We start from the raw sequence: 72089 nt of genomic DNA, 5'->3' as shown, positions 1-72089 counted from the left end.
TGACCTCATTAGATTCATTTTTCTAAATGAATTTTCAAATCATCCCTTGAGCATGGGAAAGGCACTATATAAATAAAATGTATTATTTATTATTATTTTATTATTAGTTTAACAACTACTTTTGATGTTTGCACTAGACATCTACCCAGTACAGATTTTTCAGTCCTGCTCCCGTCCGCCCACTCCAATGTCCACCGGAGATTCCTTTCTGCTCCTGACTGCATTCCCACTTTCCTCTTTAAAAGGCACTTAAAATGGGCTCATAGCCTAAGTCAGGGGTGTCCAGCTCTGGTACTGGAGGGTTGCAGTGGCTGCAGGTTTTAATTCTAACCCTTTAACTAATCAGTGACCAGTTTTTACTGTGAATTAAGTCCCTTTCCCTTCATTTTAATAGCCCTGTTTTTAAGGCCAGGTATACAGTACACCCCCGCGAAGTTGCGGTTCAGTCATTCGCGGATTTTTCCTTAGTACCTAACTAATAATTTTTAGCGGAAACCGCAAATATCCTCTGCAATTTTTATGGCTTTTTTTCGTGGCAATACTGTACTGTAGAGAGAACAGGAAGCAACTGTAGAGAAAACCGTGGCTTGGGATGATGAAAGTAGGCAATAGAAGTTGAAACTGCAACTCCAAGCAGTCCCTGCAGTGGCTCTGATTGGTCTTCTGCTGAGGGTTCTGGGGCTGTTGAGGTCAAAGGATGTCAGCATGGCTTTTAAAAAGGGGGCCAGTGACCAAAAGCAAAAAAAAAGTTTTTGTAATTTGCGTTTCAAGTTCCTGTCTCTCTGCCTGCCTTCTGCTTGGTTACCTGTACTTATTTGTTTTGTCCAGGATCGTTTCGTGATTGGCGTCTGAATTGTCTGCCGTCTGCCTGTGTACATGAGGACTGTAAGTGGATTCATGGCCATTCTGCAAAGAAAGGAACGCTCCTGAACCCATCCACCCGTCTTCACCATTTCGGGAACTAGCGGTAGCACTATCTTTACATTCTCATTCAATGTGCGGATCTCGGGACTATCTTTTTTCATCATTACATTTCATCCGTTGCCGTTTTTCATGATTTACTGTGTTTGTTTTGTTGGTGCTTTGTTGTATTTAATGTGTAAACGCTGTAAGGGGAACAGGGGTGGTATCATTGTTTTCTTATTTCATTTGTTTTCATTACGTTCTTTATTTGCTGTTTGATTACCGGTTTGCTTCGTTTTTGTCTCTGTTTGTGAGTACGTGCGGGTCGGGCCAAGGCTGGGTGTGTCCCTGGAATCTCCACCACAAAAATAAATAAACCACCGTCTTCTCAACAGTGTGAATCTTAGTGGCAGCCCCTTGTGAGCAGGGGGGCTCAACGCACCCCTAGAAGACACAGACGCTCCTCAAAAACCCCCTCTTAAAAAACGCTGATAGATTACCTTTACATTGTTTCCAAGCTCCATCAGGTTGGATGGGAAGCGTCGGTGCACAGCCATTTTAAGATCTCTCCAGAGATGTTCAGTCCGATTCAAGTCTGTTCTCTGGCTGGGCCACTCAAGGACATTCAGAGTTGTCCTGACGCCATTCCTTTGATATCTTGGCTGTGTGCTTAGGGTCGTTGTCCTGCTGAAAGATGAACCATCGCCCCAGTCTGAGGTCAAGAGCGCTCTGGAGCAGGTTTTCATCCAGGATGTCTCTGTACATTGCTGCAGTCATCTTTCCCTTTATCCTGACTAGTCTCCCAATCCCTGCCGCTGAAAAACATCCCCACAGCATGATGCTGCCATCACCATGCTTCACTGTAGGGATGGTATTGGCCTGGTGATGAGCACTACCTGGTTTCCTCCAAACGTGACACCTGGCATTCACACCAAAGAGTTCAATCTTTGTCTCATCAGACCAGAGATTTTCTTTCTCATGGTCTGAGAGTCCTTCAGGTGCCTTTTGGCAAACTCCAGGCGTGCTGCCATGTGCCTTTTACTAAGGAGTACCCCAATTAAGCTGCAGAAATATCTCAAGGATGATCAGGGGAAACAGGATGCACCTGAGCTCAATTTTCAGCTTCATGGCAAAGGCTGTGAATACTTATGTACATGTGCTTTCTCAATTTTTTTATTTTTAATAAATTTGCAAAAACCTCAAGCAAACTTTTTTCACGTTGTCATTATGGGGTGTTGTGTGTAGAATTCTGAGGAAAAAAATTTATTTAATCCATTTTGGAATAAGACTGTAACATAACAAAATGTGGAAAAAGTGATGCGTTGTGGATACTTTCCAGATGCACTGTATATATATATATATATATATATATATATATATATATATATATATATATATATATATATATATATACAGTAATCCCTCGCTATATCGCGCTTCGCCTTTCGCGGCTTCACTCCATCGCGGATTTTATATGTAAGCATATTTAAATATATATCGCGGATTTTTCGCTGCTTCGCGGGTTTCTGAGGACAATGGGTCTTTTAATTTCTGGTACATGCTTCCTCAGTTGGTTTGCCCAGTTGATTTCATACAAGGGACGCTATTGGCAGATGGCTGAGAAGCTACCCAACTTACTTTGCTTTCTCTCTCTCTTGCGCTATCTGTGATCCTGACGTAGGGGGTGTGAGCAGGGGGGCTGTTCGCACACCTAGATTATACGGACGCTCGTCTAAAAATGCTGAAAGATTATCTTCACGTTGCTACCTTCTGTGTGCAGCTTTTAACTATGCTGCACGGTGCTTCACATACTTAAAAGCTCAAAGGGCACGTATCGATTTTTTTATCTGTCTCTCTCTCTCTCACTCTCACTCTCTCTCTGCTCCTGACGGAGGGGGTGTGAGCTGCCGCCTTCAACAGCTGTGTGCCGCGGTGCTTCGCATACTTACAAGCCAAACAGCCCTATTGATTTTTTTGCTCCTTTGAAGAGGAAGATATGTTTGCATTCTTTTAATTGTGAGACTGAACTGTCATCTCTGTCTTGTCATTGAGCACAGTTTAAACTTTTGAAAAAGAGACAAATGTTTGTTTGCAGTGTTTGAATAACGTTCCTGTCTCTCTACAACCTCATGTGTTTCTGCGCAAATCTGTGACCTAAGCATGACAATATAAAAATAACCATATAAACATATGGTTTCTACTTCGCGGATTTTCTTATTTCGCGGGTGGCTCTGGAACGCAACCCCCGCGATGGAGGAGGGATTACTGTATATATATATATTATATATATTGTGATAAGTAAGTCACAAGAACAACTTCAAATTGTTGGGGATTGGCCCCGCATATTGCTTTGGAGCAATGAAGAATGGTCTTTGTGCAAAATAATTCAGGCATTTGACAAAATACAGAGGGTTGAGGGTTGCTTTTACACAGAAAATGGCTGCCGGAAATGATTAAACAGGAAGTGATGTCATCAGTGGAGTACCGGAAGTGACGCCATCATTGGAAGCCGGAAGTGGCGTCATCAATGGAAGCTGGAAGTGACAGGGAGGATGAGGAAGTGGATGGAACGCCATTTTCTGGAATACGGACTGTTGTCAGTGAGTGATTATTTGTCTTCTTTGGTTCTGGAAAATTAGAGAGAGAGGCATCAATACCATCAAACAACCCTTCATCTGTTATTAAATCGCTCACCTCTGGGCTTGTTGACTGTGTCCTAAGCGCTCGTGTGTGACTATATATATATATATATATATATATACAGTATATATATATATATATATATATATATATATATAGTGACAGATAGGGGGCGCTATCACTCCCTTGAACCCTCGGACAATGCGCCAGACACCAGGTAAAAAGTCCAATAATTATTTCTTTTATAATAATACTGTGCACAAAGCACCACCACTCCACAATACTCCAATAAACCAATACAATACACAATCCTCCACTCCCAGATGCTTAGTCACCCTGCCTCCCAACTCAGCTCGTCTGTCTGGGATCTCCCACAGTCCTTTATAGTCCTCGACCCGGAAGTGCTTCTGAGCCATCAGTCCATGTGATTATCCAGCACTTCCGGGTCAGGTAAAAACTCTTCTTCTTTATCCTGGAAGTACGTCATTCCCTCTGTCGCTGTGACTAAGACGTACTTCCGGGTTATAGGGAACATACAAGTCCTTATGCCTCCCTGTAGCATCCTCTGGCAGCCCCCACGGTATCCAGCAGGGCTGTGAAGGAAAACTCCAATGTCCAAAATTCCCTGCTGGCATTCGGGGCACCTCCATGCGGCAGGGAGGACTCCATCTGGTGGCCTGAGGGTATTGACCGAGATGAACGGCCGGCCATATCCCACAATATATATATATATATATATATATATATATATATATATATATATATTATAAAAAAAATCCTGAGAGGGAGACATGATCTTCTCGGAAGACAATTTGACGTCCCACGAGAGACACTTTAACGTACGCAAAGACAATTTGACGTCCCGCGAAAGATACTTTAATGCGAGACAAGGCAGTGAGACAACATTTAAAACAAGTTCACGGACATCTAACCAAGCAGTTGTTGGAATGCTTTTGGCAGATACGCTTCATGTGCTCCCAGCTCTTAAAACAACGACAAGCAGAACACGCAGCTTGCCAGCAGCAGCAGCAGGAAGCCAGCAGATGATCCGATGGCATCTCCTTAGCATGCGTTCAGCCCCCCCTTTCACAACATGAGCAGCATTATACGTCCAGCGAGAAAGATTTAACCATTTAACCAAGTATTGTTTTTACAAAAGTTTTAAAGTAAAAGTGAAAATAATGCATATGTAACAATTCCCATGAAAATAGCAATCTCTTTAAATTGTATATCCGGTAAGCCAAACCCAGGGGTGGGCGAGCAAAATGAGTAGGGGGTTCCCTTCTACATATATTCTGGGGGAGCAACCATGGGTGTCTCATTACCTCTCCCAGGACGCTTGGTGGCGTTGCTGCCTCAGTTTCCTGCAGGGCTCCATGGTAGTTCTCCACAGCCCTGTTGGGATCTGGGGTGGTCGCCAGGGGGTGCTGCATGGGTCCCTGAGGCGGCCCTGACAACTATACAGCCCTGCCCGGAAGTGAATTAGAAACAGGTGATCAAGCACCTGGAGCACTTCTGGGTGGGCTATTAAAAGGGCCAGCATCCACCACTCAGGAGCCAGAATCGGAAGGAAGAGGACAAGGTTGCCTGGGAGGAGTGGTGGTGCCAGATGAAGCATGTTTGTTGTTTGGAGTTAAGTGCTTTTTGGGACTGTGTTGTGGCTGGGGGGTTCACGGGGAAGATGTGCCCTCCAGCTGAAGAAAAATAAAAGTCGTTGTGTTTTTTATACGTGCCTCTGTGCCGGGTTGGGCGCTATATAGCGCCTTTATCACAATATATGTATATACATATATTTATATATATATATATATATATATATATATATATATATATATATATATATTGTAGCAGTTGAGGTATTTATCCACCCCTTGAACCCTCAGGTACCACTCCAAACACCAGGTAAAAGTATAACAATTATTTATTTTGTTGTAATACTGTGCACAAAGCACCCTCCACTCCACACTACTCATATAACTATCAATCACCACAATAATCACAAATCCTCCGCTCCCAGACACTTAGCCACCCTACCTCCCAGCTCAGCTCAGTGTCTGGGCTTTCCCAGAGTCCTTTTATACTCCCTGACCCGGAGGTGTTCCTGCCCAATAGTCCACTAGTCCTTATGCCTTCTGGGTCAGGGTAAACAGTCCTTATCTTCACCCTGGAAGCACGTCGTTTCTTCCTGTCACGGGATTATGACGCACTTCCGGGTTACAGGGCATGTATGAGCCAACGGGCCCCCCTACAGCAACTCCCAGTGGTCCCCAAGGTATCCAGCAGGGCTGTGTGTAGAAACTATAAAGTCCATGAGGCCCTGCTGGAATTTGGGGCACGTCCATGCTGTCGGGAGAGCTCCTCCTGGTGGCCTGGGGGTGAGGGCCGGAATATGTATATATATATATAGTGTAAGATCAGCTTCGACACAGACAGACACCGAGACAGCCAATGTCCAAAATACACACTTTTATTATACTCTGCTCTGTACACACAGCACAGTGCACCAATCACTTACAGTCCTTTCTTTAATTCTCTTTTCCTGCCGCCTCTACTCCTCTCTCGCAAGCCCCGTCCTCTTCCACCTGACTCCGGCTTTTTGAATGGAGTGAGGCAGCCCCTTTTATAATGCACCTGGATGTGCTCCAGGTGCTCCCTGATGATCTCCCTACAGCACTTCCTGGTGTGGCGGAAGTGCTGCGGTCCAAGGCTCCTTAGTCCTTCAGGCGCCCCCTGGGTTGAGCCTTCCAGTTCCGTGGCTCACACACAATCCAGGATGGCTGCCCTCTTACGTCCTGGGGAAGTGCTCCTCTCCCAGTCCCCTCCTTCTCCAGGCCTCCCTCAGGGGCAAGGTCCTCCGCCATCCATCACACTGCCCCTCCCCCAGCTGAAGCCTGTAGGGCAAAGCGGCTCGTCCTGCGAGGGCTGGCTTCTTCCTTGTGAGGGCACCGGTATACCACAGTCTATGGTCTCCTCCTATAAAAGAAAAGGGAGAAAACTGCGCTGAGACGCTGCACTGATGCCACCTCCAGGCGTCCTCCATGATCTGATGCGGACAGCGTCTCCACATGTCACCAATACCATGGCAATTGTAACACCGGTGCCCTCCTTTAAACCGTGCCCTCGAGGTGTAGAAACAGGTGGGGTATTTCCGCTCCGCCTTGTCCCCAGCCAAGTTCGGGATTTCTCTCTGCCCCTGTGGAGAGCAGCCCTTTACAGCACATGAGCGCTCCGGCTGGTGCTTCTTCCTGTCGGGAGACTTTCCCTTCTTTCTCCGGGGTCTCCCTTTAATTTGAGGTGCAGCAACAGTTTAGGTCCCCCTATGGGAAAAAGGGACCCCAAACTGCTTGTACTCCTCTCGACTGAGTCACGACTGCTGCCGCTTTCAGGGGTGGGGCCATCTGGGTGCTGATACTGATGAGCCGGCCCCTTCCCAGTACCTCTGATGTTGCTGCTGCATCATGATCGGTCATTGTTTCCCGGACTACTGTAGGACACCCTGCTACTCGAACCTGTTCACCATCTTCACGGTTCAATTCGCTAGGGTTTCCTCTTTCTTTAACGGTACCGGCAGCACTTACCTGTACCACCCCATTGGGTTCGCGGAGACATACCCTGAGCTGCTGCAGATAATGCTCCACCTTCTCCAGCTGTGCCCTGGCTGTCTCCTCTAGTACCTTGATTGCCGTCCGTATTTTTCTACCGGTTGTGACTAGTGCCTCGACGGGTCTCAAGATTTCTTGAAAATCCTGCAATATAAATAAATTTAATTCGGCCGGCGCAGAGGACAGACTTCTGCCCCTTTGGGTCTTCTGGCCGGGAGTCATTACTGGAGAGGGGTGGAGATTCACTGTCTTTGCCTGTCCTACTATAATTGCAGGGCTCTGGCACACACTCTCCACCCCCTTACCTGCCTCACAGAGCGGTTCCTGACCTTCCAGTGCTCTCTGCTCCATTGAGCCACTCCCCATAGGATACAGCTCCTGGCGCTCCTCCACCAACTGCGGTTCTTCTCCAGACAGTGGACAGTTCTCCTCGGACTTCGTCCCATCGTCATCCCCGGCATCGTTGATTGGGGGAAAAGACTGCTTGTAAGGGATATGGATTGGTGTTGTCTTTAGATTCCTCAGTTTTAGCCAGGCCACAGGTCTTGGTTGTGTAGCTGCCGATCTAGGTAAGGGGTCAGCTGTTACATAAGTGGTGCCCTGTCTGAGGAAAGATTATTAGAATAACTACACTGTCTGCCTTAGTTTTTTCCCCCCATTTAACATCATGTCTTTTGTGCGCGCCGAGTAGAACGACACCATTGCTTCACTGTGGTGTGAGGAAGGAGTAGCTGGGGCACGGCATGTCACGGTCAGAGCGTGTTCAGTGGTGCAGAAGGTGGTGGATTCTTTGCAGTTGCTATATCTCAAAGATCACCATGGACCTGAAGAGAACCACCAGGAAGATGCTTCGCCTCCATGGGAAAACTTGGCACAACGACTCACCTGGTTGGACGAGAAGGTCAGTGAGATAACGGAAAGTGAAGATGCCTTATGGGCTTGGATCAGCAGCTCCCAGGAGGAAGTAAAAGAATATATTAATGAACAGCTTAGACTCCTGGGGCGGGAAATTGTGTTGTGCCTCCAGAGGCAAGATCAATGCTGGCAAGAGTCTCTTCACGGGGAAGTCAGAAGGAGTCTCCAGACTTTTCGTCAGTCACCAATCCATTCTACGTCTCAGGGGTCCTGGCGGGCTGTATACATTAACCAGCCCTCCGCCCCTGGGGTATGTCTGTACTTTCCCAAATTGGGGGCTCAGTATACTATCGACAATGTCCTCAACTTTGTGGAAGAAGGGGAGGCGTACTTGGCTGTCACTCCCCTGACAGCAGGGGAGCTTTTGTGAGTAATAGGGGCATCCCTCTCAGGGCCAGTGCATAGCTGGTGCCTGACAGCAAAGAAGAACATCAGGGACTGGGGATCCTTTCATCAAGCTTTCCTCACAGCTTTTCTTCTTGAAGATTACAAGACCTAACTGGAAGACAAGCTGCGATCCATGGTGCAACTGCCTTCACAATCTATCCGGGACCTTGCCTATGAATACAGGGCTTTGTGTTTGAAATGGCGGACGGCCATGTCTGAAGAACAGGTGTTACGCCATATCCCGAATGCCTGCAACCTGCGGTTAACTGGATGTATCAGGGGGGTTGTGGGATCGATGGAAGATCTGGTAAAGGTCGGGTCACAAGTGGAACAGGACTGGGGAAATTCCAAGGCATACTGGCATAAAGTACAGTCCATTACAAGAGAAACCCAGTCCCTAAAACCCCAGTGAGCCAATCTTTCCATCATGCAAGTTAGTATGTCCCTCGTGGTCATCCTGGCAATGCTGCGGGGCTGGCAGTTGGATGTGGTGGTGGACACAGGGAGCCATCACACCCTAATACATCACCGGTCATGGAAGAAGATTTGCCGACCATCAGATATCTTAACACCTGCCCCACCCGTCCGATTCCTATTGGCAGATGGGAGTGAACACAAGGCCTTGGGCAAAGTCCCCTTGAGGTACAGCGCACTCTCCACCACATGGGAGATGGAGACTTATGTACTGGAAGAACGGCACCTGTCCATCCCATTACACCTTGGGCTGGATTCTTTGACCAACGTGAAGATGACCATCTGTCTCAGTCCTAGGAGGTATACTGTGCCAGGGGAAGGGGTATGCAAATTCTTATACAAACCAAAAGAAGATCTGGGCTTGAAGTTTGTTGGGTTTTACGCAGCTGTGAGGTGCGACATAGTAACCTCGGTTGTAGCCCCTGTGGAGGAACATCCATAGGAAGTAAGGCCAGTGTTGAAGAAATGTTCAGAGCTGTGGAAGGAAAAATTAGGAGTCACCCGTGGAGTTACCCACGAGATCAACACCTCTGATGAAGTCCCTATTCGACACCGTGTGTATCGAGTTTCTCCAATCAAGAGGGACATTATCAAAGAACTTCTGGATAAAATTCTTGCTGAGGGAATCATCGAGACATCTTCCTCCTCCTGGGTGTCCCCTGTAGTCCTTGTGAAGCAGCCTGATGACACCTATCATTTCTGTGTTGACTACAGGGGTGTTAACGCAAAGACAAGTTTGGACGCATATCCCATGCTCCTGGTTCATGAGATACTCGAGTCACTGCATGGAGCCGTGGTCTTTAGCACTTTGGACCTCTGCAGTGGCTATTGGCAGGTGCCGATGGATGAGGGGAGTGAAAAGAAGACTGCAGACATCACCCCTGAAGGCTTGTTCCAATTTAAAGTTATGCTGTTTGGGCTCAAAAATGCTTGAGCAACTTACCAGCGGCTCATGGAACAAGTTCCGAGGGGGTTGATTGGCAAAATCTGTTTTGTGTACATCGATGACATCATTGTTTACTCCCCTTCAATAAAACAACATCTCCAGGACCTGGATACCATCTTCTGAAGACTCCATCAAGCACACCTTATGCTGAACACGAAGAAGTGTACCTTCTTTCAACCCCACATCCACTTCCTTGGGCACATTGTTTCATCTGAGGGGGTCACTGTAGACCCAGAAAAGACCTTGGCCACGCCCACAAACTTGAAGACACTACAACGTTTCCTTGGGTTAGTGGGGTGGTATCACAAGTTCATCCCCAGGATGGCTGATGTAGCGGCTCACTTGAATTACTTAAGGAAAAAAGATGCTCCATGGAAGTGGACAAAGGAGTGCCAGGACACGGTTGAGCAACTCAAGATCCATCTTCAAAAGCCACCCGTTCTGGCCCAGCCAGATCCACAGCTCACCTTCCAGGTGCAGACCGATGCCAGCAACCTGGGGCTTGGAGCCATGCTCAGTCAAAAAGTTCACCAGGCAGAATATGTCACTTCGTATGCCTCTCGAGCATTGCATGCCGCTGAGCTGAATTATTCGATGGCTGTAAAGGAATGTTTGGCCGTCGTGTAAGCTGTGAAAAAATGGAGACATTATCTGGAGGGGGTTGAGTTTGAAGTGTACACAGACCATCACGCTCTGACCTGGGTATTCAACCACCCGAAGACCTCCTCTCATCTAACCAGGTGGGTACTCCGCCTCCAAAACTTTCAAGGTGACCTATCGGAAGGGCTGTGGCAACATCGTGCCTGATGCTCTGTCCAGGGCGTCAGAGCCTCTGGGGATGGTATGATTGGCAGAGGCAAAGAATATAGTCCTCCCTCTGCCAAGAAGCCTGCCAGACTTGGCGCAAGCTCAAGTCGCCAGTCCGTTCTGCCAAAACATCAGGAAGGGACTGGAGCAGCAGTGCACCGACCGGGTACACTTTGTGTACCTCCAGGGGGTTTTGTACAGGACCACGCCATCCTCCCTTGGGGGTCTACAACACCAACTAGTGGTCCCAGAGGGGCTCATCCCCGACTTCCTGGATTATTATCATGACAGCCCTTTGAGCGGTCACCTTGGAAGGACGAAAACCCTGTTGAAGATCTTGGGGGTGGTGTGGTGGCCGTCTGTCCGGAAAGATGTTTGCCACCACGTGAAGAAGTGCTTAACCTGCCAGAAGCTCGAAAACCACCTGGTAAACCAGTAGGATTGCTACAATCGACGATCGCTGATGGACCGGGGGAGACTTTGGGAGTCGACCTGATGGGGCCATTTCCTGTTACCAGCTCAAGGAAAACCGACCTGATGGTGGTAATTGATTATTTTTTCGAAGTGGGTGGAGCTGTTTGCATTGACTGATGCCAGGACCAACAAAATATGTTCCACCCTGAAGAACGAAATATTCACCCACTGGGGGGTGCCGAAGAACATCATTTTGGACAGGGGTCCTCAGTTCACAAGTTCAGTCCTTGATGAACTCTATACGGCCTGGGGAGTGAAGAAAAATCTGACCACAGCATACCATCCCCAGGCTAACATGACTGAACGAGTGAACCGGACCATGAAACGTATTACCTCCTACGTGGGTGAACACCATCAGGATTGGGATAAATGGCTCTCTGAGCTCCGGTTTGCCCTGAACACCACGGTGCACGAAGCCACAGGTGAAATGTCTGCTTTGGTGGTGCTGGGCAGACAGCTGAAGGGCCCGTTTGACCGACTCTTACCCGGAGCTCCTAGTTCACCAATCACCCTCAACAATAGCACTTTAAAATTGGAAGAATTTCGGCGGAGAATCCAATAGAGGTTGGTGGAATCGATGTCGAGACATACTCGGTTATATAATGCCCGGCGGAAGGAAGCGCACTTCAAGATGGGTGACTTGGTCTGGAATAGAGCCCACTGCCTCTCAGATGCCAGCAAGCTGTTCTCCATCAAGCTCGCGCCTAAGTGGTTAGGTCCAGCATCAGCATTAATCATCAAACAAACAGGTCCGGTCAACTTTCTCATCCAAAGGGGCAGCGGCGCTGACACCCGGACAAACATCATACACGTGGCCAATATCAAGTCGTACTTCGGACCTCCCTTGTCCAAGCTTGGGGGGGTGGGGGTAATGTAGCGGGGCCACATAGGTATTGTTGTTTATAGTGTTTGCATCCAGTCACGTCTCGTCACAGCATTTAGAGCATTTGACCATGTGGTGAATGAAGTTATGGGCAACCCTCGAGATAAATTAAATTTCTTAGTACAATTTGTGATGATGCTGGTCCCCTACAGACTCCCTCTTCCTTGTGCCGACCAATATATATACACACACGTCTCAGTGGGTGCAGCACCTTAATCACACGCCGCAGGAAGCCAATGAAGCAATTGAGAAAAATCGCACCCACATGTGCAGGTGCGACTCATTCCAAATACCTCATTAACTCCCCGCGATCGTGCAATCGCGCCCACAAAGTGCAACACGGCTCAATGGATTTAAAACTTGCCACTTTTTTTTTGAAGCCACGGACCCGCTATATCACATACCTCACCACTTAAGCTCCAGCTGCACAGGAAGGTTCCACAACACTACCAACCCAGCGCAACTGGCGGCCCAGGTCCTTGGCTCAGCTACAATACCACTGCACTAAAATCAGCACAAAAGTAATAAAAGCACTAAAACAATCCCTTACTAAAAACAACCCAAGCCCCTTTTGTAAAAACAGGACATTAAAAGAATAAGAACTTCTAAAAGACAATAAAATAAGCAATAAATAAATGTCTCTTAAAAAAGCTCAGTGGATGCAGTGGATTTTCCATAATTGATAGGAGCCTGCTGAGCGCTCGTCGCTCTGCCACAGATGTCAAACTGTCCAGCTCTATGCCAACAATAGACCCTGCCTTCCTCACCAGTTTGTCCAGGCGTGAGGTGTCTTTCTTCTTAATGCTGCCTCCCCAGCACACCACCGCGTAGAAGAGGGCGCTCGCCACAACCGTCTGATAGAACATCTGCAGCATCTTATAGCAGATGTTGAAGGACGCCAGCCTTCTAAGGAAGTATAACCGGCTCTGTCCTTTCTTACACAGAGCATCAGTATTGGCAGTCCAGTCCAATTTATCATCCAGCTGCACTCCCAGATATTTATACGTCTGCACCATCTGCACACAGTCACCTCTGATGATCACGGGGTCCATGAGGGGCCTGGGCCTCCTAAAATCCACCACCAGCTCCTTGGTTTTGCTGGTGTTCAGGTGTAGGTGGTTTGAGTCGCACCATTTAACAAATTCATTGATTAGGTCCCTATACTCCTCCTCCTGCCCACTCCTGATGCAGCCCACGATAGCAGTGTCATCAGCGAACTTTTCCACGTGGCAGGACTCCGAGTTGTATTGGAAGTCCGATGTATATAGGCTGAACAGGATCGGAGAAAGTACAGTCCCTTGTGGCGCTCCTGTGTTGCTGACCACAATGCCAGATGTGCAGTTCCCAAGACGCACATACTGAGGTCTGTCTATAAGATAGTCCACGATCCATGCCACTAGGTATGAATCTACTCCCATCTCTGTCAGGTTGTCCCTAAGGAGCAGAGGTTGGATTGTGTTGAAGGTGCTAGAGAAGTCTAGAAACATAATTCTTACAGCACCACTGCCTCTGTCCAAGTGGGAGAGGGGTCAATGTAGCATATAGATGATGGCATCCTCCGCTCCCACCTTCTCCTGATATGCAAACTGCAAAGGGTCGAGGGCGTGTTAAACCTGTGGTCTCAGGCGGTGAAGCAGCAGCCTCTCCATGGTCTTCATCACATGTGATGTCAGAGCAACAGGCCGGAAGTCATTCAGCTCACTAGGACATGATACCTTTGGGACTGGGGTGATGCAAGATGTTTTCCAAAGCCTCGGGACTCTCCCCTGTTCCAGGCTCAGGTTGAAGATGCGCTGTAGAGGACCCCCCAGCTCTGATGCACAGACCTTCAGCAGTCGTGGCGATACTCCATCTGGACCCGCTGCTTTGCTGACACGAAGTCTCCTCAGCTCTCTGCTCACTTGCGCTGTTGTAATTATGGGTTGGGATGTCTCTCCTATGCTGGTATCAGAGGAAGGATTTGTGGAGGGTACAGTACTCCGAGGTGAGAGTGAGAGTGGGTTAGGGTGGTCAAACCTGTTAAAGAAGTTGTTCATTTGGTTTGCTCTCTTCACGTCTCTCTCGATGGTGGTACCCCGCTTCGAGCTGCAGCCAGTGATGATCTTCATCCCATCCCACACTTCCTTCATGCTGTTATTCTGCAACTTCTGCTCCAGCTTTCTCCTGTACTGCTCCTTCGCCGCCCTGAGCTGGACTCGGAGTTCCTTCTGCACGTGCCTGAGCTCATGCTGATCACTGCCATTGAAAGCCCTTTTCTTCTAGTTCAAAAGGCCCTTGATGTCACTTGTAATCCATGGCTTGTTGTTAGCATAGCAGCGTACAGTTCTTACTGGAACTACAATGTCCATACAGAAGTTGATGTAGTCAGTAGTGCAGTCAGCAACTTCCTCAATGTTCTCACTATGTGATCCCTGCAGGATATCCCAGTCTGTAGTTCCAAAACATTCTCTCAGAGCCTTCTCTGCCTCCGGGGTCCACTTCCTGAATGATCGTGTGGTTGCAGTTAGGACCCTCACTTTTGGTTTGTAGTGAGGCTGAAGCAGAACCAGGTTATGATCTGCTTTCCCAAGCGCAGGCAGCGGGGTGGCGCTGTATGCGTCTTTAATGTTTGCATACAGTAAATCAATAGTCTTATTTCCCCGGGTGTTACAGTCCACATACTGGGAGAAGGCAGGTAATGTTTTGTCTAGCGTCACATGGTTAAAGTCTCCCGCGATTAGCACAGGCGCCTCAGGGTGCTGCGTTTGTAACTTAGCAACAGCAGAATGGATGATGTCACTCGCTGTCTCCACGTCCGCCCGAGGAGGGATGTACACGATGACAACAATGACGTGTCCAAACTCTCTGTACAAGTAATAGGGACGCAAACTTACGGCCAACAGTTCAATGTCCCTGCAGCAAGTGGAGACTTTGACGTTAACATGTCCAGAGTTACACCACCGTGTATTAACATAGAGAGCGAGTCCTCCTCCTTTGTGTTTCCCACAGGTACTTGCATCTCTGTCCGCTCTAACTGTGCTAAACCCGGGTAGCTCCATGTTAGCATCTGGGATGGTGGTAGTTAGCCATGTTTCGCAAAAGCACAACAAACTGCATTCTCTGTAGGTTCTGACATTTTTCACCAGCGCAGCTAGTTCGTCGATCTTATTTGAGATTGAGTTCACATTTCCCAGAATCACAGAAGGCACCGAAGGCTTAAAACGCCACTTTCTCACAAGCCGCTTCATTTTCAGGTGGGGGGACGGGTCCTAGCTGGTGTTTGTGCATATGCGCCGAACAGCAGTCTGGAGTACCCACCTTTTTGGAGTCCCTGGAGGGGGTGCTAGAGGGCATACCTTCTGGGGACACCCTCATTCTGCTGGGAGAATTCAATGCTCACGTGGGCAATGACAGTGAGACCTGGAAGGGCGTGATTGGGAGGAATGGCCCCCCCGATCTAAACCTGAGCTGTGTTTTGTTATTGGTTACTTCTGTGCTCGTCACGGATTGTCCATAACGAATACCATGTTCAAGCATAGGGGTGTTCATATGTGCACCTGGCACCAGGACACCCTAGGCCTCAGTTCGATGATCGACGTTGTGGTCGTGTTGTCGGACCTGCGGCCACATGTCTTGGACACTTGGGTGAAGAGAGGGGCGGAGCTGTCAACTGATCACCACCTGGTGGTGAGTTGGCTTCGATGGTGGGGGAGGATGCCGGTCAGGCCTGGTAGGCACAAACGTATAGTGAGAGTCTGCTGGGAATTTCTGAAGACCTCCTCAGTCTACTAACTTGCCTTCCAATGAGGAAGCACAGCCAGGGGATTCGGAGGTGGGCTCTCCAATCTCTGGGACTGAGGTCACCAAGGTGGTCAAAAAACTCCTTGGTGGCAGGGCCCTGGGGGTGGATGAGATACATCCGGAGTTCCTCAAGACTCTGGATGTTGTAAGACTGTCTCGGTTGACACGTCTCTGCAACATCGCATGGACATCAGGGCAAGTGTGACACTCCTGCCAATGGAAATAGACAAAGAGCCACATAATTGTCAACAAGAAATATTGACAGTCACCAAACCTAGGGATACCAATAATAATAATTCTTTGCATTTATATAGTGCTTTTCTCACTACTCAAAGCGCTCAGCAATTGCAGGTTAAGAGCCTTGCTCAAGGGCCCAACAGAGCAGAGTCCCTATTGGCATTTACGGGATTCGAACTGGCAGCCAGTGCAGATCCCTAGCCTCAGAGCCACCATGATTTAAAAGAGACCCCACTAGAAGAAGGAGCAACAGTGTTTGTAGATGGGTGTTCCTTAAGATTGAATGATGGAAGCCTGTCTACTAGTTATGCAATCGTCCAGGATATGCACCTGCTGGAAGCCTGCAGAGGATGTGGTTTTATCTCTACAAACTGTAGCAACAGAAAAAGAGATAAAGATGTGGCAGAAAAAAACCCAAAAGGAATTTGGATCCATCCATTAACTAAAAATCCTTTTCTCCCAAAAGCTTCCTTTCCAGGTATTGCAAAGGCTGCACACGGAGAGGACCATGCTTCCAGAGACGCAATGATGGCACAGGTGCAACAATCTTGGCACGCCCCGGGATTTTTCACTTTTGTTGATCAGTTTTGTAAAAGGTGTGCACTACACCAAAGATTTAATGTAGGAAAAGGTATGCAGGTAAGTCCAGCTCTAACACCAATGCTGGAGGGCCCTTTCGAACATCTGCAGATAGATTTTATTGAACTAACCAGTCTCATGGGTACAGATATTGCTTGGTAATCATTGACGTTTTCTCAATGCCCTCTATGCTCTCTATGCCTTTTTTTATATTACCAAATCATACTTCTTCACATAGGCACATTTGTTCTCTATCCTTTCCTTCTCTCCCTTCTGATTCAGACTCCTCATCATTTTAAAGCTTTAGATGAGACTTTGGTTTTCTTTTCATCTATAATACCTGGTGCTACAATTACTAAAAATACCGAATGGATTATTTATCTGTATTATACTCAACAACAATTCGTTAATTTTACAACACATACCACCCTAGCAAGTCAGCTGGATGCCACATCTAAAATGGCTTGGCAAAATCTCATTGCTTTAGACATGCTCCTTGCCGAAAAAGGGAGGAGTATGTGTCATGTTTGGAGAGAAATGTTGCACTTGTATTCCTAATAATACTGCTCCTAATGGGACCTTTACTATGGCCCTTAACAAGCTAGAGTCGCTCCAAAAAGAATTTATTGATCATGTAACTACTGCACCTACGTCAATTTTTGACTGGTTTCATTCACAATTTTCCAACTGGAAAGTGTCCCTTACTTAGTTTGCTATTATGGTAGGTACTATCCTTCTTATTGTTGGTCTACTCCTTTGTTGTATACTTCCCTGTGTCCATTCCCTGATCACCCATTTTGTGGCACATCAATCTCCGTTCCTGAATATACAGTGTGGCGGACGGCCAGGACCCATGCGCAGCCGGGACACCTAGAAAGACCAGGAGAGGGATTATACCTCCCCTGGGCCACGAGAGGGTAGCCACCCTGGTCTGTATGGGGACCACGGGAAGGGAACATGGAAGCTCAACCCCACTGAGGCCCGTGGCCTCCACAGGGAGGTGCCTGGAGGATTGTGGAGCCCTGGGTGTCAGCACTTCCGCCACACCTGCTAGTGCTGGCGGAAGAGATTCCAGGGCCACCCGGAGTGCTTCCGGATGCTGATGCAGCACTTCTGCCACACTAGGAAGTGCCGTTGGAAAATCATCAGAGAGCACCTGGAGCACATCTGGGTGATTATAAAAGAGGCTCCCTCCTCCAAATGAGAGAGCTTATTCGGGAGGAAGAAGGCAACGCTCAGGAGGAGAGGTGAAAAGACGGCGGGAGAGAAAAGGACAAGGAAGGTGTATGGGGCAGGGGCACTGTGTTGTGTGCTGGACTTTTATAAATTAAAGAGTGTGTTTTTGGAACATTGTGTCCGTGTCTGTCTGTGCCAATGCTGAACTACCACAAAAGATATACAGAGAGACGACACCCAATGCTTTAACTTTTCCATGGACAGTTTAAAAAAAAAAATGGAGGAAATGCAAAAGAAAAATTAACTGATTGCAAAGCTACTTTAATAACTTAAAGGGTTAATAACTGACAAAGCTGTTTTGCTATAATGGCAGGTTATTCATACAGGTGTTTGTCATAAGACAGGGTGCAGTAAGCTGACCAAAGACAATTTCTAGTTTCTTAGGAATGTGTCTATTTGACGCAATAAAGCTGACCTTTCCTTCTTCAGGGTCTATCTGACAAGTGAAAAAAATAAGAACAAAAGGCCCATTAGTTTAATAAAATAAAATGCTTAAGTAAATGATATTATGTTTTTCTTAATAAAAAATATTACTATAAAAATAATAATAATAAATTTCCAGAGACTAAAAAATGACTTTTTGAAATCTAAAGGCTTATACTTTAAGTGCCTCAAACAAGGACATCTTAGTAAAGACTGTGTAGAAAAAAATTGTCAAATATGTTCTCAGTCACATCCAGACATTTTGCGTATGAATAAGGAAATGGATACAGACCATAAAGCCAAACCCACTAAAAAAGAGCACACTGAGTCGGAAAGGAAGAATATTTCTTGTTCGTATGTCTCTGAGACATGCACTGCTACCGGGCCGGTAAAGTGTGTGTCCTAGCCGTGGTCCAGGATTAAAGTTAAGTCTAAGGTAGTGAAAGATGTGTAGAAACGTATGCCCTATAGACTTTGGCAGTACAGCTGCATTCTGCACAGAAAGCTTGCAAGAGCAATTAAATCTCCCTGGAAGAAAAGCTCAAGTTCATATCAGCACTGTAGAAAGGGATAAAGTCAATAAACAGAAATTAGTAAAATGTTTTGTTCAATCAGAATTACAGGTTTGTGGAGTGGAAGAAAATATATTTATCAAATTGCCAGAGGTTTACACACTGACATTTATACTAGTGAAAAGGGAGAACATCTCAATGCAAGAGGATATCACAAGATGGTCTTACCTCAAAGATGTGCATCTACCACAGATAAAAGCAGAGGTGGGATTATTAATAGGTACAAATGTCCCTAAAGCCATGGCCAGTCACACACAGTTGAGGTGAGGGTCCTTATGCTGTGAAAATGGCTCTTGGATGAATTGTTAATAAGGTAGACAGACAATGAAAGACTGCAAAGTTACACAGTCAATCATGTGTCAATAATGCAAATAGAACAAATGTTGCTCCAGCAATACAATGCAGACTTTCCAGAGCGCAGTTGTCAGGAGAAAGAGGGAATGTCACAGGAAGACATTAAATTCATGTGCACAGTCTCAGAGTCAGCAAAGTTGGTGGATGGACATGACTGCATTAATCTGCCTTTTAAAGAAGAAACACATACGTGTTTGTGCATGCCCTGTAAAGGGTTCGAAAGCATTGGGTCACAACAAACATCAAACTTTTGTAAAATGACAGATTGCCTCTTTAAAGTTTCAATTCAGTTTTGCCCGACACAAATTCAACTTGGGTCAAAAGGACTGGAATACTTGGCATAAAACTTTGATTATTTATGGACATTAGACTTTCTTTCAGAAACATTGCAACATCTCTAAACCATCATTGCACAAATGTCAATCAATTTGGTTGGACAGACAACCTGGTAAAAAACAGATTTGTGAAACCCAATCAGAGCCAATCAATATACACTGATGAAAAAAATTAAAGGAACACTTTGAAAACGCATCAGATCTCAATGGGAACAAAAATAATCATGCTGGATATCTATACTGATATGGATTGGGTAATGTGTTAGGAACAAAAGGATGCCACATCATTTGATGGAAATGAAAATCATCATTCAAAGACACCCTGAAAATCAAAGTGAAAAAATGACGCAGCAGGCTAGTTCATTTTACCAAAATTTCACTGCAGCAACTAAAAAACCGTACTCAGTAGTTTGTATGGCTTCCACATGTTTGTTTGCATGCCTGACATGCTCCTAATGAGATGACAGATGGTGTCCTGGGGGATCTCCTCCCAGATCTGGACCAGGGCATCACTGAGCTCCTGGACAGTCTGAGGTACAATGTGGCAGTGCCGGATGGACTGAAAAATAATGTCCCAGAGGTGTTCTATTGGATTTAGGTCAGGCAAGCGTGGGCGCCAGTCAATGGTATTAATTCCTTCATCCTCTAGGAACTGCCTGCATACTCTCGCCACATGAGGCCGGGCATTGTCGGGCACCAGGAGGAACCCAGGACTCACTGCACCAGCATAGGGTCTGACAATGAGTCCAAGGATTTCATCCTGATACCTAATGGCAGTGAAGGTGCCGTTGTCTAGCCTGTAGATGTCTGTGCGTCCCTCCATGGATATGCATCCCCAGACCATCCCTGACCCACCACCAAACCGATCACGCTGAACGATGTTACAGGCAGCATAACTTTCTCCACGGCTTCTCTAGACCCTTTCACGTCTGTCACATGTGCTCAGGGTGATCCTGCTGTCATCTGTGAAAAGCACAGGGTGCCAGTGGTGGACCTGCCAATTCTGGTATTCTATTGCAAATGCCAATCGAGGTCCTCAGCGACGTGCAGTAAGCACAGGGCCCACTAGAGGATGTCGGGCCCTCAGGCCACCCTCATGAAGTCTGTTTCTGATTGTTTGGTTAGAGACATTCACACCAGTGTATGGTATCGCCTCATGCTACCAGTAGTGACACTGACCATAGCCAAATACAAAACTAGTTAAAAAAAAAAAGTCAGAAAAGATGAGGAGGAAAAAGTGTCAGTGGCCTCCACCTGTTAAACCATTCCTGTTTTGGGGGTCATCTCATTGTTGCCCCTCTAGTGCACCTGTTGTTAATTTCATTAACAACAAAGCAGCTGAAACTGATTAACACCCCCCTCTGCTACTTAAATGACCAGATCAATATCCCAGAAGTGTAATTGACTTGATGCTATACTCTCATTAAAAAGAGCTCCTTTTAATTTTTTTGAGCAGTATAGTTATATTTGGACAACTATCTGTGCTCTGATATATGTTGTACCATTTTAAGTTAGTATGCACATAACTCAGGAACCATTGGTTTTCAGTGATATGTTGGTTTAAAGTTTGCTAGGTAAACTGTTACAGAGAGAACGGTATGCTCACCAATAGCATTAGGCAAAAAGGAAAAAAAAAAGCAAAATGTGTTGAACTTGTACATGAAGATATTCACCAGTAGGACTATGTATCTGGACAAGACATAACAGCGAAATTCACCTGATTTGAGGCATTCAACATATTGCTTCCTTGGGTGACACTTCTTGTAAAGTTAAAGATCAAAACAGCAATTTGTGGTCACTTTTCTTAATAAATATGCATAAGCTCTGTGTTTGGTTTGTTTTCATTAAAATAAATATAATCTTTTAATAGATTTTAATTTCTTATTTATTTTGCGAGCCTGGACCAGGTTAATTTGAAAACTGTGTATCATACAGGTGATTTTGTATGCACACAAGCGTACTCGCTGTGTTGAGCACCGCTGTGCAGTTTTTGGGTTTATGTTTTGGGAGGGCCATGTTGCAAACTTTTTTTGCCTGCCTCATATAAATGAAGATGGGCAGCATTTGGAAAGAGCCTGGTTATAAATGGTTAATCACATGAAACAAAATAAAGTGTTGATGTTACAAATACATATACCTGTATACTATATTTAAGTAAACTCTTTATAAATCATGGCAATGTTAACATACAATTAAAGTGCTGTTTGTGAAAATGCAGCTAACAATGCACTTTGAGTTAAGTCACTGCATTTTTTAAACATATCAAAACAAACTGTACCACCTCAGTGTCACTGGGCCAGGCAAAACTAGGCATCAGTCTTTTATGAAAAGTGTGACAATTGGGGTGGCCCATTGCTTTTTTACGATTTACAATGCCCTATAAACATCACAATAAATCCCAATCATTTGGGAGTGTGCCAACTTTACCAGTCCTTTTGACCCACATATCCATGTTGGGCCGGGCAAAATTCAACTGAAACCTAACAGAGGCATCCGCCTTTTTACAAAAATATGACGATTTGGGTGGCCCAACGCTTTTTAACCCTTTACAGTGCTATTCAAACAGCACAGTAAATCCTATTCATGAGATAATGGAGTGTGCCAATTTTGCAAGGTCTTTAGACCCAGCTGCCCACGGTAGGTTAGTGAAAGCTCAACTGCAGCTTGACCAAGTTTACACAAAGTGTCCGAATTCGCTGCCTGGAACTGAATATGCAGCAGCGAATAATGTGCCACCTTCGGCATCGTTCTTACCTTAGCAAACACTAACACACTTTATCCGGAGGCGGGTGCTGGACCACTTCAGTGGGACAAACCTATCTTTACAACCAATCACAGTCTACAAGGACTTTTTTATTTTTTGGCTACACTGGTTGGTCAAGGGACTCGACCGTCATTTTTGTGCCCCGCCTTATCATCCTGTGATTGGCAATTTCAAATTTGAATTTTTTTGAACGGTTATTCAGCAGCTTAATGATTGGTGGATCGCTGATAACCGGGGTACGTTGCGAGCGTTTGTTATTTGTTATTAACGTAAGCAGTAATTCATGTAAAGTATTGTTAATAAGTGTAGCACTTGGTTTGTATGTTTTTCGTTTCGGCACATTACTGCCGAAATTAAAAGGTAAGACAAGTTTAATGCTGTATTTTAGAAATTTGTAAGTTCGCCAAATTTTTTACTAACTAGTTAGTAAGCATTAATTTTAAGTGTTACACATTGACACACTCGTCTTTTGTAGCGTGTGTTGAAAAAGGGTGCTAACAACCGCAGGTGAGTGTAATGTCCGGTTTTACAGTTGGTGCGTGAAGACGGCACGGAGACCACACCACCGTCAGCCATTTTGTCGGCGCGTTGATATTGTCACTGTCAGAAAAGTGGCAATGTTTGGTTAGTGTCGCAGAGCTTGTGTAAAAAGAGGGTATATGGCGACTATTGTTACGCTGTCGCTGTAAAGCACCAGTCTTGAGAAGATTACTGGGAAATTCCTGGCCAGTTTGTCGAGGCGGAGATCGCCATAAAGCCATAGTGATTAGTTTGGTCGGAGCGCAAACGCATACTTTAATGCGTAATCTCCTTAGTCAGGAGAAGCTTGAAGGTAACAAATATCACCAGTAGGTAAACTTGAGATAAAGAATCATTTTGACGTAAAGCCAAGTGAAATAGTTCACAGGTACAGTAAACGAGTTAGTAACGGAGTATGTAGCGGAGCTGCGCAAACTTGCTCAAGACTGTAGTTATGGCGATACGTTGCAGCAAATGCCGTGACTCGTTTGTGGAATAAATGACGAGAGAATACAGTGACGGCTTTTTATCGGAGGCAAACCTAACGTTCGAAAATGTATTAAAAATCGGATTATCGATGGAAACATCACATAAGAATGTGTAGAATTTGCAAAGCACAAATATGGCCGCGACGCGCCACAAAATTGACAAAACTCGCAAAGAACAAAGCGCGGGGGTTCGGAGATTTAAGAACGTTACCGATGTATAGGAGTAAATTGCACCGCCCGTGTTTATAGATTGAAAACAGAAAAATGCCATGTTTGTGGAAAGACGGGACGCGTTGAAAGAGCCTGCCAGAGCAAATTGAAAAATAAAGGAGAGATGAGAGAAAATAAACGTAAATCGAAGAAGAGGCATTGCTGACATAAAGTGGAAGAGAAGGATGGTAAAAGTGAAGATGAAACATTCCCATTAGGATGCATTTAAAAAGGACAAACAATCAGATAAACGTAGAGCCATATACTGTGGAGGTGGAACTAAATGGCAAAGTAGTTAAATTTGAAATAGACCCTGGTTGCAGGCTTACAGTGACGAATTAAGTAAAGTTCCAGAATATGTGGAATAAGTCAGAAAAGCCACAACTTAAGACAACCGAAATAGAACTTTAAATATATACAGTACAGGGCACCCTATTAGCGTAATTGGTTCTTGTTCAGCCCAAAGGGCAAAATAAAAATGTTTTTGTGATGTCAGGAAATGGATGTAACCTTTTAGGAAGAGGGTGGTTAGAAAAGATTAAATTACTGTGGAATCAAATAAAGCACCCCCAGAACATATGTACATTATGGGGAAACTGGCAGTGAAGCCGTACAACAAATGCTGACAAAATATAAAGTATTTAAGAATGGACTGGTCACCATGAGAGTGGTTAAGGCCAAAATTCTTGTTTCTTCGGATGGAAAAAGCCACGTTTCTTTCACCCATGCTCTGTTCCATTTGCCAAGAGGTCTAAGGTAGAAGGAGGATTACAAAGAAAAAGAGGTCATCATTAAACCTGTTGAGTATTCAGACTGGGTCATGCCAGTAGTTCATATATTAAAGCCAGATGTTTCTGTAAAAATCTGGGTTAACTACAAACTCACTCTGAATTGAATAGCTTCAATGGAACATTACCCCCTAGCAAGCGTGGAATAACTTTTTGCTACATTGTCAGGAGGTAAACAATTCACAAAACTAGACATGAGCCATGCATACCAGCAGGTAGAAGGAGATGACAAGTCTTAAAAGTATTTTGACAGTGAACACACATGGGAGCCTTGAATAAGTGAGCATGCCTCTATTTGGGGTGGCCTCTGCACCTGTCATATTTCAGTGGGTAATGGAATGTCAGTTACAGGGAGTTCTGAAGATTGTTGTGTATTTGGATTGCATACTTGTCACGGGAATTGACCTAGAGGATCATCTTGAAAATCTGGACAAAGTCTTAAAGTCTGATGCAGGCTTACGTTTAAAAAGAAACAAGTGTGCCTTCTTGCAGGATGAAGTAGAATACTTTGGGCACAAAGTAAATGCATAGAGATTTCACCCCATCGAAATGAAAATCAAAACTATCATGGAGATATCCTAAAATGTGTCAGAACTGAATGATTATTTCAAACTTAAATTATTACGGGAAAGAATTTTGCCAAATTTGTCAACCTTACTAGCACCATGACTTAATCTGTAAGAAAGAAGGTGCGCTGGGTGTGGAAAAAGGAACAGGTAGAGGCAAAGTCAAAGGAGTTACTGCAGTCTGCTAGTGTGTTATTACACTATTCAGAAGAGAAAGAATTCTTACGTTCATGTGATGCCTCATCCTATGGAGTGGGTGCAGTGTTGCCACATCACATGGAAGTTAAACGTATTTGGGGATTGTGTCAAACACACTCACGCCTACTGGGAAGCACTACTCATAGCTGAACAAGGAAGGTCTAGTGGTGATCTGTGTTATTTGGAAATTCCATAAATATCTTTATGGCTGGCAATTTAAAAATTTCACAGATCATAAAAACATAATAGCACTTTTTAATGAAAAGAATATTCCTCAAAAATGTTCACCTAGAGTCCAGAGATGGGCTGTACTCATGAGTGCTTATTATTACACCATTGTACATAAACCAGGGAAATACCATGTAAATACTGAATCTCTATGTAGACTGCCAGTTCTGATGGCTGAAGAAGAGGATAAACAGACAGAACAAGCGTTAATGTTGGATGTCATTAATGAAGCACCTGTAGAGACAAAACAAGTGAAACTGAACAGCTAAGGATACAGTTTAATCTCGAGTCCATGAATTTGTCCTTTGTGATTGGCCTAATGAAGTAAATCCAAAGGTCAAACATATTTTCAGAAAAGACTGGAACTAAGTGTGAGGGATGGTATGTTCTCTGGGAAGCCAGGGTTGTTGCACCAAACCCACACAGGTATGTTAAGAATGGAAGGTTTAGCCAGGTCTTATTTTTGGTGGCTAGGCATGGACCAGGATGTGGAGAAAGAGGTGCTGCTATTTGAGGAATGTCAGAGACATTGCAAAGCTCCAGCAGTTGCTCCTTTACATTCTTAAGAGTGTCCAGGAACACCCTGGTCAAGAATCCATCTTGACTGTGCTGGACTTTTCCTAGGTTATTATCGATGCACATTTAAAATGGATGGCCATTTATGTGATGAGTATTGCAATTTCTCAAGCCACAATAGAGAAATTGAGCCAAAGTTTAGTGTCTTTGGACCTCCCCAAATACTAGCTTCTGAGTGTGTTTTGCAAGTGCTGAATTTGCATTGTTCATTAAGCAGAATGGCACACAACATGTTAAATTAACACATTTCTACTGTTCTTTGAATGGACTAGATAAGACAACCGTGCAGAACTACAAGGAGGTAATTAAAAAAAAAAAATTAAAGGGGACACATTGGAGACAAGATGTCAATTAATAGAATCACACTGCAATCAACAACTGGACTGGTTCCAGCAGAATTGATGATGCCAAGGAGATTGAGATCAGCTATGGGCCAAAATGAATTCCTGTTGTGATAGTAAGCTGCACAGGGCCTGTGTCATATATGGAACTTTGGGGCAATAGACAGACTTTGAAACAACATGTCAATCAAATAAGAGCCAGAGTCAAGGCAGATGTGATTCAGGACTCCAAGTCAGAAAGTATTAGAAGTTCTAAGGTACGAGTTTCCAGAACAGCAGAGCAACCTCCTTAACAAAATTGTAGATCCCCAGGAATCTGATCTCAGAGAAGTTGTAGTTAGGCAAGAAAGTCTTCAGGAAACTGCGGAATCAAAGATAATGTTGAACCAGTGGTACATACCCTGTGTAAATCAACTAGAGAAAGACATTTTCCAAAGCACTTAAAAGATTTTATAATGTAAAAAAAGATTGTTTTCCTGTGAAGACAGAGGTAAATGAGGGTGGGTGGTCAGGGAGGAAGTGTGTATGGTACAGTTTAGATGCTTTTTTTGTTTTGCTGTACTAACATTCTTCTTGGAGATATCTACTCTATTGGGCCCTTGAGTACAGTAATCCCTCCTGGATCGCAGGGGTTGCGTTCCAGAACCCCCCGCGAAAGGTGAAAATCTGCGAAGTAGAAGCCATATGTTTATATGGTTATTTTTATACAGTAATCCCTCCTCCATCGCAGGGGTTGCGTTCCAGAGCCACCTGCGAAATAAGAAAATCCGCGAAATAGAAACCATATGTTTATATGGTTATTTTTATATTATCATGCTTGGGTCACAGATTTGCGCAGAAACACAGGAGGTTGTAGAGAGACAGGAACGTTACTCAAACACTGCAAACAAACATTTGTCTCTTTTTCAAAAGTTTAAACTGTGCTCCATGACAAGACAGAGATGACAGTTCCGTCTCATAATTAAAAGAATGCAAACATATCTTCCTCTTCAAAGGAGTGCGAGTCAGGAGCAGAACATGTCAGAAAGAGAGAGAGAGAGACAAAAGCAAACAAATCAATAGGGCTGTTTGGCTTTTAAGTATGCGAAGCACCGCGGCACAAAGCTGTTGAAGGCGGCAGCTCACACCCCCTCTGTCAGGAGCAGAGAGAGAGACAGATAAAAACAAACAGTGAAAAATCAATACATGCCCTTTGAGCTTTTAAGTATGCGAAGCACCGTGCAGCATGTCGCTTCAGGAAGCAGCTTGCACAGAAGGTAGCAACGTGAAGATAATCTTTCAGCATTTTTAGACGAGCGTCCGTATCGTCTAGGTTTGCGAACAGCCCCCCTGCTCAATCCCCCTACGTCAGGATCAGAGAAACTCAACGCAAGAGAGGGAGAAAAGTAAGTTGGGTAGCTTCTCAGCCATCTGCCAATAGCGTCCCTTGTATGAAATCAACTGGGCAAACCAACTGAGGAAGCATGTACAAGAAATTAAAAGATCCATTGTCCGCAGAAATCCGCGAACCAGCAAAAAATCCGCGATATATATTTAAATATGCTTACATATAAAATCTGCGATGAAGTGAAGCTGCGAAAGGCGAAGCGCGATATAGCGAGGGATTACTGTATTGTCATGCTTGGGTCACAGATTTGCACAGAAACACAGGAGGTTGTAGAGAGACAGGAACTTTATTCAAACGTTGCAAACAAACGTCTCTTTTTTAAAAGTTTAAACTGTGCTCCATGACAAGACAGGGATGACAGTTCCGTCTCACAATTAAAAGAATGGAAACATATCTTCCTCTTCAAAGGAATGCGCGTCAGGAGCAGAGAATGTCAGAGAGTGAGAGAAAAAAGCAAACAATCAAAAATCAATAGGGCTGTTTGGGCTTTTAAGTATGCGAAGCACCACCGGACAAAGCAGCTGCAAGGCAGGGAGCAATGTGAAGGTAGTCTTTCAGCATTTTTTAGAGGAGCGTCCGTATCCTCAAGGCCAGTGTGCGAACAGCCCCTCTGCTCACACCCCCTCCGTCAGGAGCAGAGAATGTCAGAGCGAGAGAGAGAGAGAGAAAGCCAAACAATCAAAAATCAATACGTGCTGTTTGATCTTTTAAGTATGCGAAGCACCGTGCAGGAAGCATATCGCTTGACAAAGCAGCCACAAGTAAGCCCAGCAAGGAAGGGAGTAATGTGAAGATAGTCTTTCAGCGTTTTTTGAGGAGCGGCCGTATCCTCTAGGGGTGCGAACAGCCCCCGTGCTCACAATATATTTGAGTTTTATTTAATATGTAATACGTGCTGTGATTGGGTAGCTTCTCAGCCATCTGCCAATAGCGTCCCTTGTATGAAACCAACTGAGGAAGCATGTACCAGAAATTAAAAGACCCATTGTCCACTGAAACCCACGAACCAGCGAAAAATCTGCGATATATATTTAAATATGCTTACATATAAAATCTGCGATAGAGTGAAGCCGCGAAAGTCGAAGTGCGATATATCGAGGGATTACTGTATAGCAATTAACTGGAAATTTACTTTAGGGCCCTACATAATGGCTGACCCTGACACCAAAAGATCATGCAAAAAGACAGTTTCTCCTTGGGAATTAATACAGTACTCCAAACACCAAACTGGGTTAACTGGAGTGTGTGTGTCATTAAAAGAAATAACCTAAAGTGCAACTGTGTGATTACAGACTACAAGATACTACTCACAATGCCAGAATTATTTTATTCAATACCAGTGAAATTTCACAATACTCAATACCATGACCATAGCAGAAATCCCATTCAATGGCTTTTTATTAAAGGTACCTCATTTTTTAAATGAACAATATTGTGCCCTTCCCTGTAATATAATATAAAATATATAAATGCAAAGAGGAATAGCAGCAACTTAAAATACCACTATATCCATCAACCAGGTACCCAACTGTCTTTTAAGTAAACTGGTATTGGCATTCATAAATATCAAAATTTGAGGTAAAGCTTGATTTGTAATGTGCGATGCACATGTAACATATGTTGGAAGATGTTACAGTAATGGGGAGATTTCAGCATAGAGTTTATAAAGAATGACATCACCCTGAACTACCTGATTTATCTTAACCATGTGCACATTTGAAATTTATTCTGTTACATTATCTCTCCAGTAATTGACAAACACTGCAAAAAAGCAATACAAACAATACTAAAAGTAACAATTCATTTTTTTTTATCTGTACTGTTGATGTAGTGAATTCCAAGATCATTTTGGGTATTTTCTGGTAAACGTTTTAAAACTGTTTTTGTAACAACATGCTTTTACAATATGTTTTGTCAAAGTTCCGTCAGATGTGTAATGTCTGCTGTTGTATGATTTGTATTTGCATCATTGGCTGGCTAAAAAAAAACTAGTAAAGGGTAATGTTTAATGGTTGACTTAAATTAATTTTGTAATGTCTCAGAATCCTTAATTTGCCATATCTATTCCTCCTTTTGTTTTACATTTGTCCATACATTAAGTATTCCTTTGTGATCCAGTGTTTCTGGACTCTGGTAAAAGGGCCTTTGTTTGACTGTTTTCAAAGTGTTTTACATGCGTGATCAAATGTTATTCCTTATGCCCATATGAAAGTTCAGAATTAAAATATTAACAGAATTGAAATCTGAAGTAGAACTGATGGACAGAATTCCATTCATCAATTTTACTTTCAAATATATGACAATTACTTTCAGTACTTTCATCAAATGTTAGGGGTTACATTAATGAACAGTAGGGTGGCTTCAAAAACCAAACAAATGACACACATTTAGCATTTCATAGTCATATTTAACAATGAAGTATGCCCTTTTGCCTGTCCTGCTGTCATAAATGCAGTGCTTTCTGCTTTGAGGCACTAAATTAAATTTTTTTTGGTATTAATAAATGGAACAAACTTCATTGCTGGTGTAGACCAGCTAAATGGCCACTTTGTTTGAAACTAATTTGATTTTTACTTGCACTGCAGGAGTGCAGTTTCCACTCATCACACAGTGCTACATGCATAATTGTGGGTGCTTGTGTGCAAAGTTCCTCTTGTGACCCTGAATTGTACTTATATACTGGTTAGAAATTGAATGGATGGCCATTTACAGATGTTCTTGATGCAATTTGATAGGGTGGCTGGTCTGGCCAAAAATTTATAAAATTATCACAGTTACATTATATATCCTGGTATAATTTTTGTGATTATACTTTTCAGACTGAATCCAGTTTAGGTGCTTTGGTTGGCCCATGTTAACATTAGATGGTTCTATGATGCAGTAGGACAATTTATAAGGACTATTTTATTAAACTAAAATAATAATAATAATGTTATTTATACAGCACTTTTCAAATGTTTAGGGTTTTTCACAGAATTTCAGAATAAACAACTGAAAAAGCAGAAAAAAGATCAAATACACAACATTGGATACAAAGTAGTATCAGCATAAAACACTGAACAAAGATAAATACAGAAACAAATCTCTGAATTAGAATAACACAATAAAACACAATAAAATACAAATATTACAAAAACACCCAGAAAAAATAACAGAATTTGTGATATAAATGCCAATCATCATGAGCACCTGGACAAAGAGGTAAACCAAAAAGAAAGGCCAGAATGTTTGGGTAAATTAAATGCTTTCTTGACCAAATGAGTTTGAAGTTGTTTTTCAAAAGAGTGTTTTGAGTCAGTTGATATAATTGATTCATATTTAAAATGTTTTATTGTGCAAAAATCAAAATAACAGCAATAAATTAACATATATTGCACATACCATTAAAAGAGCTATTCTTCCCAATTCTTTTGTTTTCCTGTTGAACAAAAACAAGAAAACATAACTAGACTTTAATATTAATTTTTAAAAATTATAATATGAGCATAACGAAAAATTACATAAAGACAAACCAAAAGAAGATTAGTTCTACATTAACTGAATACTGCCTCAGCAGAGGCTATCAAATCAAGCCCTACAGTAGTACAACTACAGAAGAAATCACTCATGTTTGTCACGTGACTGATTTTCAAAATCCTCTTTTTATAGAAACTGATGCTGAAAAGATATTCCAATGAAGAAACATCTTCATTTGTATGAAACAAAATGTCTCCCATTGTATGGACATAAAAAAGAATTTTAGTCACAAAAAATATTTCACACTGCAGTTATGTTAAGTTACATGTACCAACCAGTAGAATGTGCTGTTATATAGTTGTGTTCCATTGAGAAGGGACCTGGGCCTCATGCATAATGGTGTGCATAGAATTCACACTAAAACATGGCGTTCAGACAAAAGTGGAAATGTACGTATGCACAAAAAAATTCAGATGCACAGAACCGTACGTAAGCAGGATCTGACTCATCAGCAATATGCATAATGCTACTTGCAGAGTATTTCTTGTCACGGTAGTGATTAAGGCTGTTGTAAAAAAAAGAACTTAGAAAGTTTATTAGGTAGTAATGAATATGGTTAACTATTCCTAAAAAGTGATCAGTTTTCTTAGTTTTTGCTAAAATTCTTGGTACACATTTTAAACATTTGCAAGGTTACTAGTTCTCTTCCATAATGGTAAAAAAGGGGAAAAAAACTAAAATATAGCCCTAGTTTAAACTACTTTTTTTCCTTTCTAACACAAAAAGAACTTGAGCAAAAATGAAGACAGTTACCTTCATCATAACGTATGAATTCTCTGTTGCTGCAAAATGATCAGTTTTATTGACAACTAGCCAACCCGCGGCGTAACATACGCTGCATAATTATGTATTGATGGGTGAACACTTCCTGAAAGACACAGTTGTCCAAATGGGGCTGGCTTTGAGGATATGACTGTAGGTGAATGAAAAGATGGAACTCTGGAGAGGGCAACATACAATACAGCGTTTTACACGCTGCATACAGCGATTCACAATGAAGCATAGACACTGCTAAGACCATGGGATACCCCTCGCAAACTGTTTTACACGCTACATACAGCGATTCACATCCACGACAAATATGATTCTACTTAGATGGTCTTGTCGCGTCCACCCCCACTCTCGAAGCATACACACTGCCTGGTCATGTGCCTGCTCGCAAGAGCAACTAACAGAGACCCGCCCACCAACTGTAAGACCATGGAATACCCCTCGCAAACTGTTTTACACGCCGCATACAGCGATTCACATCCGCGACAAACATGCTTCTTCTTATGGGGTGGGTTTAAGAATACGACTGTATGGGAACTCTGGAGAGAGCAACATACAATTGTCCGTGACTGAAAACTGGAGGACCGCCGCCGCGCCCCCACCTCCCAGAGTGAGGGACGGGGCTGGACAGCAGTCGCGCGCGGAGGACGGAACGGGGTGTGAGAGGAAGGACACCCAGTGAGGACGATGTATTGATGGGTGAACAGTCATCTCTTAGTCATCGTTCAGTATGCACTGCCTGCTCATGTGCCCGCCCCCAACTCCTCACCTGAATTGCTTTTGTCTGTGTACAGTCCACATGCACTTGTGAGTCACGTTGACTATTCATTTTCCAAACACCGCCTCAGTCGGTTTCGCATCTGCTACAGTCCACATGCACCTCTGAGCCACGTTGACTTTTCATTGTTGTTTTTGTCCGGGCTGGGTGAGGTTTCCTGTGTCGAGTCTAATTAAGCCAAAGGCTCCACACCTGGTGGTGCCCTTCTGTCAGTTCCTTTAAGTTTCAGCTTTGCAACCATACTCCCCTGGAACCCAAAGACTTTGGTTGCCCGGCGGATCATGGGAATAACGACGCCAGACCGCCAGTCGGCATTGTTTATGGTTGGAACTACGATAATATGTGATCATCTTCGAACCTCCGACTTTCGTTCTTGATTAATGAAAACATTGTTGGCAAATGCTTTCACTCTCGCGCGAATTGTTGGTGGGCGGGGCTCTGACGTGCGTGTGCCATGGTCGGCTGCTTAGTGAATTGTTGGTGGGCGGGGCTGTCTTGCATTCGTCTTGCTTGCCATGGACTTAGTGAATTATGTATATATAGATTTTGTACATAATAAAACTAAACATTATTTCTCATGTACACATCAAGGCAGATGCATGATTCATTTATATGTAGCTATTGTCATTCTTAACTGTGTGAATTACCAGAAAAACATCAGCAGCAGTAACTTCTTGTATTTTGCCTGGTCTGTTTTGCTAGTGGGCTCTCTTCATTAACAGCAATTTTGTTTTTTGTAGTGTGAATATGAGCTACCAAGTTGCTAGTGCTTTGCTTTTGCTAATGATATGTAAATACCAGAGCTACATTCCTTCAGACTTTCATTTAAGTACCCCTTTTGTACATTTTTGAACCCCATAATTTTCCAATGTGTAATGATACATTCCTTCAAACATTCATTTTAGAAGACGTTTATAGCTACTTTTCACAGGGTTTTTACAAATGATCAGGAACTGCGATGTTGATTTTATTAAGAGCAGCCCAAGTATATGTGGTAACAATAAGCAATGTTAAGTACTGCACAATGAAATGTGTGCTTTGTGATATGAAACTCTTGAGCTCTAAAATAAGTTCCAAGTAGACGAAAACATAATACATTGATGTGAGTGAATGATTATTTTTATAGAATTGTTTGTTACTTTTCTTTGTCAGTAATTTTAGTGAAGAGCCAGAACTGATGGATAAGGCACCATCCCAGAAGAAGGTGAGAAGAAAGAAGAGATTATCAGTTGGGAGATGTGAAAATCAGAAACCAAGTATTCAGAGGTAAGAGCAGACAGCAATTTTTATTTATAGTAGTAGCAATGCTAAATGCTTTATTACATTCATTCTTAAATAAGTTTTTGTTAAGCACGTTTGTGCAGGTTTTTTTTAATAAAGTTGGTTATTAGTTTTAAAATATTTACTGTAGTCTTGCATTTGAAATGTTTGACAAAATATGAATTTGTGTAATCTAGCTGCTTTGCCATGGTGTTTTAAACATTATCAATGAAAACATGTCCCATTATGTCCATGTTTTAACTGTAGCTACTTATAGTGTGGTATTCTGTGCAGGAAATGTAAGCACTACAGCTCTTGGAGAGCGCGATAAGCAGTTTCACCTGCCATTCTTCCACTCCACCCAACTTTAGTACAGCAGGTAGAAAGAGAGGCATAGTGCAAACTGAGAATTTCTTTTTGATCACAACAGTTTGTGTGTTGTTGGAGAAGCCAAAATTTATCTTTGCGTTAAATGTTATGTCAACCTTTAAGAGCACTTGACACATGGAGGGTATAAAGTCATGCTAGTTATCCCTCTTCAATTAAAAGTAATGAAGAGAGGAATATTAATATTAGTGGTAGTAATGGATTTATAAGTGTGGTCTTTTTTACTTTTGAATTTTAAAAAATAAATATGATTTCTTGAGGCTTGAATTGTGGAGTATAGTAGCTAGCATCTTGTAGGTTTATAGAATATTACAAAGAGTGTGACTGACGAGCACTTCAGTTCAATTTAAGGAGACATTATGTCTGTGTTCTCTTACAAATGAATGTGCAGGCTTCCTTTTATGCTTGAATTATTATTTGCAGAATGGCTTGCAAAACAGTTTTGACCAGATACTGTATGTATGGTAACATCATCCAGTAGTAATGTTTTATCAGTAAGTGTGCCGTGTATTCACCTGAGACTAAAAAATTGTTGTGCTTATCTAAAACAATAAGCGTCAATCATTATTCTTTATTCAAATCTTGCAAGAGACAACATATTTTATCAGCAAGTGTTGCAAAGAAAAGAGTGTCCTCTGTGCTATATTTATACAATTCATTGATCAGATCACAACTTGAAAATGAATTCATTATATAATAAGAAAACTTTTAACATGATTGGTTACACCTAGTTGCTAATGGGATATGACAAACATCCATCCATTCATTATCCAACCCACTATATCCTAACTACAGGGTCACAGGGGTCTGCTGGAGCCAATCCCAGCCAACACAGGGCACAAGGCAGGAAACAAACCCCGGGTAGGGCGCCAGCCCACCGCAGATGACAAACATTGATACTGTAAATGATCATAATTTAACCCCGTCCAATAGGTTGATTGATAGTCCTGTTAGCTTAGGATGTACGTGACATTTCAAACGTATTATTATTGTTTTTCTTTTAAGAGATGTGTGAGATTTTGCATGTTTAACCTGTTATTCTCATGGTTTATCAAACAATGGTCAAATTTATAATCCAGCTGGGCACATCAACAGGAAACTTGGTACTAAGCAAAATATAAAAAATGATTATACCTTAAAATATAGCATTTTCTCTTCAGGTTTATATAAAAATAACAAAAATACATTTATCATAGTGAATAATATAATAACAGCATCAGCTTTTAATCATAAACTCAGAAGGATATGAGACCTAGACACATGGTAGGTGCACATTAGACCAGGATTCAATTTCAACTATTACATAGTTACCTGATTTTATGTGTTTTTACTTTACTTCATCAAAGAGTCCTTTATCACATTTTTGTTTGGAAAATAATTTTGTAATGGTGAGTCATACAAAAATAACAAATAATTGAATTCAATTGCATACATTATTAGGCTACATAAATACGTAATTGTTGTAGTACTTCACAATACAATGTAGTTAAAAATGTTGTCCAAATTGGTTAGTGGTAGCTCAATAGATTTAATAGATTGCACAGTGCAATTCACGTGATGACAGAATTGCATTCATTGATGTTCTGTTGTTGGTCACAGTTCTTAACCATTTTTTTGAAAGAAGTACCCAATGGAGATTATCTCTGAAGTCTCAAGGTAAAATTGTTCGCTGCAATGGCCCATGTTGGATAGCAGGTCACTGTGGTGCTTTGCTAAAAAATGACAGTGTCAAAGAAATTTGAATCATTAATATACAGTATGAAGATGATGCAACCATGAATAAGGTGGTTGTTAGTGTAACAGGAATCCTGAGTACACATTTATATTTTTTTCACTTGTACACAAATCATGTAACTTAACTGCTACAATTTTAAGTAACCCAACCACTTCTCCAGTAACAGGAGAAGTGAGCTGCAGAGTGCATTGTTCATAGTGATATGGAAAATCACTCAACTTAAACAGGGGCAGAGCATTTTATATTGGAATATCTGTGCTTTGCTAGCAAGTAAATAAAAACTGTAACTGTTTAAAAAACATTGCATAGTTTAACTGTGGAATTAGAAAATGGTGCATTAAAGTTTGGACATCAGAAGTTATATTTGTTTTGCCTGGGTCTCAGTATGTAGTGAAAAGAAACATTTTAAGTTAAAGACCTAGTGTACATCCGTGTAGATCCTGGTGACAAATGTGTTACTGTTTTTAATGAAGCTTCAAGCACACTTGCAACACCTTGAATATCCCAAGTCATATTAGCCACTGGTTTAGAGTTGTAAGCAATTCCTTTTTTTAATTGATAAATATTTTAATTTGTTTCACATTTTTCAGGAATATACGCACCACTGTAAGGTGTTCTCCTGTAAAAGTTTCTGTCTTGAATCTTATAAATGAAGACAGCCCACAGGAAGGACTTCTTAAAAAGGATGATTTGGAGTTGTCCAAACCTTTAGAGACAATTCACAACCCAAACATAGCTACCAGTGTTGCCCAATTATGTGATAAGAGAATTGTTTCAGTTGAAATCACTTTGAAAGACCGCCTAGCTGCAGAAGTTTACCAGAAAAAAGAAGATTTTCAAGAAACAGTAAGGAAACTTCAGAAAATGTGTTCAGAAGATTCTATATTGGCAGATGAATCTTGTCGGGAAACAGCAGTCGCACTAGGCCGGGTGGTGTCCAAACTTGCCATAGCAGGATCTACTGATCAAGGCAGTGAATCTGAGAATTCCTCCAAAGGTTCCAAAAGTTTGAAAAATCCCAGAGGTGGCTTCAAATCTGCCTGTGTTGGTCACGGGATGCCTAGCCAATGTTTCATTCCAGGTTGCCAATCTCTTCTCAGTATAGGTGAAAGCCTTATTGAAGAGTCCAGGCACATGGCATGTTGGTCCTCTGTTTTAATGAATACTACCCTGGAGTCTTCAACATCAAGCTCAAGAAGCAGTAAGTGTTCATTTCTGCTCAGTACACTAACATTTTTATTATTTGTTTCCTCCTGTTTTAGTATAATGTGTATACCTTAGGAATGTATGGGAATTATCAAAGTGTTCATTTTATATTTTTCTAGAAAATATTTAAATTTTATTGAAATATGTAAAATTATTGCTTATGAAGACTGAGTTCTTATATTTGAGAAAGATTCAAATTCTCAGATTAGTTATCAATTAAGTCAATTGTAGTTTCTTAATAAAAACCTCAATAGTCAGTTGTAAGTAGCGTCTTCTGGAATTTGCTGCAATTTACATAGTGTTTTAAATAGAAATGTTTATATTCGTTTTAATTGCAAAATGCAGATGGGGACCCTATGTAGATTTAAAAAAAATGGCTTGAAATTTGGTGCAAGATAGATACATAGAAATTTATTTCTTTCCAAGGGTAAATTTGGCTTTTTATAGAAACTCTTTAAAAAAAATAGATTAATAGATAAAGAAAGAAAGAAAGAAAGAAAGAAAGAAAGAAATACTGTAGACTGGACTAAAAAGAAATAAAACGTTGACATTTGCAGTTACAGTGAGGCTTTGCACAGGAGTATTTCTGTTGGTATTAAGAAACCCCAGTAGCGTTTCTTGTTTCTTCTGCTGAATAATTTGTTGGCTGAAAGCACTCAGTGTCAGAGAGAGTATGCGTAGCATTGTTCATAATGACACTCAGCTTTGTTTCAGTTCTCTACTTTACTGCTACCTCTAGGGGATCCGTAGTCCATTCTATAATTGAGTCTGCCATTTTATTTAGCTTGTTGAAGTGATGTTACAAGGCCAGCGTACCACAGCATAGAAAATTGCACTGGTCATCACGGCTTTGTAGAAGATGTGAAACATGTCACTACCCACATCGAAGGACGCAGTCTCCTTAGGGGAAAAGAAAAAACCAAACTGCTGTGCCCTTTCTTATATAGTTCCTCTGTGTTATGTGACCAGTCCAGCCTGTCATCGATGTGACCCCCACAAGTACTTGTAGGAATGTACCACCACTACTACATCCACTCCCTGAATAGTGACCGGATATAAAGGCTGTTTGATGCGGTGAAAGTCAATAACCATTTTCTTGGTTTTGCTGATGTTAAGTTGTAGATAATTCTTTCTGCACCCAGAAACAAATGTCTCTACCTGACTCCTCTACTTTCTTTTCCTCTTATCAATACACCCCATAATACAGTGTCCCATACATCAAATAAGTGCAGAGTCATCTGAGAATTTCTGCAAGTGACATGACCTGGTGTAATATTTATATCAAAGGTGTACAGAGTGAAAAGAAGAGGATACAGGACTGTTTCTTGTGATGCTCCTGTGTTGCTCACATCCGTATCAGAAACATGGTCCACACAGGAGTTGATGGTAATCCATACAAATGTTGCAATTCCTGTAAATTTACATTTTTAATGTGTTAATTCCATGCACATATTTATTTGGTATTTGGTTAATCATCTCTCTTGCTAGTACAAAGTCTATTTCAAAATTTAAAATTGTGCCTAATTTGTTATTAAGATTGCCACTATGCGTTGCAGTGGATCTGTGCAGGGTGCAGCAGGAGTCACAGACACAGGCTGCATGTGATATTCTTTGTTTAAAATGTGTTTAGAAGAAACTCAACTAAAATGTATTAATCTGAAGGCTAAAACAGGCTGAAGTATAGTCTTGCATTGAAATCAATACAAACTGTGTATGGTGAATTTGTAAAATGGCAGTGCTAATCAGTCTGCACTACTGTGCCACGTAAGCTAATGATATATTAACTATATAGTAACTAAATAGCTCTTGAGTTAACATCATTCACACTTATAACTTTATGTTGACTGCTCAAGTGCCTTCAAGCAGCAGAAAATTATACTCTGATAGGAAAAACTGTAGTATTGATGAAAAAAAAGTATTTACATATTTATTGACGTATAACATATTTTATTTTACATTCTCTGGATTTTTTTTTATAAGTCTAGCTTTTTGACTAAATATGAATGAAAATCTCTACATACAAAATTAAACAATTATTTACATAAAGTTAAAATAGTAAAAATAACAAACTTTTTCAAAAACTGGCTGATAACTTTATCTACCCAAAACTAAAATATAAAGAATAAGTTGTGATTTTAAAAATGTCTGAAATATTAATATCAGAGTGTATTTTCAACTGTGGTTTTCATTTCCCCCACTGAGTCTGAAATTCTGTAATGGGTTAAATTTAACGGAGGATTCCCCCCAATTTAAAAGATGAATTTCAAGCCCTGACAAATATTACACTTTGATAACCCCACAGGCAGTAAAACATATTATAATGATTTCCAAATTTTAATGTAGAACTTATCCCTGGTGGGTGTATATTGACTGGGCAATTGTTTTTACACCTTGATATTTTGCAAAAATATTAACCTTAGGCTTGTAAAATGAATGGTTATTTGCACCTAAAATTCTAGAGTCAGACAATATTGTCAAGTATGGCTGATTCATAAGCAGAATTTGAATATATTCTACCTTATATTTCTCCAAATGCATCAAACTTGGATGCAGATTAGATCAACTTAATGACTATCCTGTTGATTTTTGGCTAGATTGCTTTCTTAATCATTTTTGTTTACTGGAAAAATAGCTTTTTGCATATTTTTATGTATACTACTGTCAGATTCTATACAGAAGAATTTTGATGTACCCTAGGTTCTTGTCTATAAGCCGGACTCATGTATAAGCCGGAGACCAAAAATCATACGAATTTTTAAAATAAAATCGTATCATAGATAAGCCAGACTCATGGATAAGCCGAACGTACTATAACCTATAACTAATAGAAGGGAGGGAGGTCAGTGGTCTCACTCGCACCCACTTAATTTCTTTAAGGGGGGAGAGAGTGTGAGATATTGGCGTCTCTCTCACTCCCTGCATGGCGCGGTTGGAGCGGCCGGAGCGCGTTCTTTCTGCTCTAGGCGTCGCCGAGTCAACACGCGCGCGTAGCGGTCATTTAAATTGTGATTTTATATGTAAGCATATTTAAATATATATCGCAGATTTTTTGCTGGTTCGCGGATTTTTGAGGACAATGGGTCTTTTAATTTCTGGTACATGCTTCCTCAGTTGGTTTGCCCAGTTGATTTCATACAAGGGACGCTATTGGCAGATGGCTGAGAAGCTACCCAGCTTACTTTCTCTCTCTCTCTCTCTCTCTTGCGCTGACGTAGGGGGTGTGAGTAAGGGGGCTGTTTGCACACCTAGACGATACGGAAGCTCGTCTAAAAATGCTGAAAGATTATCTTCACGTTGCTATCTTTTGTAAAGCTGATTCCTGAAAAGACATGCTGCACAGTGCTTCGCATACTTAAAAGCTCGAAGGGCACGTATTGATTTTTGACTGAAAAACAAACTCTGTCTCTGTCTCTCTCTGTCTTCCTGCTCCTGACGGAGGGGGTGTGAGCTGCCGCCTTCAACAGCTTTGTGCCGCGGTGCTTCGCATACTTACAAGCCAAACAGCCCTATTGATTTGTTTGCTTCACTCCTTTGAAGAGGAAGATATGTTTGCATTCTTTTAATTGTGAGACGGAACTGTCATCTCTGTCTTGTCATGGAGCACAGTTTAAACTTTTGAAAAAGAGACAAATGTTTGTTTGCAGTGTTAGAATAACGTTCCTGTCTCTCTACAACCTCCTGTGTTTCTGCGCAAATCTGTGACCCAAGCATGACAATATAAAAATAACCATATAAACATATGGTTTCTACTTCGCGGATTTTCTTATTTCGCGGGTGGCTCTGGAACGCAACCCCCGCGATGGAGGAGGGATTACTGTATAAGCCGGACTTATGTATAAGCCGATATTCTATTTTTTCATTTTCACAACTTTTTTCCTTAGATAAGCCGCGGCTTATAGACAAGAACTTAGGGTAATTTAAATGGTGAAAATGTAAAGCTTGTTTTTTATTAATTTTGTGATTATCCTGGATTAAGTAGTGTTTTGAATACTTTTAAATGCTAGCACTTACGCATTACCAGTTTTTAGCATATTAGTTCCCAAAATAAAGGTTCGGCTTCTGCTCATACATTTATTGCCTTCAGTTCTCCAACAGTAAGAGAACAAATTTCTCATAATGTTGTACAGTAATCCCTCCTCCATCGCGGGGGTTGCGTTCCAGAGCCACCCGCGAAATAAGAAAATCCGCGAAGTAGAAACCATATGTTTATATGGTTATTTTTATATTGTCATGCTTGGGTCACAGATTTGCGCAGAAACACAGGAGGTTGTAGAGAGACAGGAACGTTATTCAAACACTGCAAACAAACATTTGTCTCTTTTTCAAAAGTGTAAACTGTGCTCCATGACAAGACAGAGATGACAGTTCCATCTCACAATTAAAAGAATGCAAACATATCTTCCTCTTCAAAGGAGTGCAAGTCAGGAGCACAGGCTGTCAGAAACAGAAAGCAAAGCAAACAAATTAATAGGGCTGTTTGGCTTAAGTATGCGAAGCACCGCGGCACAAAGCTGTTGAAGGCGGCAGCTCACACCCCCTCCGTCAGGAGCAGGGAGAGAGAGAGACAGAGACAGACAAAAATCAATACGTGCCCTTTGAGCTTTTAAGTATGCGAAACACCATGCAGCATGTCGCTTCACCAAGCAGCTGCACACAGAAGGTAACAACGTGAAGATAATCTTTCAGCATTTTTAGACGAGCGTCCGTATCGTCTAGGTGTGTGAACAGCCCCCCTGCTCACACCCCCTACGTCAGGATCAGAGAGAGTCCGCGCAAGAGAGAGAGAGAAAAGTAAGTTGGGTAGCTTCTCAGCCATCCGCCAATAGCGTCCCTTGTATGAAATCAACTGGGCAAACCAACTGAGGAAGCATGTACCAGAAATTAAAAGACCCATTGTCCGCAGAAATCCGCGAACCAGCAAAAAATCTGCGATATATATTTAAATATGCTTACATATAAAATCCGCGATGGAGTGAAGACGCGATATAGCGAGGGATTACTGTACTTCACAAACTAGTAGGTATTAAACCACCAGTGATAACAGCTGTCCTGCTGTTAGATAGATAGATAGATAGATAGATACTTTATTAATCCCAAGGGGAAATTCACATACTCCAGCAACTTTTTTTGTTTGTAACTTGAATTTATTTTAAAAGTCATCCCCTTTGCAAGCTACCCAACATGCATTTTGTTCAGTGATACTTCCGAGTGAAAAATTGTCCTCTGTCACATTTATCTTACAGTATTACGTACTGTAAATACTTATGTCCACAATAAACTGCAAAGTGCAAATCAAGATATCAAAGCTGAGATTTTAATGTATGGTTCTTCTCATGTTGTTCATCCTGCTGCTCACAAAACACTTTGTAAGAAATTACAATATATTTTGACTTTTACTCCAAACATCATATGTTTTCCTTAGTAATATTGTCTATCTTGTGTGTCTCCACTAAGTATTAGTCGACAGGTGTTTGGTTTTTGTACTTGAGGATTTGATTTTATTAGCGTACTCATCTCCTCAAATGTAACTAAATTATGCACACTCATTTTTCCTAGTGTAGAACTGTATATGCCTAAAGTTATTGGTATCTCATCTGGTTGTTAAACTCATGGCTATTGCGAAGGAGGTATATGTTGATCTTCCAGATTGCACGTGTTCAGTCTCTGGCAGAGTTGCTATATGAATAAGAATAGTATTTCTAACACATTATCATAAGTTGATTTTCTTTACAATCTTTGTTTTTATCTTCTATTTTAATGTAGATATCCATCTTGAAGATTGTTTGAGGTATGTAAAATTATTGTTTTTGTTTAATGAAGTAGCCTTTGACAAATTCTGCAATAAAGTGTGTTTGCTTTAACAGAATGATAGGTTCATAGGATCACTATAGTCACTTGTACAGGGTACAAGTGAAATTGTGATACTTCATAAGCTTGGCCTATTACTACATCTGACCCATTGCTACAAAAAATTAGGGGGATTTTTAAACAAAAAGAAGTCCCTATGAAGAAACATTCAGCTCTTTGTTAATCACCTGAAAGAAAATTGGAAGTTTTTTTTGGTGTTATGTCATAATCAACTTTTTAATGGTTTTACTTTGAATGAAATCATAAGCTGCTGTTCACTGAATAAGCAGTGTTGTTACTCCATGTTTTTAACTTGAATAACATTGCCTCTCAATAGTGTAAAATAACCATGTGTAACAAGACCACTAGGGTGTGTGCCAGCCACCTAACCCGACACAGACAGACACTAGAGGCACACTTTTTATTCTCTTTTCTTCGCCTGTGGGCAACACCTTCCCTGTTCCCACAGGCACAACACAGTCCCAATAAGCACAATAGCGCACACTACTTATAATCTTCTCTTCTCCTTCACTTCTATCTGGTAAGCTTTGTCTCCCTCCTCCCGACTGTCGCTCCCAGAGTGGTGGCTACTGGCTCATTTTATAGCCCACCTAGAAGTGCTTCAGGTGTTTAATGACCCATTTCCGGCTGCACTTCTGGGTGTACCAGAAGAACCACTGCAGCGCCCCCTGGCAGCACCCCTGGATCTGAACAGGGTTGTAGAGAACTCCATCTCCCATGGAGCCCTGCAGGAATCCGAGGCACCACTGCCACCCAGGGAGGCTGCCATGTAGCGTCCCTGGGGAGGTACTGTTCATTCCATGCTTGTTCCCCCGTACCATATAAAGAAGAGGCAACCTGGTCAGGGTCCGCCACACATGTTACAAGAAAATACAAAATTTTAGCTTGCAACTATCCCATATGACCAAAACTATGTGGACATCTGATCATACCATATGAGCTTGTTGGACAGCCTGTGCATTAATAATATGTTGGCTTTCCTAACAGTTGACCTGGGGCAGATCTAGCAGAACAAAAATTATACATACTGACTTGTGGCAAAGGTGGTATCCTTTGACAGTGCCATGTTTAGAGTCCCTGAACTCTTCAGTACAACATGTTCTTCTATCAGTTTTTGTCATTAAGATTGCATGGGTATGTGCTTGATTTTATGAACCTGTTAATAATGGGTGCGGCTGAAACACTTGACTCAGTAGTTTGGAGGGGTGTTCACATACTTTTGGCCATACTGTGTGTAACATAACATTGCCCCATATCCAGTTTATGGTCATGATAGGGTCTGAGCCTATGGCAACAGCACGGTGCAAGGCAGGAAAAAGTGGTGGACAGGATTTATGTTCATGGCAGTGCCCACTCAATTATGCACAGACACAAGGCCAATTTTGGAGTTGCCAGTTAATATGCACATCTTTGGAGATTTTCAAAGGAATACTCCTGCGAAACATGCAAATTCCACAAAGGTAATGCTGATGCATGGGGGATTGAACCCAAAAACTGTATCTCTGAGCAGCAGTGCTTACTAATGTGCTGCCCAGCTAACGATACTTTCAGTTAATTTCAAACAATGAGGTACATTATAACTATGCAGCTATCTCTGTTAAGTACTGTAAGAATTCTTGGAATGTTAAAGCACAGACTCTGGGAAAAGTTAGATGGGGAATAATGGTTAGTGTGCAGGGTTGTCATGATATTGAAATTCCCAACTTTGATGCAATACTTTAAAATGTATCAGTTTTTGATACCATTTTCAATACTACTGTATTGAAACATTAGAAATACTTTTTTTAAAACTTCACATCAATAAAAATGGCAATATTATTTCTGAGATAGTGTATGTGTTGAAAAGTTTCTAACATTGTCACACATTCGCAAGTCTTTAAAATGGAAGTAGTGCAAGTGAAGTAGACTAATGGTGATGTCAAATTTAACAGCAGCTGTTGGTGGATCTCATGACCTTGAGGATGTCAGATTCCACAACTAGGAATCACAATGGATGACAAATTAGCGGACTTGTGCAGTTTTTTTTATAAAAGTTAAATTTTTCCCAAATTTTGCAAGCTTCCCAAATTTAGACAGCCAATAATGTGCTGCCTGATAATGCTAATGCAAAGGATTTTCAGATATGGTGATGTCCGTCAGATAATCGCAAGTTACAACCAGAGCAGCCTTTCTTATGTTTTTGTGGTCCAAAACACATTGCATTCCTGGTTTGGTGTACTGGAGTTTGAGAAAATGCTTATTACCATTAGCCGAAACACTAGTGTGAACCAGGACTGTCAAATTAGCCAACAAATAAGGTTAAAATATTTAAATTATAAATAAATAAATAGTCAAATATACATTATTCAAACATAGGTGACAATTCATGAGTATTAAGTGTATATTTCACATCCTTTTTATACATTATTATTATTAATAATATTATTAAAGTAATGACAGCAGATACAGCAACCACATCAAGAACAAATACCAAAAAGAAAAAATCCTAACGGTACACTGTGGCTGGTATTTATATACAAGAGCCATCAAAGCAACCTGGGCAGGTGCACCCAATAAAAGGGAAGAATCTGCACGATTGTCTTGTCTTCCGTCTACAACTGAGGGCTGGGTGAGGAAATAATAATAATAGAATTATATTTCATAATGCTTTTCTAACCTACTGAAAGCGCTATACTACTTGTCAGGACAGACAGCCATAAATGAATTCTGACACAAAAAGGAGCTTAAATCCTTATGGGTCCTGTGCAATAGCACATCGCTTTGCTACACTAATATTTTGTTATTATTGTTATTATTAAACTTTTTTTTCCTACAAAGCATGAAGCACTTAGGAAACTGTTTTGTGGATAATGCAGTCTTCAAATGAAACAATGTTTGAAAACGCTGCCTTTCCTCAAAATGAAATTCTCTGTACGCACAAAGTGACATGGTCAAAAAGGAAGTAGAACCACAGACACTGCCGCTTATGCTGACCATTAAACAAAATCGCCCAGTGCAGTCATTACTTTTTTTTTTCCCCATCTAAGTTGCTTTTTGGTCCTTGAGAAATCTTTTGAAGAAAACAAGACATACGGTATGCAGTTAGTTAATAATAAAAAATAAACAAAAATGCCACTAATATAAAGTAGAGTGTTTGGACACCAACTTGATAAGTTTGTAGCAGGGGAGTGCTGTAAGCGGGTGTCTGGGGTTAATGAATAACGGGATTACATTAGGGTCTTTTTACCAGTGTGTTTCTTTGTGCCGGACCCAAGCCTGAATAAACGGGGAGGGCTACGTCAGGAAGGGCATCTGGTGTAAAATTTTGCCAAATCAATATGCGGACAACAATACAAATTTCCATGCTGGATCGGTCGAGCCCTGGGTTAACAATGACCGCCAAGAAGGAGAAGAAGAGGGGGGAGACGTGTCTGGAGGTAGGAAGAGAGGAGGAAAGTAAAGAGAGTGGAACTGAGGGTAGGAACTTTGAATGTTGGCAGTATGACTGGTAAGGGGAGAGAGCAGATATGATGGAGAGAAGGAAGTTTGATATATTGTGCGTGCAAGAGATTAAATGGAAGGGGAGTAAGGCCAGTTGGATTGGAGGTGGATTCAAATTGTTCTATCATGGTGTGGATGGGAGGAGAAATGGGGTATGGCTTATTCTGAAGGAACAGTATGTCAAGAGTGTTTTGGAGGTGCAAGTTGGGTGTGCAGTGGGTGAGAAAGAAGATTTTTGGAGTGAGTTGGATGAAGTGATGAACAGTGTACCCAAGGGACAGAAAGTGGTGATTGGGGCAGATTTCAGTGGGCATGTTGGTGAAGGGAACAGTGGAGACGAGGAGGTGATGGGTAGGTATGGTGTCAAGGAGAGGAATGAAGAAGGTCAGAGGATAGTGAATTTTGCCAAAAGGATGGACATGGCTGTGGTGAATACATATTTTAAGAAGAGGGAGGAACATAGGGTAACGTACAAGAGTGGAGGAAGGTGCACACAGGTAGATTACATCCTATGCAGAAGAGTTGATCTGAAGGAGATTGAAGACTGCAAAGTGGTGGCAGGGGAAAGTATAGTTAAGCAGCATAGGATGGAGGTCTGTAGGATGAAGTTGGAAATAAAGAAGAGGAAGAGAGTGAGGGCAGAGCCAAGGATCAAATGGTGGAAGTTGAAAAAGGAAGACTGCAATGTTGAGTTTAGGGAGGAGGTGAGACAGGCACTGGGTGGCAGTGAAGAGTTACCAGACAGCTGGGAAACTACAGCAGATGTAGTAAGGGTGACAGCAAGAAGAGTGCTTGGCATGACATCTGGAAAGAGGAAGGAGGAAAAGGAAACCTGGTGGTGGAATGAGGAAATACAGGAGAGTATACAGAGGAAGAGGATGGCAAAGAAAAAGTGGGATAGTCAGAGAGATGTAGAAAGTAGACAAGAGTACAAGGAGATAAGGCGCAAGGTGAAGAGAGAGGTGGCGAAGGCTAAAGAAAAGGCGTATGATGAGTTGTATGAGAGGTTGGACACTAAAGAGGGAGAAAAGGCCCTGTACCGATTGGCTAGACAGAGGGACCGAGCTGGGAAAGATGTGCAGCGGGTTAAGGTGATAAAGGATAAAGATGGAAACGTACTCACAAGCGAGGAGAGTGTGTTGAGCAGATGGAAAGAGTACTTTGAGAGGCTGATGAATGAAGAGAACGAGAGAGAGGAAAGGTTGGATGCTGTGGAGATAGTGAATCAGGAAGTGCAACGGATTAGCAAGGAGGAAGTAAGGACAGCTATGAAGAGGATGAAAAATGGAAAGGTCGTTGGTCCAGATGACATACCTATGGAAGCATGGAGGTGTTTAGGAGAGATGGCAGTAGAGTTTTTAACCAGATTGTTTAATGGAATCTTGGAAAGTGAGAGGATGCCTGAGGAGTGGAGAAGAAGTGTACTGGTGCTGATATTTAAGAATAAGGGGGATGTGTAGGACTGCAATAACTACAAGGGAATAAAATTGATGAGCCACACCATGAAGTTATGGGAAAGAGTAGTGGAGGTTAAGAAGGGAGGTGATGATTAGTGAGCAGCAGTATGGTTTCATGCCAAGAAAGTGCACCACAGATGCAATGTTTGTTCTGAGGATGTTGACGGAGAAGTTTAGGGAAGACCAGAAGGAGTTGCATTGTATCTTTGTGGACCTGGAGAAAGCATATGACAGGGTGCCTTGAGAGGAGCTGTGGTATTGTATGAGAAAGTCAGGGGTGGCAGAGAAGTATGTAAGAGTTGTACAGGATATGTACGAGGGAAGTGTGACAGTGGTGAGGTCTGCGGTAGGTGTGATGGATGCATTCAAGTTGGAGGTGGGATTACATCAGGGATCGGCTCTGAGCCCTTTCTTATTTGCAATGGTGATGGACAGGTTGACAGACGAGATTAGACAAGAGTCCCTGTGGGCTATGTTGTTTGCTGATGACATTGTGATAAGTAGCGATAGAAGGGAGCAGGTTGAGGAGACCCTGGAGAGCTGGAGCTATGATCTAGAGAGGAGAAGAATGAAGGTCAGTAGGAACAAGACAGAATACATGTGTGTAAATAAGAGGGAGGTCAGTGGAATGGTGAGGATGTAGGAAGTAGAGTTGGCGAAGGTGGATGACTTTGAATACTTGGGATCAACAGTACAGAGTAATGGGGATTGTGGAATAGAGGTGAAAAAGAGAGTGCAGGCAGGGTGGAATGGGTGGAGAAGAGTGTCAGGAGTAATTTGTGACAGACGGGTATCAGCAAGAGTGAAAGGGAAGGTCTACAGGACGGTAGTGAGACCAGCTATTTTATATGGGTTGGAGACAGTGGCATTGACCAGAAAGCAGGAGACAGAGCTGGAGGTAGCAGAGTTAAAGATGTTAAGATTTGCACTGGGTGTGACGAGAATGGATAGGATTAGAAATGAGTACTTTAGAGGGTCAGCTCAAGTTGGACGGTTGGGAGACAAAGTCAGAGAGGCGAGATTGCGTTGGTTTGGACATGTGCAGAGGAGAGATGTTGGGTATATTGAGAGAAGGATGCTAAGGATAGAGCTGCCAGGGAAGAGGAAAAGAGGAAGGCCTAAGCGAAGGTTTATGGATGTGGTGAGAGAGGACATGCAGGTGATGGGTGTAACAGAGCAACATGCAGAGGACAGAAAGATGTGGAAGAAGATGATCCGCTGCGGCAACCCCTACGGGAGCAGCCGAAAGAAGACACATGCAACAAAACTTTAATAAAAGTGGCCTGAGTATTTTAAATTACACCTCATTGTTTTAGGCGTTTTGTGTCAAGCCAGCATACACTTGTATTGGCATACACATGTTAGTGAAGGTAGCTAAATGTGCAATGGTGAAACTGAAGAGGCTTTTTACATGGGAGATTTCAAATTATTAAAATAATAAAAAACAGAATTATGACATTTATTTTTTATTTGTGTTAATGAGAACATCAAAGCATTAAGCAGTCTGGGATCACTGGTCTTAAGAGTGAGTCAATACAGGATCAGAAGTAGATGGGTACTTTTAGGGTTCAGAAGATTACAGTTGTATTTAGAATACCTGCTCTGTTAATCAAAAAGTAAAGCAATGGCATCGACAAACCTCTTACAAACCTGTGAAGTGGGGTTCCTGTAAGTAATGAAGGTATCAAGCTAATAGTTCAACATTCAACACAACGATAAAGATTATGTGAAAAAACATCTGCAAAAATACAGCAGATTTGCAAAGCAAGCCAAGTGTAAAACAATGTCAAAAATTGGTGCAAGGTAAAATAAATAACCATTTTTTTACAATCAAACCTCAAACTTTGCCTTTGTATAAAAAACTTACTTAAAGTAATTTGACAGACATATTATATATTACACTTCAGTAACATTTTTGAATGGTAAAAAGAAATCTGCAGTTCCAATTGCATTATTGTCTTTTGTCAAGGGTCCCCTTCCACCAAGTAAGTGCTTTTACTTTTGATATAAGAAATTTAGATTTTCCCCTTTTGTAATAAGCAATAACAGATTTTATAGGTGTTCAAAGGTTTTGTTTACACATCTTATGCTCTTTTACTTATTACATAATCTAAAAGAACACCATTGAGGTGCTTATTGGATTACTCTGAATGAGAGGTTAGGAGCACACGCTGATACAGCGCATTGCCGCACCCATCACACGACAAACCAACTCAGGATCCAGATTAGGACCCGAGTGCAGCCATGCAACGGGTAACACCTCAGCACCACACTAGTTCAGATGGAGTGGAACAGTGTGAGGTTTTTTATGGTGGCTGGAGTGCCAATTTTGCCACCAAGCCCCAAGTTTTTCCTTGCAGGTTGGAGGGCCTACATGCAGGGATGGATGCAGATTAATATCATACACAGGACGGAGCAATTGCAGGTTAAGGGACTTGCTCAAGGGCCCAACAGAGCAGAGTCCCTTTTGGCATTTACAAGATTCGAACCGGCAACCATAGGATTGCCAGTGCAGATCCCTAGCCTCAGAGCCAGCACTCTGCCCCACTCTAAATGCTTGATAAAATAATAAAAAATGGCAGTCAGTTAGTGATTTCACACATTAATCAGCATTGTGATTTTTAGAAGCTTTGAAATGTTATATTTATGGGTAATGTCATGAATTTAGATGTTCATGTCATATGTTTTTAAAGCCTGCTTCCCTGTGGAGTCTCCTTGAGTCTGTAATTGAAGGGTTAGTTTGGTGTCATACTACACCTGAGTCTAAGGGTATGTCCCACTTAACGACTGCAGTTCCCAAACCTTGTTGCTTTGAAGACGTCAGATTACACAACTGGGATTTAAAGGGGTTAACGGATTGCAGGACTCCCTAATAATTCTTTATCAGTTTCAGATTTGCAAAGTATTGCAAGCTCATCACATTTTGGCAGCCCATAAATGTGCTGAAGCACCGATGGCTATACATATGTTTTCCAGATATGGTGAGTTCAGCATTAGTCTTGACTGACGTTTTCAAAAGAAAACAAAGCTGCTTCATGTGCTGGAATTTATCAGATTAGCCTTGACACTTGGTTGTTTCTGTTCAGATGCCGTATGGATTACATTTGAACAAATACATTTGAACAAATCATTGATAAAGCTCTTGCAATGTCAAATATATATTATATCCTATAATAATGTGTTTTTGCAAAAATAGTAATTCCAGCAGATCATGTTCTTTAACTTTGGTTTATTTTTGTTAAACATGAGACAAAGCTACAAACAGCCAATAGTGGAGTTGAAAAAAGTTCAGGGAGAAGACTGTCAAGCTGAGAAGCCTGTTACTCAGGTGAAGGAATCTTTGCCTGTTTGTGTTCCCAAAAGTTGCAGTGTAAGTATCTGTGTGCCGAAAACCATATGGCTATATTTTCTGGTGTACTTTATGGTAACATTGTTTTACTCAGTCCCACTGCCTTATTTTTAGACAATGAACCCACGTGGGAAGCCATACCTTCATACCGTGCAAGGTAATCAGCTGCCGATGTCTACTCCAAATTCATTGGGTCAGTCGACCATTATCAAATCCTCCATCAAGTGCACTAACCCACTCAAAGTGGACATAAAGGTAATTAAGGTCTTGTGTATGTGTTTACTATAGTAAAACTTTTAAAAGCAGCCTGGCACATTGTTCAAGATCATTCCCTTAAATCAAGTGAAACAACTAAAAGATTAAATAGCTATTTTTTTGTTTCCCTTGCAGACTGCAAGTATTCTAAGTATCCATATGCACTTTACTCAGGCATTCTTTGTGTTTGTATCTTTTGAATGAAATCTGAAGTTGAAACTCTTTGCGCTGTGTACTGTATATTTAAATGTACTTTAAACACAGATGCTGGCTAAATCCTATTTGTGGTTTGTACTTTACACAAGTGCTGGCTAAAGCTGCACTTACACACCTTCTACATAACCTTTAGCACCCTACTGCCTCAGGAAATGGCAGTGCTCACACTCATATAACTTTTTGAAGGCGGACCTTCAAAGGATGCTTGTAATTTATTTCGGGCATCAAGGAATGTCTTTGTTGTCCTTCTGCCCCACATCCAGATATCTGCTCTTTACTGTTTCCTCAGATATGTTTAATATAAAGTCATTTTTAATTTCAGAAATCTGAAGCTTGTATAATTAAGTTGGTTTAATGCTGTATTAAATTACAATGAATTAACTTGATACAGTTACCAAGTAAACCTTTTTGTATCCTGTGCTGCATTGATTTTTTTTTTGCCAAGGCAGAGAGGAATGATTTTGGTTTCATTTGGAGAATTGCATATTAGAGATTGTGATGGATCCCAGGGGTGTCAACAAGCCCCAAACTCTTAAACACACCAAGTCCCAGGTTCAAATAATGGAAGATTTATTATACAATTCCTCCACAAAGTCGCACAGGCACAAATAAGCAAGTTTTCTTTCTCCACCATACCTCTCCTTGTACCACTGCACTGCCCTCCTCCAGTCGAGTGTTGTTCTCGCTATGACTCGCCTAGATAAAGGAGTGTGGTCCCTGTTGTTATGGAACTGGGAGTACTTCCGGTTTCAGGGCAATGCCTGACGGAAGTACTTCTGGTTCTCACGGAAGTCCCATAAATTGGGAAGTGCAACTCCCTGCAGCGCCCCCTTGTGGCTGTATTTCCGGACTACATCTCCCAGAATTCCCTACTGGTTCCCAAATGGGCTGCTGCCATCTAGCATCTGGGGGGAGTAAAAAGCCCCTAGCGACATCTTCCCTCTTTAGTGGGCTGTCTGTCCATCCCTTCTGGTCCTTCCTTCCAGGTCTGACTCCCTTCTCCTCCCCGGCTGGGATGCCTGTCTGCCTACTAGGAGCCTCCCGTCTGGGTAAGGAATCATCCCCTCACATGGGCGGGATCTATCTAATATTTAGTAATCAATCTTTGTTTGATTGACTGTCATTATGTAATTGTTTTTGTTGCATAAACCACCTCAGTCTGTTTCTCTTCCCCAGAACAATTAATGTCTGCACCCCAAAGCTTTCTCTCCGTTCTCTCATCTTTATCTCTGTCCATGGTACTTTGTACATCTATCTGATCGTTCTTATCTCTGTTGTTTGCAACTTTGCTTTGTGTTGTGTCTTCATAGACAACGGTGCACTGTTACTTGCACAGATTTTATAAGTTTTACCTTTAAATGCAAGAGGAGGCTCCTTTATAAGTTAAAACTGGCAGCTGCTCTAGGTGTATATTTGTATTCATAAATGTATTTATATTCTTAAAATAATGTGAATACGTATATATACAATGCTTAAAATAATTAAGGGAACTCTTAATCATCACAGTCCAACACCAAATCAGTTAAGCTTCAGGGATATCAATCTATCTAGTTGGGAAGCTTAAGTGATTGTGAATTAACTTCACTTGCTTTGGTGCAAATGAAAGTGACAACATGTGAACTGGAGAGGCAACAGCTAGACAACCCCTAAAAAGGGAATGGGATTACAGGTTGTGGTCACAGACAATTGCCCTCTCCTTTTCCTTCCTGACTGGTTCTTCTCTATTTTTGCATTTTACTAATGTCCTAGTCACTAATGGTAGCATGAGGCGGTTCCAGTAGCCGATTCAGGTTGCACAGGTAGTCCAGCTCCTCCAGGATGGCACATCCATACATGCCATCAGAAAAAGGTTTGCTTTGTCTCCCAGCACAGTCTCAAGAGTGTGGAGGAGATATCATAGACGGGCTGTTACACGAAGAGACCTGGACAGGGCCATAGAAAGGCATTAACCCAGAAGCTTGACTACTGGTGTGCATGTTTCTGACCAAACTGTCAGAAACAGACTCTATGAGGGTGGCATGAGGGCCTGTCGTACACTAGTGAGACCTGTGCTTATAGCCCATCACCATGCAGCTCGATTGGCATTTGCCAGAAAATGCACAGTTGGCAGTTTGGGCATTGGTGCTCCATTCTCTTCACAGCTGAGAGCAGGTTCACACTGTGACAGATGTGGGACAGTCTGGAGACACAGTGGTGAACATTATGCAGATTACAGCATCATCCTCTATGATGGTGGGTCAGTGAAGATCTGGGGATCTTTGGAGGGTTGCACAGACCTCCACGTGTTAGGCAACGGTATCATAACTGCTGTTAGGTACCAGGATGAAATCCTCAGAGCCATTCTCAGCAATTACAATGGTTCAATGGGCCCTGGGTACATCCTGATGCAGGACAATGCCTGGCCTCATGTGGCCAGAGTGTGTAGGCAGTTCCTGGATGACAAAGGCATTGATGCCATTGACTGGCCCACACGTTCCCCATAGCTAAATGTAGTTGTAAACCTCTGGAATGTTATGAATCGGTGGATCCGACTCTGCTAAGTAGCACCACAGACTGTCCAGGAGCTCAATGATGCCCAAATCCAGGTCTGGGAGATATCCCCCAGGACAGTATCCGCTGTCATATCAGGAACATACCCAGACATTATCAGAAACGTATACAGGCATACGCACTACTGAGGCACATTTTAGTTGCCAAGATGAAATTCATCCAAGTTGGATCACCCTGTGATTTCTGTTTTTCAATTTCAAGTGTGATGTTGAATCCAGCCCTTAATGGGTTAGTGAATTTGGTTTCCATTGACTATTGTTACATTACTTTGTTCTCTGCTTAGTAAAGATTTTCCACTTGACTATTCAGTTCATCGAGATCTGATGGGTGATTTAAGTTCCGTTAATTTTTTTGAGCAGTGTAATTTTAAATATTAAAGGTGTGTTAGAATTTAATTTTTGATACAAACAGTGCTGTTCTTAATTCTAATTTCAATATATTAGAAAAGATAGAATAGTTGACCTACTTGGTGAAATGATCTTCTTCTTCTTCTTTTGGCTGCTCCCGTTAGGAGTCGCCACAGCGGATCATCTTCTTCAATATCTTTCTGTCCTCTGCATCTTGCTCTGTTACACCCATCACTTGCATGTCCTCTCTCACCACATCCATAAATCTTCGCTTAGGCCTTCCTCTTTTAACATACTGTGACATGTATGACTGCAAACATCAATGGCAGTGAGTTGGAGTGGCCATGGTTTATAAAATTTCCTTACTATGAGTTTTTATTTACAAGTACAATCCTGTTACTGGTGATTGGACAAGTAAAGGGAGGTGGAAAAAAAATAAAAAGGAGAGTAAATGGGCAGTTTGACAAAATAATATGGCTCTTTTATTATTCAGGTGAATTCAGTGCTGAGATTTTCAGAAGCAGTGAGAGGGTTTGGATTTTTATTTTTAATCTATTGAAAAAGTAAAACTATGGTTTGCAAAGTTTTCAGATTTCCTGGTTTGCCCCATACTTTGTTTTGGAGAATGTTTGCTTGGTGCTATGTAATCTTTGAAGGATTTTGGGTATAAGGGAGGTTATAATATAGTTGTGTGAGTGGGGATGTTCTTGTCTTAATTCTTCATAAATCTTTTTGCCAGGCTTAAGGATTTTTTTTTAATATGCAGATTCAAAAGTTGATTTTGACAAAAAATCTTTCAAAAGAACTATTTAATAATTAGACACATTAGTTAGCATGGTCTTAATAGTGACACACTGACACACTTTATGCTTTTTGCACTCCATTCCTATTAAAAGAGTTCTCATTTGAGTATTTGTATCCTTATTGTTAGCTTAGATTTATCTAGCCGTTTTCATTTTACCTCCTTTGTTGATAAGGTATGTACCCCAGCAACCATACACTCCTTACTTGAAATTTATTGTGAGATTCTCTATACTCTGGAGAGGCTGTTGTGCATCGATATCCCAATAGGCTGAATATTTGAGATCTTGGAACCAAAATATCTGTAACCAAAATTGCTACAATGATTAAAAACTCTTAGATCATACATTTGACCATTCTAGTGCTTGGTTACACTACAGCTAAACCTCTTCACCATGTCTTCTGGCTATACATTGTGTATATGTGTCTGTGCATAGGTATGTAAACTATACATATAAAAAAATAGAGAATGAATTACAGCTAGATGATTGGTTGTCTGAAGGAACCAGCTGTTTTTGTTAACAAGCCAGTGTACCTAATAATGTGGTTGCTAATTGTGAGAACACTGCTACATGATGTAAAGTAATGCATGTTCCATTTTCATCCTTAATATTTTTAACGTTGTGGTATATATATTGTGAACATGCTGAATGCAGCCCCATGGGGACGTGGCCTCTCCTCCAAAACCCCTTCTTAAACAGTGATTCAATGGGAAACAAACACATTTTTTCATCTCCTCTTTGCTGGATCAGCTGCAAGCCTGCATCTCATGCAGTGCTTCGAACATTTAAAAGTCCACACCACAGCTGTCCTTTTGTCTCACTGCCTTGTCTCTCTTCCCCCAGACATCCTCTGCTTAATGTTTATGCTTTATTATGCTGTATTCGAATAAAGTTTCTGTTTCTTGAAAATTCTGAATGAACTTGTGCAACTTTGTGATCTAAGTGTGACAATATAATTATAACTATATTTTTTTTTCTTAAGTTGTATGGCTCCCCTTTAAAGCTTGTTTATGTTGTTTTGTAGTGCTACTTCCATTCTGTTTGCTGCCTCAATGGTAAAATTATTTTTTGTCTAGAATTCAGTCTAATAAACAGCAATATAAAGGAAATTAATTGCTGTAACCATATTTTAAAGATGTTTTTGCAATCATTTAACTAGAAAAAAAAGCAACACCTTGAAATACTGAAAAAGAAACAAGATCCGGAGACTGAGGGAAGAAAGAAAATGAAAACAGAAAAAAGGTAACAAAAAAGCTTCCCATGTCAAAACTGTCAATAAACTAAATCTTTATTTTATTTTTTTAGTATCGCTGCTGTACAGTAGGTGATTGATAATGAAGAAGTGTGCTTTGTATCCATAAGACATTATTTCTCAGTTTGTATATAGTGTGGCCACCAGTGGGAACTCCAGCTCCCCAAATACCCGACATACACAGGCTCTGGAGTGCAGTTTCCCACATCTCAGCCACAGTTTTATAGCACAGCAATAAAGCACAATGCAACTCGCAGCCTTTGCCTTCATCCTCTTCTTTTCTTTCTCTCGCCTTCTCTGTCCCTGCCTCCACTCCTTCCAGCAAGCTTTGTCTTTTTTTCTCCTGACTCTACCTCTCATAGCAGTGGTAGGCTGCTCCTTTTAAGTGATTGCCAGAAGTTCTTCTGGTGTCCCAAATGATTGGCCTGGAGCACTTCCATGTAAGTCAGGAGCCCCATGAAATAGGACTTGCTAGTCCCTGCAATACCTATTGCCGGCGCTACAGAACGAAAAGGGGCCTGTGGGAATCCCTAGAACCTCCGCACCCCAGGGGGGTTGCCACCTGGTGGTCTGGGGGAGATAATGTCCTGTGTATACTCTCTCTCCTGGATCTCCTTGGCTAAGGGCGTCCCAGTTGGGCAAGACTTGTGGCCATACCTCACAATAGTTAGTCAAGGCTGCCTGTTGGTCTTATTGGATCTAAGCCTGAAGCATAGCTAAGCAATGACTGGCTGAAATGTGTTTTAAGGAAGTAAAGAAAAAAACTTTAAGATGCTCCAAGAAAAAAAAATATTTTCTAGTTATAATCATTATTATATAAACAGTGGAAAATTTCAGAAGTTCCCATTCAGGTTGGAGCTGCCAGTGGGAAAATTTAGAGATTATGAAGTGTTGACCACCTGCTTTCAGAATGTAAAGTTAAAAATAATCGGGTAGCCGAAGTGGCCCTTTTATGGTCACATTGTATTTGAAGCAGTGTGATACATGCTTAAAGGAATAATGCTCCTAAAAAATATATATATTTTTTTTACTCATCCCCTTTTGTTTGCAGTGACAACTAAGAAAAATATTTAATGTTATGTTTTCATGGATAATTCCTTTAATGTTGTTATTTGCTATTTTTGTGAAAAAATGAAAGCTAGTCTTTAATTGCCTTTTCTGTGCAGCTAGCAACAAATTAACAGTATTAATAAGGGTTAGACTCGCAAGTGATAATTCAAAAATCCATACATTATTTTTTTTTGGTTGCACATGAAATCTGAGTGTTGGGTGTTATCTTTGTTTTCTTCCTCTATTGTGTAGCATTGTCACCCATCAGACAGCTTGCTCTATGTTAGTTGGAGATAGTCATCTCACCCTTTCTGTATTTTATCATATAATATATACTGTATATAAACACTGTACAAATGAGAAATTGAATACTACTAAACTTGCCATGTGAAAATCCAAAGTATGTAAATACATACCTAACTGAAAAGATACTAAAATCAATTTATGCATAGGCCTTAGTAAACAAATACATTTTTAAGTATACTTTTCAAAAGAGGCAGTGATTTGAACTAACTGAAAACTTTGAGGAAGAACATTCCATTCAATTGGAGCAGAGACTGGGAAAGCTTTTCTACCCATAGTACTCTTCATAATATTAGGAACAAGAAGAAAAGATTAAGTTGAAGACTGAGGTTGGTAGACAAGAGGATACAGCTGAAAAATATAAGAAAGATGGTGCTTAATCATGCATAAATGTGTAAGTCAGTATGATTATCGTGTATTGAATACATGATTTGTCAGCCAGTGTAGTTTCCCTCAAAGTTGAGGGAATGTGTTCCCAAGAGTTGGTGTCGTTCAGAGCTCTAGTAACAGGATTTTGGATGCACTACAGTTTATTTAAGACTGACTTCGGAGATCATTTCAATAAGGCATTGCTGTAGTCCAACCTAGGTGTTACAGAATCATGGGCTAAATATTCTGCCAAAATCAAGGATGATTTAAGAAATACTATATTCCTTATATGGAAGGGAGTTTTTGTGAGATTAACATCATATAGAATACATTCCAAAGAAGAATCAATGATAACTTTAAGACTTCTAACAAAAACAGAAACCTCAATAGAAAAAAATCCACTGTTAATGTAAAATTCCTCCTCATAGATAGTGGATTTTTGGCAATCAGCAATATTAAATGTGGGTATTTGATAATGCTGATTTCCTGCTAAATAGTATCAGTAATGGTCTTATTGGTTTAGAAAGCAGTAGTTTGTAACAATATGTATTTGTATTTATTTGTATGTGCATTTTCAAAGGATTGCAGCATCTGTCCAGAATAGAGCTAGGCAATAGGTTGCATGGTATACCGTTACTGAAAAACAGTTTTTAAAACAGTACAGTACTAACATTTTGGCAATTTCTGCACTGGAAGTAAGTAGTAGTTTTGGAAGACTTTGTGCTCAGCTTATCATTCTTATCTATGACGTAGTGTGTACTCTGCAGTGGACAAACTCTTCGTTTTGATAGTTCACCACATGATTGTGTAGTAAAATTACAAAAGTTCATCCTTGGTGTAAATTCTGTGCCAAGAGATATGCCCGCTGCTATTATGGTTCTTTTTATTGCAGCAGTATGTCAAACAACATCACTAATGCATCACTGAGAATTTTTGTTTCAATGGCATGAAAATATAGTAAATTTTCCTCAACTCTCATCTCACAGCCTATTAAACATTAGTGTGAGAAGACTGACACCAAAGACATATAAGAAAGGAATAGAGAGGAGGATGCTACCATTATTGTGAAAAAGTCAGAGCCCTGTGACAATCAGATTATTAAATAACTCCGTTGACAGCCACTAATCAATGTTTATTACTTAAACTTAATCTGTTCAGTAAGAAGTGCATTCTGCAGCAAATTAATAACAAGACACTTACAGAAGTGGATGGGTGAAGAAAGCAGGCAAACTTGCATTACAGGACAGAGAGAGACATGAAAGCACAATGCAGTAAAGAATAGATAAACACACACATTTATTTATTCATGTGTATTTCCCTATTAAGTTAGTTTTTTATAAATATTATTTTGACCAAGATGTGCTCCAGTTGCTCTCACTGCTTATAATCCGTACTCTCCCAAATGAAAATAGTGCTAAATATTTCTTTTCTAACATGTGGTTTTAACATTTTTCATATTTTCATTTCATGAGAATAATACTGTTGCCAGATCATAATACAAGAAAAAACATATTCAAATACATATTTTGGAACCATTAAAAATGATGTAAATCATAAAACAATTTATAATACAGATATATATGCATGTATTATCTGTAATTAGCACAGTAATGAATCAGGAGTTTTGTCCTGTCTTAGGTGCAACAGTCAGGGAGAGAGAAGGAGAGAGAGAAATGCTTACTCACTAGTAGACACAAATGCAATCGAAATTCAAATATAAGTAGAGGAGATATAAAGTTTTTTTGAAGCACAGCTATTGATGAAATTATCATTATGAAAAGGTTAAAAGCCTTCCTTTGTTCATATTTCATATTATTACTGTGACAAAATATACCAGGATATGGACTCTGTATGGAAAACATGTATATACATGTCTATATGCTGAAAAAATATCAAGAAATACTAACTCACATTTTGGGTTAAAATAATCGCTATTATTATTTTAAGACTGTATTGCCCAACCCTAGTCCAGAATGCAAAATTGTTTTTAATATTACAGTGTAAAGAAGACTTTAAAAAAATGTAGCAACTAAGCATATGAACATGTAGTCAAAAGCAATTTGTAAAGAAACTCTCACAGTTTTTCCTTTATTTTATGCATGCTCTATACAGTATGTCTCTATTATGTCATATGACACGTGTCAATTTTGGTCTGTTTCATTTCAGACACTGTCAGTGGCTGTCATGGCAGCCATAGTGTGTTTTTTTCATTTTCTTGCTTGCCAAATATTTTTTAAAAATGAAGGGTAACACTGCAGTTGGATGCATAGTTACTAAGTAATACAGTTTTGAAAGTGTTCAATTCTTTTTACATCTCCCTGATATACTGATGTTTAAATATTCTGTCAAATCTTATAATTATGCTATTCAGCAGTGACTGTGTCCCTCCCATAATACACTCTTGCATAGTGATTTGAAGAAATTGAGTACAAACATGCCTGATGGGCTTTCTCTTTAATACTTTCAAATGTACTCCACATACCTCCATACAAAATGATTCCTTTTCAGGTTTTTATAGTGCTGACGTTTATTACTATAGCCTTTGGCATAATGCAAGAGCCCTAGATGAAGTGTACATTGTGCATGTTATTGGCCAATAAACATAAGCTCTTTTGTATAAAGCAGAATTTTTGATAATTTAAGTTGCAATTGGTGGAAGGTATATATACATTACTAGTGCTGAATGATTAGTTGATTTCAAATTGAATTTGCAATTTGAAACAATGCGATTAGAAAATTGCAGAGGCTGTGATTTAGGATATATGTTATGCAGCATGTCTGACCTGTAGGGCTGTCAGATCGAACGTTGCTATTTAAATATAATTCAAATTCATTTTAAAAAATGTCTTATTCAAAGGCAGAAACTGACATTGTATTATGAAAGAATGGTTTTGTTTTATTTGCACTAATTTTGGCATGTAGTTACTACATATGTGCTATGCAAAGCTGCATTATTTTGCAGATTTTTTTTTGCATGTCACTTCCATGGTTGGCTTTTTTGTAATTTTAAATGGTAACCTTATTTTATCATTAGTAAAACACACAGCTAGAACCCTTCAAAACGTCTTTTTTCTTTCCCACTGCTGTGCTCTTTGATTCACAAGTCAGACCCATCACTCTGGGCTTGCCCCTGGGGGTCATGCCTGTCCAAATAAACTGCTAGAGCCATCCATTAATCATTTTTTTAATGAGGAAAAAATACTTTTTCATATATAATATACTTGTGTCATGTACTTGTTGTTTCACAAAAAACCAAATAGATGATCTTTTTCATTGATAGGTGTCCTCCTACCAAGTATGATCACACACCATACCCAAACCATTACCTTCAGCAGGATGTTGCGCATACTTCCAAAACCACCAATGCGGACCATTAATAATTACAAACCAAAGCACATCAATTTAAAAAAAAAACATTATAGATATTATAGATAATTATAGACATTATAATTACATCACTGTCTACCTGATATATTACTGGAAGATCTTCTTAAAATGCATATTCACCACAGCCATGTCCATCCTTTTCGCAAATCCACTATCATCTGACCTTCTTCATTCTCCTTGACACCATATCCACCCATCGCCTCCTTGTCTCCTCTGTTCCCTTCACCAACACGTCCATTGAAATCCACTCCAGTCACCACTTTCTGTTGCTTGGGTACACTGTCCATCAATTCATCCAACTCACTCCAGAAATCATCTTTCTTATCCATCGCACACCCAACTTGCAGGACATATGCACTAACAACCTTCGTCATCACACCTTCAATTTCCAGCTTTCTGACACTCTTTTCACCTCCAAAACACTCTTGTCATACTGTTCCTTCAGAATAAGCCCTACCCCATTTCTCCTCCCATCCACACCATGATAGAACAATTTGAACTCACCTCTGATCCACCTGGCTTTACTTCTCTTCCATTTAGTCTCTTGCATGCACAATATATCAGCCTTCCTTCTCTTCATCACATCAGCCAACTCTCTCCCCTTACCAGTCATACTGCCAACATTCAGAGTTCCTACCTGCAGTTCTATTCTCTTTACCGTCCTCCTCTCCTCTGCCTCTGGACATGTTTCAAACCCCCTTCTTCACCTTCTTTGGCCAACAGTAGCCCAATTTCCACCAGCACCCTTTTGGCTAACAATACTGGTGGCAACTGTTAACCCGGACCTCGACTGATCTGGTATGGAAATCTGTATTGTTGTCTGAATATTGATCTGGCAAAATTTTACACTGGATGCTCTTCCTGACATAACCCTCCCCATTTATCCGGGCTTGGGACATACATGAAAAAATATACTGGTTTGGGTCTCCCCTGTAGCTGGGTTAATAATTAATAAAAATTAATAAAATCTTGCCATATAAAAAATATTGAAAAATAAATAAACACAAATCCGCTTTTTTCTATAATAACACCAAATTTCAACCAAATCAGTCAAAGCATTTTTGAGACTTTGCGATATTTAGTCTTTCTAATGGGGGGGATGGTTTACCCTTTAAAATCGATATATCCTTTCTTAGTGAATGCCTGTTGCCCCAGATATTCAATCCAATCCTGCCAAATGTTAGCCTTTTAACTAAATGGGAAGTTATATTTTTGCCGGTGAGCAAGTGAGTGAGTCCACTTTGTATTAACAATCAGGTCCATAAGTATTTGGACAGTGACACAATCTGTACGCCACCACATTGAATTTGAAATGAAGCAATCTTTATGTGATTGAAGTTTGAAGCTTTGATTTAAGCCAGGGGTGGGCAAAGTCATTCCTGGAGGGCCGCAGTGGCTGCAGGTTTTTGTTCTAACCCAGTTGCTTAATAAGAAGCACTTATTGCTCAAGTAACACTTCTGCTTCATTTTAGTTGTCTCCCTCGTTAAGATTTTGAACCCTTATTGCTTATTTAAGCCTTAAACAGCTGCATTCTCGGATTTTAATTGCTCCTTATTAGCAATAAGATGCAAATGACAAAAGAAACCAGCAGTTACCCATTTTGCTTGTTACCCTTTACACCTGTGTGTATTTATTGTGCACTATTTGGTTTAATTAAATACTTGGAAGGAAAGAGAAGAGAAAAAAGTGAAGGACTGAGAATTACCCATCCATTTTACACTTCAAAGTATTTGGATGATATCCTTAGAATGGAAAAAAAATCTAGGATATGACATAGCAGAGTTAAAGCACTAACAAGCCATGAAATGTAATTAGTGAATTTCCCATCGGGATTAATAAAGTATCTATCTATCTATCTATTGGCAAGGATTTTTTTCTAATTAAGCAACTGGGTTGGAACAAAAACCCGCAGCCACTGCGGCCCTCCTGGAATGACTTTGCCCACCCCTGATTTAAGCGGTTTACAAAAATATCATATGAGCCTTTTAGTAATGACAGACATTTTTCTGCGTAGCCCCCCATTCCCAGGGGCTCAAAAGTATATGGAGATTTGACTGACAAGCTGTTCCATAGCTAGTGGGGAGTAGTTCCCTCTTTATTTCATTAACTATTAAGCAAGTAAGAGGTCTGGAATTGATTCCAGATGTGGAATTTGCATTTGGAAGCTTTCACCATGATATCTCAATATGAGGTACAAAGAGCTGTCCATGCAAGCAAGGCTGTCCATAATTAGGCTGAGAAAACAAAATAAACCCTTTAGAGAGTTAGCAGAAACTCGAGGAGTGTTCATATAAACCATTTGGTACATTCTTTAAAAGAAGGAACGCACTGGTGATCTCAACAACACTAGAAGGTTTGGAAAACCACAAAAGACAGTTGTTCTGGATGATTGCAGAATTCTGTCCTTGGTGAAGAAGAACCCCTTCACAACATTTAGCCGAACCAAGAACACTCTCTGGGAAGTAGACCTATCATTGCCAAATCTACAATCAGGAGAAGTCTTCATGAAAGTAAAAAAAGGGTTTACCACAAGGTGCAAACACTTTTAAACCTCAAGTGTAGGAAGGACAGATTACACTTTGCCAGAAAACATTTTTTAAAAACCTATCCAATACTTGAGCAATTTTCTTTGGACAGAGGAAACTTAAATTAATATATACCAGAAAGTTGGAAAGAGAAGAGTATGGAGAAAAGAAGAAATTGGTCATGATCCGATGAATACCACATCATCTGTGAAATATGGTAGACACATGGCTGCAAATGTAAATCAGTCATTTATTGATGATATGACTGCTGGCAGAAGCAGCAGGATGAATTCTGAAGTGCATAGGGCTATAGTATGTTCTCGGAGTCAACCAAATGCTGCACAAGTGATAAGATGATGCTTCATAGTACAGATTGACAATGATGCAAAACATACTATGAAAGCAAACCAAGTGCTTTTTATGGCAAAGCAGTCGAATATTCGTCAAAGGCAAAGTCGATCAACTGACCCCAACCCAATTGGACATGCATTTCACGTGCTGAAGATAAAACTGATTACAGAAATTCCAACGAACAAACAAGCAGCAACTGAAGACAGCTGCAGTTAAGGCCTAGCAAAGTATAACTCAAGTGGAAACCCATCACTTGGAGATGGCCATGGGTTCCAGACTTTGGACAGTCATTGACTATAAAGAATTTCAAACAAATATTGAAAATGATAATTATATTTATAGTTATGTTAGTTTGTCTAAATACTTTTGAGCCCCTGAAAATAAGGGGGCCATAAATAAAAATGTCTGTATTTTCTAAGTGGCTCAGACAATATTTTTGTTGAACCCCATCAATTAAAGCTGAAAGTCTATACTTAAATCACATCTTGATTGCCTTGTTTCATATCCATTGTGGTGGCATACAGAGCCAAAACTATGAAAATTGTGTCACTGTACCAAATAACTATGGACCTGACTGTGTATATATATATATATATGTGTGTGTGTGTGTCTTTTAATTCTCGTGGATGCGCCTCTTCATTGGGAAGAAACACTACTTTTCCCTGATGGCAACACGAATTAGACGATCTGTAAGTCTCCTACTTAAAGTTTAAATCTGAACAATATATATATATATATATATATATATATATATATCTCTTTTCACTGTTCCATTATTTCACCGAGTAATAATTTCCATTTGTTTGCGCTAATGCAATCTTTACTATCATTTTTAGGAGACTTTCGAATTTTAGTACTTTAATTATCTCTAACCTGCTATGCATGTGTATCGCGTCAAAGTTTTTGAATTCTTTACATTGTTCTACTTTGTCATCTACTCTTTGTCTTTTATTTCCGGCCCCGGTTGTGGTTAAATCTCTTGGCACAAAGTCTTGTCTCACGGTACGTGAAAGTGTCACTCTGAAAAAGTCACGTCTTGTCCCAGGATTTTTTTTATTATCTGAGTTCACCTCTGTTATAGTACATCTTTATTTGTAAACAGCAGTGTCAGATCGGGGCGAGTGTGAATGTGACTGAGAGAATAAAACAAAATAAATTAAAAAAAAACAAAAACAAACCGCTAACCTTTACAAGCACCATAAATTTACACCAGCTGTTACAGACTCAAATCAAATGTATGCTTTTATTGTACAATAGTAACAATAAGAGCAGCTCCTTCTCAAAAGGGTAATTCAGGAGGGCACCCAGATTCGATCCTGGGACCTCTTGATTGTGAGTTAGCAGTTCTTACCGCTGTGCAACTCAAGAGGTTGCATCAGTGTCGTACCCTGACCCGGTTTCTTTTTCTTCAGTTTTATTCTTGAATACAAGTGCACTTGTTTTGTTGTACATATACCTTTTGTGAAAGCGTTTATTTGATATTTGGACTTCAGTCTTCACACATTATACACTCCATGTCAAAATTTTGCCGTTAGACACTTTTTTCATGTTATAGTACTATTTTAGGTAGTTGTTCAACATTTCTTGCGTTCCTTGCATTTCCTGTCATCCGATCGTTGTAGACATGGAACACACATGAAATGCTTGTGTTCGAAATAACGATATATTATTTACCCAGTGCAACTCACAGGGCCTCACACGCAGATAAAGAAGACTTGAGCTGGGAGATCTTTTTGCCCCAAATGAGCTCTGATGGTGGGTGGGATGGGATAGCAGGCTGATTGCTGCTTGTGGTGATTGACACATTTACAAAACAAAAGACACTGATGGAGAGGTGTGATTTAAGGTGTTTAAGGTTTAAGAGTCTCTTCATAGGCTTCAGGGATTCTAGTGTTAAGAGCCTGGATCCACTGTTCTGATTTCCTTCATAATTTTACTTCTTACACCCCATTTGCTGCAAATGAAAAGGTACAACTCCTTTGTTGTTTTTGCATAACTTATACATTGCATTTTGCACTTTTCTAAGTCTGCTGTTTCTGTTTTGTAATATGGAGACCAAACTATACACAGTATTCCAGAGGCTGCCTCATAGTGTGTGCCACTTGAAAGACTGCAATATTTTGCAGTCTACCAGCTCTGGATAGATATTAGACAAGTTATAAGAACAAGCACTGAAAGTCACTCTGTGCTTTTCCACCATACTCACGCATACAAAGAAAATGTTAGGCTGTTGACGTTGGTGATTAGTTTTCACAGAGTTTTTGAAATATAACATTTTTTTTTATTCCCTCTAAAACATAACTGTGATTAGAGCAACCTTGATATTCCTCACCTGATTATTTTCCATAAAGTTCCCTCCCTTATTTATATGGCACATTTTCATACAACAATGTAGCTCAAAGTGTAGTTAGGCTGGAGAAAAAACAATCTGCAGGGGTTCCAAGGCCAAAAGACCACCCAGCCCTCACTGGGCAGTCTACCTGACATAAATGTTCTTAAATTATACCTCTTTCAGGCTTCACATGTATTTGATGATGTTGGTCTTGTGGGCAGCTGGGACACCCACCTTCATTCCAGTTTCCCAGGGGGCTACATGGTGGTGGTGTAGACCTGTACTAATTGCAGTCAATTGATATCTTTCTTATGTAGTCCTACTAGGAGTGCATTATAGTAATCTAGTTGACTGAAAACAAAAGTGTGAATTAAATTTTCAGTGCATTGGAAAGTTTTAAGAGGTCCAGTATTTGCTATATTCCTTAAATGAAAAAATATAGTCCTAGTAATCTGTTTAGTATATGATTTAAAGGTTGGTCAGAGACCATGATTACTCCAAAATTCTTTGCCTCCTCCTTGGTTTTTAAACCTAAGGGATCAAGTTTATTTCCCTTTACTCATTTTAACCTAGAAAACAGGTACTGTGGATGATGCAGACACAAACTGAGCAAATAACTGATCATTTATATTAGTGACTGTATAATTATTATTTATAATCCACTTATACTTTGTTTTTTTGGGAATTGGGGAACATATGTGTGTTGTAAATATGCCTATGAAACATATCTTTGTGGGTATTTATGTATTGACTTCTCAAAAAAATAAAGGCAACTTTCAGTGTTCTGACATGCAACAAGTGCCCATGCTTGCTATTTTAATTGCAATCTAATTATGTTTAAATTTAGTTGTTTATAGTATATGTGTTGTGAAAGCTAAGTAGGCCTCCCAAATGTAGAGATCAGGGTCCCCAGTAATATGAAGCTAATGCTGTGAAATACAAAATGATACTGAATCTTGTGACTGCTCACAGTAGTCACAGAGCATAACTTTGGATGATAGTAAACCTTGAAACCTATTACCTTAAATGCTTAACTACAGCAGACTGTTAATACATTATGTGATCAAATATTGTGTAAAATCTCTAGGGCAGTGGTTCTCACATTTTTCCTTTGGTTTGCCTCCTCCATTAGTTGAAATTATAGACAACTAAAGGTCAAGTGCTTTTTTTAATTATTATTTTAATGTAACAGTGTGGCTTTTTGTGGAATTAAAAAGCAGAAAGCCTAAATGACCATACTTTTAATTTACAAAAATGATAGCTATATATTAATTCAGATCAAAAGAAGTAGAACATTAACTCAAGTTACATGTGGTCAAAAAAGAGGAAAATACTTCAAAGTCAAAGTGATGGCTCAGCCTGTTTCATGGCTGTGTCTGAGAATTTCTAACGATATTTGAAAAATGATGATATACTAAAAAAGTTAACTAAAGCTGAAATATTTCAATATTGACAGACTGAATCTGAGAGAGAATGAGATTCGCTTCAGTGAGGGGGTGAGAATGATGACACAATTATTAAGACACTGTTTTGCAGTAGCCCATCTTGCGTGTGGTTGTTGCATACCACAGAGATTAATAAATGCAGCTGTAGTTGGTAAACTACATGATAACAAGACAACTTTTATGCAACAATTGAATATTTTGAGTTATATTTAATTATTATGTTAGGCAATTTAAAGACAGTAATTAAAATTGGAATTATATTTATGTACTTATTTTGAACATCAACATTACTACAATTGCTGTGCCAAACACCACATTCTGGTAAAAATCTTGCAGTAAATTTAGACAAGTCTAATATTTGTCTGTATTTTAAGAAGCAGATTTTAAAATCTATGATATCCATTTACTTTGTTTGCCATGTACTTTTGCTTATATAACATGCCATCTCCTTCTTACAGGAAGCAAGCTAATCCAGAATGTAATACATCAATACTGTAATCCCCCTGTTCTCGACATTCAATATTGTGAAGTTGCACCCACTAATCTGGAGGAGAGGTTCAATAACAGTAAGACATGGTATTCTTATTGAAAAGCTCATCTTTATGGGACACTCCACCAGTTACGAGCTCCATTGTCTTAACCTCTAAGTTCAACTCCTAAGTTCCACTAACATTGTATACCCCTTTCTTTTATATGTTTTGATTCTAAATTACTTAATCTGTTTATATTTTTCTGTATTTGTAAAAGTACTGTATGTTATATATTATAAAGGGGGAAAGTTAAATAAATTACCATTCATTTTGTTTATTCAAAGTTATTGAACTTTATGCTGCCCAGAACTTTAATTTATCAGAGAAGATGGTATCTGTTTAATAAGGTCAGACTTAAGTTGATTGTGTTCAAGAAAAGCAATATCATAGTTGGTTTCATTTACTGTATCATACAATGGAAGTTTTTGCTTATATATCAAAAGAGGTTCTAGATTTTACTTATTTTAGTAGGAAACCCTTTGTTTTAAATAAGGTAACTTGTTTTCTACTGTTATTAATAAAAGTTCAATTCATAAAATCAAAGGGTAGTGTAAGATTTTTTTGATGGTTTCATTGGTTGTATTATACAGAAATATCCATGGTGCAGAAAAGCTACAGGGTTTGATTATTTAACAGTGCACTTGGGAATCCAGGATATAATTTTTAAGGAATTACATTGAAGGTAAATGTGAAGATCATCATTAAGTGGAGGAAATATGGCACCAGGTGGTCAATTTGAAGACCTGGACAGAAATATCCAGTCCTGTCTACAGTTTTTAAGAAGACTCCTTCAGTTACCCAAAACAAACATACAAAACTTTCTGGTCTTGTTGTCAATGCATAAGTCTGGTACAAAGCTAACACCGCTCTTCACTCAGAGAATACAGTGTCTATGGTCAAAGATGGTGGTGGCAGATTCACACTCTGGTCTGCTTTTCTTCAGCCAGGGACAGGAGTTCTAGTCAAAATGGGGGTGGATTTGCCATGAATAACTCCAAATTTCAAAATATGTGCTGCTCCTCTGCCACTCATCAGTTTTTAAAGAATTTGACCATTTAATAATCCAAAGCTTGCAGCAAACATGTCCAAAGGCATAGATTTTTAAAAAGTTTAAAAAATCAACTTCCTGGATTGCCAGTGTAGATCATTGACCTGAAAATAAAAAATATGTGAACCTACTCAGAGAGACAGGTGTCTGTGTAAATAAAGACACCCTTGCAATTTGAACTTGAATTGTTCCTCAAATATTGCTGAGGTAAAAATTGTCAAAACAAGGTGTTCTGAGTTGATGGAGACCTTACCAAACCTAAACTGCTGAAATACAGTCTCTGAAGTATTCATTATTCACACCTACTACAGTATGCAAGGCATTGACTATGTATTAGTAATTATTTCTCCTTCAAATGATGTTCAAGCAAGCAGAAGCATAGGAGAGCACAAGAGAGGTGTCTCAGATACATACATAGTGTTTTACAAGCTCCAGAAAACATAGTGTTTTACAAGTATCAGAAGACAGTGTTTTACAAGCACCAGAAAAGAATAGCCGAAAACTAATCAAATCCATCAGTAAAGTTCAACTGGAGTAAAAGACAAAATTCATTGAGGAGAAATAACCAACAGCGTGAAGTTGAAAGCTTAAAGCCGATGGTCTCCTAGCCAGTCAGCTGAACGCAGAAAGCAACGAAGCTAATGCAGAAAGGTACAAGGATGAACTTGACGCTGAACTTATGTTTCATCTGTTCTCTGCCTATTGAGGGCACATTTATATGTTGTGTGTCCTGCAGCATGTACAGTTCAGGTTTTCCATCTGACAATACAGTAAGCTTTACCTGCCGAAAATGCTTAGGTTAATTTTGAGTTGGTCAGGAAAATATGCAATTTGGAGGATCCCATTAAGAACTTGATAGTGATTAGGCAAACCAAAAATTGGATTGACTCAGTTTGTTTAGACAATTCGGCTACTTCTGATTTGGCTTCAGTCTGTCCAGGTCCCACTTTAGTCTGTGAGCAACCAAAATCACCAGCACCAATTCAGATGCAGTGCAAGAGGTTAACAGTGAGATGGGGGTTGAAAAAGCCAAAATTTAGTACCTTGGTACCCAGGTTACCAATTCAAACCCTCAACAGATTCTCAGAACTCTTCAGTGTGCCTGTGGCGATTCCATAGTGTGGAATGTTAGAATTCCAAACTATGTTAAACCAGCAGTTAATGTTAAATTCCTCTCGGGGGCTAAGGTATATGACATTGAGGCTAAATTGGATCTTCTAGCCGACGATGAAGTATCTACCTTAATGCTGCATGTCAGTACTAACGATGTTTATTTATAGCAGTCTGAGGTATTAAAGGGGAACTTCATTTCTATATGCACCAATACAAAAAGAGTGTTGGAAAGTGTGTCTGGCCCCTTACCAAGATTACATAGAGGGGATGTGATTTATAGCAGATTCCAATCCCATCACTGCTGGCTAGTTGGCAGTTCTGAAATATCTATGCAGTTTTAAATGCTGCTTATTAAATACCAGTAACGGTGGACTGCACGATAACATGCAGTGGATACGCTTGACTTAACAGTTTTCATTCTCTTTCTCTGTACGTTTAGCATTCATTTGCTCAGAGGTTGATTGTGCTTGCTGTTTCCTGAGCAGCTCTTCTTTTCTCCACCCTAGCGGTCCGCTTCTTCTCTTGTTCCGTCGGCATCTTTTCACATTAAAACTGATTAATTCAGTGTTTGTGTTGCAATTACTTAGTACATTTTTCTTAATGTTTCACTTAAGCTGGCACTTAAGTCTTCAATCTGCCTCAAGAATGATTTAGCCATACGCATGCGCCGCACAGCAGCCCTGCTGCCGAGAGTTGATTCTACAATAAAATAAAAAGAGTAATAAAAATCCATCACCCCAAAAGCGGACAGTAGAGGTCACATAGTATATGTGTACCAAATTTCAAGTCAATA

At 40.6% G+C, this 72089-nt stretch overlaps 1 protein-coding gene across 1 annotated transcript; it reads left to right on the top strand.

The window, feature by feature from the left end:
• Positions 1-22580: 22580 nt before the first annotated feature.
• On the top strand, positions 22581-51878 carry LOC114645486 (inner centromere protein-like). The gene is made up of 7 exons (XM_051922575.1): positions 22581-22671; positions 33839-33943; positions 36650-37260; positions 43029-43053; positions 51320-51440; positions 51534-51674; positions 51810-51878. Exons 2-7 carry the CDS (start codon positions 33855-33857, stop codon positions 51876-51878), a joined length of 1056 nt encoding a protein of 351 aa, XP_051778535.1. The 5' UTR covers positions 22581-22671; positions 33839-33854.
• The last annotated feature ends 20211 nt before the right edge of the window (positions 51879-72089 follow it).

The sequence above is a fragment of the Erpetoichthys calabaricus genome, chromosome 2, assembly GCF_900747795.2.
Source record: "Erpetoichthys calabaricus chromosome 2, fErpCal1.3, whole genome shotgun sequence".
NCBI lineage: Eukaryota > Metazoa > Chordata > Cladistia > Polypteriformes > Polypteridae > Erpetoichthys > Erpetoichthys calabaricus.
This window is presented reverse-complemented; position numbering and strand designations above follow the sequence as displayed.

What these genes read in the sequence shown, in the direction of transcription:
- LOC114645486 (XM_051922575.1), top strand. Translation starts at nt 33,855, where the DNA reads ATGGATAAGGCACCATCCCAGAAGAAGGTGAGAAGAAAGAAGAGATTA. An exon ending in CAGAAACCAAGTATTCAGAG is followed by an intron (nt 33,944 to 36,649) that starts GTAAGAGCAGAC and finishes CACATTTTTCAG; the next exon opens with GAATATACGCACCACTGTAA. An exon ending in AACATCAAGCTCAAGAAGCA is followed by an intron (nt 37,261 to 43,028) that starts GTAAGTGTTCAT and finishes ATTTTAATGTAG; the next exon opens with ATATCCATCTTGAAGATTGT.